Raw genomic sequence first — 72,089 nt, 5'->3', positions numbered from 1 at the left:
AAGACATTTTCAAGTAAAAAAAAAATAAAGTGCAACATAGAGAACATAGTGAATAATGTATTGTGACAGGGGAACCTGGGTGGCTCAGTCAGTTAAGTGGCTGACTCCTGATTCTGGCTCAGGTCAAGATCTCATGGTGATGAGATCGAGTCCCACATCAGTCTCCATGCTTTGTGGGTAGTTTGCTTGAGATTCTCTTTCTTCCTCTGCCTCTGGCCCTCCCCCTCCTTTCATGCTTCCTTTCTCTTTCTTTAAAATAAATAAATATTTAAAAAAATAATGTATGATGGTTAAGCATCTGCCTTCGGCTAGGGTCATGATCCAGGGTCCTGGGATTGAGTCCTGCATCATGTTCCCTGCTTAGTGAGGAGTCTGCTTCTCCCTCTACCCCTCCCCAGATGCTTATGTGCTCGCTCTCTCTCTCTCTCAAATAAATAAAATCTTTAAAAAAATAATATATGGTGACAAAGGATATCTACACTTATCATGGTGGACATTGAGTAATGTATAGATAGTTGAAATTAGGTGTTGTATATCTGAAACAAATATAACATTGTGTGTCAATCATACTTCAATAAAAAATAAAAATAAAGATACTTGAAACATTAAAATCAATAAACCAAAAAAAAAAAAAAAGAATCTGGATCTCAAGTGGCATGGGTTAAGAATACAGAGGCAACTTCCTTTAGAAATCAAAAGAATTCTGATGGAGGCATAATTCTCCATAGTATATATGGACCACATTTTCCTTATCCATTCGTCCGTTGAAGGGCATTTTGGTTCTTTCCATAGTTTGGCGACTGTGGCCATTGCTGCTATAAACACTGGGGTACAGATGGCCCTTCTTTTCACTACATCTGTATCTTTGGGGTAAATACCCAGGAGTGCAATTGCAGGGTCATAGGGAAGTTCTATTTTTAATTTCTTGAGGAATCTCCACACTGTTCTCCAAAGAGGCTGCACCAACCTGCATTCCCACCAACAGTGTAAGAGGGTTCCCTTTTCTCCACATCCCCTCCAACACATGTTGTTTCCTGTCTTGTTAATTTTGGCCATTTTAACTGGTGTAAGGTGATATCTCAATGTGGTTTTAATTTGAATCTCCCTGAGGGCTAGTGATGATAAACATTTTTTCATGTGTCTGATAGCCATTTGTATGTCTTCATTGGAGAAGTCTCTGTTCATATCTTCTGCCCATTTTTTTTTATATGATTGCCTGTTTTGTGTGTGTTGAGTTTCTATGGAGTATTATGCCTCCATCAGAAAGGATGAATAACCAACTTTTGTAGCAACATGGACAGGACTGGAAGAGATGATGCTGAGTGAAATAAGTCAAGCAGAAAGAGTCAATTATCATATGGTTTCGCTTATTTGTGGAGCATAACAAATAGCATGGAGGACATGGGGAGTTAGAGAGGAGAAGGGACTTGGGGGAAATTGGAAAGGGAGGTGAATCATGAGAGACTATGGACTCTGAAAAACAATCTGAGGGGTTGGAAGTGGCAGGGGGGTGGGAGGTTGGGGTACCAGGTGGTGGGTATTAAAGAGGGCACGGATTGCATGGAGCACTGGGTGTGGTGAAAAAATAATTAATACTGTTATGCTGAAAATAAATAAATTTAATTAAAAAATAAATAAAAAATAAAAATTAAAAAAAAAAAGAAATGAAAAGAATTAAGGGCCACTGATTTCTTATCTGCCAAGTCTGATTTCCTGGGCAAGAACAGGACTCTGCTCAAATACTTTGCCAAAGTTCGTCTGAACAACTCAAGGCAACGTTGGCTTCTTAGTACTTTGAAATTTCACACACTGTTGCCCTGCACTTTATTATTGTTTTTTTAATTTTAAAATTTTTATTTATTTATTTGAGAGAGAGCGAGCAAAATACAAGCTGGGAAGAGAGGCAGAAGGAGAGGGAGATGCAGAATCAGGCTCCCCACAGAGCAGAGAACCTGACATGGGGCTCGATCCCAGGACCCTGGGATCCTGACCGGAGCTGAAAGCAGATGCTTAACTGACGAAGCCACCCAAGTACTCCATCCCTGAGCACTTTAAAAATAAGCACGCTTAAAAAAATAAATAAGCACGCTTTCCGGATATAAGCATTTTTCAAAGATGTAGCAGGTCTTTAACCCTACAAAATCTGGTGTTGACCATGGAAAGAGGCAAAGCGAAAATAAAACAAAAGCATTTATTGGGGGTCTCAGCATTGCAATTCGGGAAGCACAGCTTTGGGTAGCCTCCCAAACTGTGTCCCCTCAGGGGACAAAAGTCAAGGGATTTTAAAGACAAAAGGGAATATTTCATATGTTGTTTACAAAGAATTTTGATTAGTGTTGGTGGCAGAAAAACTAATCCGAACTGAATATAATTGGTTGCTAAAGGCTAAAACACTAAGCAAAGTGTCCTACTGTATGTAGCAGGTTGCAGGTATCTGGGCTGAGTCCTTGGGATATCTGTGGTTTGACCCAGTTCAAAAATTGATGGTTTCACTGATGAGGGTGCACAGAAGGCTCATATCCTTAATGGTCTCTTAGCTCTATTTGGAAACCTCTGGACATAAGTGACCTTGTTCATTTCATATTTCACAGTGTCAAGGGATAAGACTGCAGATTTTTGACCTTCCCTTTTACCATGAGAAAAAAAAAAAAGAAATGCTCTTATTATTTCTATCCTAATGTCAGAGGCTTATATGGCAGGAAAAGACCTGGCTTGTTTCTAGAGGCTTAACACAGAAATCTTTCATTAAGAAATCTACAAAATTTCTTCTCAAAATTGTCTAGAAGTAATTGGGGATGTGTATCAGTTTAAGAAAGAATGGCCTGGAATCTGCAAGACTGTGTGGTATCACTAATGAAAATAATAATTTAATATATTCAAAGTAATTTGCTGTTTGCACTTCAACTTACTGCTGGTAATGTTGCCCTTCTTTTAGGTCTGGTCTGTCCTCCAAAAGTTTACTGTTCCATTGTGATTGTTTCAAGTTGCTACCCAATTATTTGCTCTTTACCTCCCTAAGCTTCATTATTATCTTCTTTCTCATCATCCAATGAAATCAGGCTACAAATGGTTTATTTATTGATTGTATCAGTATTAATTGCCACTTATGGAAAATCTGCTATGAAGCCTGCCTGATGATCTGCCTATATGTTTTACATTTACAATGCTTAAGGTAGGTACTTCAATGAAAGAGACAAAAAACAGGGGTTCCTGGGTGGCTCAGTTAAGCATTTGATTCTTGTTTTCAGTTCAGGTCATGATCTGAGTCCTGGGATTTTGCCCCACATCTGTCAAATTTGCCCCACATCTGAGGCTCTGCACTCAGCAGGGACTCCGCTTGAGATTCTCTTTTTCCCTCTTCCTTTGCCCCTCCGAACTGCTGTCTCTCTAAAAATAAAATACATAGATCTTAAAAACAAGAAACAAAAAACAAAAAACAATCCCAAGTCATTAACTCAAGCATGTATTAAGAATGTTACAATATGGAAGTAGCTTTGGGATGAGTGTTCTGTGGGGAGCAAGTAGCTGAACTATTTCGAAGACTGACTGGAGAGGGTCACTCCAAGTTTAGTTTTATTCTGAGAAGGGTTCACTGTTCACATTCTTGGAAAGTAGGGAGGAAATGAGTTATCTTAATCATGGGACAGGATGTAGGAACAGGACGATGGAATCTCAGAGTAAAAGCTATTGGTTGCTTAAGTGCATTCAGGGATAAGGGTCGGGGAGGAACATTTGGAAGCTAAGAATTTTGGAGGATAGCTAAGATTTAGTATTTTGATTTCCTGGTATCGTTGCAATCATCTCTTGAGTTAGTAGCAATTACATAGAGGCATTTAAGCCCTAAGCAATATAAAATATGGGACTATAGTGTTAAGGAACACTTGAAATAATATCATTAATAGACCCTGAAATGTCTCCTTTGTGCCCCCCTTATCTTTCCCAGTTCTAACCAGGAAAGCAAGTGCAGTGGATTGAAGGCAATTTTTAAAAAATGCAGATGTTCATGTGATCTTTCTGCATTGGTTCTTCCTTTTGTTCTACCTTTAGAGTTTTGTCAGGGCTGTAGCTGTGTGGATGGGACATGTACTAGAAATATTCTCCATAATTTATGGGACTCAGTTGGTTAAATGTCTGGCTCTTGGTTCGGCTCAGGTCATGATCTCAGGAGTGTGGGATGGAGCCCTGAGTTGGGCTTCATGCTCAGCAGAGAGCCTGCTTGAGATTCTCTCTCCCTCACCCCCTACCCCTTCCCTTCAACTCTCTCTCTTTCTCTAAAATAAATAAATAAATCTTAAAAAAAAGAAATATGCTCAACAATTTTAAGCAAAATTGCCCTACAAATGCTGATCTGAGATTTTAGTCAATTTCCTCTATCATTTTGTTAACCAGCAATAAAACATAGAAACTTATGGGATTCTCTGTTGGTGGATAACATGTAATTAATGAAGATTTACTCACTGTTTACTCTAGAAGTAACCACATATAATAAACAGGGAGGACACTGAGTAATCCCCAAGGCCTTTGGTATAATAATAAAACATACACTGTTGCCACTAATTGTCTCCTTTTGAGACATCATTATTTAGAAACAAAGCCTGCAGACAGTTGTTGTAATAGTTTATGTACCTGAGCTTGAGTTTCTTTTAACCTAAGATGTATACAACCATTGAAGCATTTATATTAATATATCTTACTTTCACATAATAAAACTTTGAGGAGTGCATTTTTATGTTAATGTTTTAGTTTTTTTTTTTTTCCTGTTAGTCTGGTAAAGATGGAATTCTTAAGTCAAAGACTTGATAAATGCAACAAGAAGTGTTGGAAATTATTTTGAGAAAACACAGGATTTTTGTTTTCTGGGCAGATTACTTAGAAGAGAAAGAAAGACTTTCCACAGTCTTATCAAGAATAGACCCATAGTCCAAGAAAACTTCATTTTAGTTTTAGCAGATGAGGGAAAATTAAGTTTTAGTGTTAATGTAAGTATGCCTTATCTTCCAGCCCTAAAGCTAGCAGAGGGTTGTATCCCCACACATTCTTCTCTAACCTGAGCTCTTCTAACTCTCTAATGTGCGTGTCAGTCTCTAGTTGGGCCTCAGTGACTGGTGAAGCTGACCACAGTAGAGGCCAGGCCACCTGCTGCTGTTTTCCCCCCTGCTTTGCTGCAGTTCCTCAAACAAATGCATTAAAGCAGCTGGCATTGAGGGCATCTCTGTTTTCAGGTGGCAGCCCATGAGCCTCTGACATATAGGTCACCTTCCCCACACAGAGGTCATGGGCCAACCCAGGATTTCCTTCCTGATGCCTCTTTCCCAAGACTCCAGGTCTTAGGTCTCCTTGCTGGGTCACCATCTGTTGGTTCAAACACTTGGGAATTTCCTGGGTAAAATCTAAAAGTAGTTCCTTTACACAGAAAGCAGGGAGAGAATTAGGAAAGAGGCAGGCTATTTCAGATAGCAGGTGGCAAGTTTAATAAGCTAGAGAACTGGCATTCAAGGCTTGTCTTGGGCAGCAGACCTCTACACCTGTCCACCAGAATCTTTTCTTTTTTTGAATTAAAACTTTTTTTTTTAAAATATTTTTTTTATTATTATTTATTTGACAGAGAGAGATCACAAGTAGGCAGAGAGGCAGGCAGAGAGAGAGGAAGGGAAGCAGGCTCCCTGCCGAGCAGAGAGCCCGATGCGGGACTCGATCCCAGGACCCTGAGATCATGACCTGAGCCGAAGGCAGCGGCTTAACACACTGAGCCACCCAGGCGCCCCTGAATTAAAACTTTTATTTTTAAAATTTTTTTCACAAATGAAGTCCGTCTATTTATTTATTTATTTATTTATGCATTTATTTGTGTTATGTTATGTGAATCACCATACAGTACATCATTAGCTTTTCAATGGTTCATTAGTTGCATATAACATGCAACACTCATTACAACACATGCTCTCCTTAATACCCGTCACGGGGTTAACTCATTCCCCCCTCCCCCAGGTCCTCTGGAACCCTCTGATTGTTTCCTGGAGTCCATAGTCTCTCATGCCCTTCATTTACATGAAGGCCTTAACTGGGTTCAGTCACATACACTATCCAGATGGTCTCAAAAACACATTACTGCCTTGAGGCTGTATCCTTGAAAATGCTCCCACCATGGGAAGGGTGGGCAATGTGTACATTCCAAGGACAGGGGATAGGGATTCAGAGCTTCTGATTGCCCGGATCCCATGGGAGGGTCAATGGAGAGTTAGTAACATCCTCTTGAGGACCACCTCTACTCAGCCAGCTAACTGGCTGTTGCATTAGGGAATTCTATCTTTTTGTGTTTTTGAATGTTTACATTCTCCAGAGGGAAAATGTCTTATAAATGTCCAAGAGAAGCGTTTTCCCGTAATAGAATTTGCTTTGTCATATTTTTTCATATCATGTTATTTCCTCCTCTTGAAGTTTAATAAAGTATCATTTTATTTATCTTTTTTGTTGTTATTGTCAGTTTCCTTACGAGTTTTGGGTGATTTTGAGTGCAAGAAAAGGGTAAAATGCCTTTGCTTTGTCTTCTTTAATTGAAGAGTTTGATATGATTTAGATTGCTACATTTAAACCATTATGAATTGCAAAATATTTTTGTTTTATTTTCCACTTCGCTCAAAAATACTTACAGAATTTTGTCTTCTTTGCAACTTTCCGAGATAGGTACTTCACAGGATACAATTGTAAGGCTATGTGCTTGAACTGGCAAAGTCAGATGATAGTCAGGATGAGCGGAGCTATGAAGAAAATGCTATGGTGGTTGCCACAGAGGGAGTTCACATCTGTTTTAGGGGATTGTGGGAAGCTTTCCAGAGGAAGTGGTGACTGAGGTCATCCAACCTAATCGTATTAGTTTCTCAGTGCTGTCCTAACAAATTACCAAAGCTTAGTGAGATACAATACAAACTTATTATTTTAAAGTTCTGCAGGCTAAGAAGTCCTACCTGGGTCTCACTGGGTTGTATAGTCAAGGTGTTGGCAGGATTGCATTGCTTCTTGGAATCTCCAGGGGAAATCTGTTTCCTTGATTTTTCCAGCTTTTCAAAGCCGCTCACAATTGTCAGCTGATGGCCCCTTCCTTCATCTTTAAGCCAGCAAACTTGCAAATCTCTGACCATTTCCCCCTAGTTACATCTCCCTTTGTTGCATCAGAAGACCCACCAATTCTCCTCATTTCAAGTTCTTTAGTTAAAAACATCAGCCAAATCCCTTTTTGCCACAGAAGTACCATATTTGCAGGTCCCTGGAAGTCGGACGTAGACATCTTTGGAAACCACTATTCTGCACATTGTACTACATTCAGATGCAATATTTTCTTCTTTCCTCTATAAATATTTATTCCAACCAAGTTGAATGTTCCTGCCTCCTCATCTCCATTCCTCTCCTTACTTTTACCTGTGATGCTTTTCCTTTTTATTTCAGGTCATAGTCTCAAATGTTTCTGTCTTTCCAAATGAACATGCACGTGAGATTTTTCCCAACCACTTCGGATCACCATGGTCCCTCATTCCTCTAACATTCTCTGGTTTGTTTGGCCTTGAACCAAGCCAGGGATACATTGAACTGGGTTTTCTTTTTATTCCTGTGTCCTTCTTTTCTTTTTATGTCCTGTGTTCTTTTATTCCTTGGTCTCCACGACCAAGCTGTAGATTCCTAAAAACAATAAATGACATTAATGAGCACTTATCATGTGACGTGTACTCTTGTGAGCCTAGTACATGTAATAACTCATCTAATTCTTCCAATGTCTCTGTGAGCCAGGCTCTATTATTATCCCCATTTCACAGAGGAGGATACTGAGTTAAACAAAAAATAAAAACAAAATAGCAAGCCCCTCTTGCCAAACTGTGGGACAAACTGTGGAGCTAGAATTTGCACTCAGGCCTCAGGATCCAGGTGGTACACTATTCTATCCTAGCATGTGTTTACTGTTAACATCACTACAGATGGAAAATATGGTCTGTTTTGACAAGGAGGATCTTAAAGGGGGATAAAAAGCATTTTCCCCCCCAGAAATCCTCTGTTGGAGAGAAGATGTTATTTTGGAAAGAAAAAAAAAAAAAACTTGGCATGAATGCCAATGATACCACTTTAATTTCGTACCTCGGGTGTAAACTCTTGAGGGTTTAATTCTTTAGAGACCTGGCTCTAACTTATTTAAAAGTATCAGAAACATGACCTTTTTATTTTGTACTGGATGTGAGTCAGGCTATAGGACAAGGAGCACTTCTTTGCTCTCAGGCTCATCTCGATGGATATTTATTTTTTTTACCATGTGCTTGGGAGGTCACGTCTGCTGCAGGAGGTTACTATCAAGAAGGAAATTAAATTTTCCAAACTGACTTCTTGATGAAGACCAGAAAACTCTAAGTTTTGCCATTCATCTTGAAGTAGTTATTAGGGAAACAAAGGATTCCCTTAAAGAAGTGAGTATCCCACATCATGTTTAAAAATACATTTTGAAATATGGTGGAAAGGCTTTAGAATGAACCTGACTTTTGGAAACAAAACCTTACCAGTCCAAGAACTCAGAGTGTGGTCATTGGTTTAGACCAGCTCTTCAGGACACAAAATAACTATTTTTTTTTTTAAATCTTTAAACCAGATCTTGTTCTTTATTTTGGATACTCCAATGTCCAGAAAGAATTCTAGGGTCATAGAATTCTAGAAATGGAAAGGTCACAGAGATCACTCCCCTTATTTATAGGAGAGGCAGAGTGTCTTATGTTCTCATGCTGAACAGTGGTAGGGATGACAACCACACACATTTGGTATGTTCACAAACATCCCAAACCAGTTTCAACATAGAGTTTTGGACTCTTTCAGGCATGAAACTAAAGCAGTGTTTTTCCCAACTGCTTCAGTTCACTGTGAACATAGAAGCTTTTTCTGAAATCCTGTAGCCTGTTGGTCTTGGACCAACCAAATATCATTTTGAAACGTAGGTTTTCTTTTTATGCCCAGATCTCATTTCCCCCAGTAGGTGTAAATTCCTAAAAACAATTGATATTAGTGGCTGACATTAATGAACAATCACCCTGTGGAAAATGCATGCCACAGATATTTTCTCAAATAATAATAATAAACTCAAAATGCATAAATAGTATATTAACTATTATTTTGTCACTATGGCATTTCAAGGACCACATCCTAATCATTCTATCTCCAAAGTGTGGAATGTTTTTGTTTGTTTATAGAGGGAATTATTTGAGTTGATAATAAACATATGAGCCTAGAATCTTTCTTATGTATGCTCCCACACCTCATGCTGCTACTGTAATTTTAAATAGCTTGATAGATTCTTCCTTAGCTGATGAGTCAAAAATATATTTGCCTAAAAATTTTGTCTCAATAAAAATGTTAAACATTTTACATGTTTTGTTAATAAAATAGAAATTGCCTGTCAGGATTTATGCTTTAAATAGAATTATAAACATCACAGGGAATTAAGGGAAATAATTTTGTTTTGGTCAACAAAATATTCATAGAAATTACTGATAGAAATTACCACTCATGATAAAGTCAGCTGAGCTCCCAGGAGATACTTATTTTTCTACATGATTTCCATGGAAAGTTGTTATGCAGTATTTGATAGATTAATCTCTAAGGAAGGGCATCTCAGTGCCTCTTAAACCAGTGTATTTTTTCATTTGAATTATATGGTTGGTAGAATTTTATTCACTTCATTTAACCACCAAATCGAATCCTCTGTTCTTATCTCTTTGTGCCACTTGTGTGTTCTTGATGGTCAAAAAGTAAATATATCCTTCTTTTCACGACATCTGTGTCTTTGGGGTAAATACCCAGGAGTGCAATTGCAGGGTCGTAGGGAAGCTCTATTTTTAATTTCTTGAGGAATCTCCACACTGTTCTCCAAAGAGGCTGCACCAACTTGCATTCCCACCAACAGTGTAAGAGGGTTCCCCTTTCTCCACATCCTCTCCAACACATGTTGTTTCCTGTTTTGTTAATTTTGGCCATTCTAACTGGTGTAAGGTGATATCTAAATGTGGTTTTAATTTGAATCTCCCTGAGGGCTAATGATGATGAGCATTTTTTCATGTGTCTGATAGCCATTTGTATGTCTTGATTGGAGAAGTGTCTGTTCATATCTTCTGCCCATTTTTTGATGTGTTTGTCTGTTTCGTGTGGGTTGAGTTTGAGGAGTTCATTATAGATCCTGGATATCAACCTTTTGTCTGTATTGTCATTTGCAAATATCTTCTGCCATTCCGTGGGTTGCCTCTTTGTTTTTTTTTTTTTCTTTTTTTCCAATTTATTTATTTTCAGAAAAACAGTATTCATTATTTTTTCACCACACCCAGTGCTCCATGCAAGCTGTGCCCTCTATAATACCCACCACCTGGTACCCCAACCTCCCACCCCCCCCTGCCACTTCAAACCCCTCAGATTGTTTTTCAGAGTCCATAGTCTCTCATGGTTCATCTCCCCTTCCAATTTACCCAAAAGCACATACCCTCTCACGAAACAAACTGTGGGTTGCTTGGGGGAGGGGGGTTAGGAGAAGGGGGGTAGGGTTATGGACATTGGGGAGGGTATGTACCTCTTTGTTTTTTTGACTGTTTCCTTTGCTGTGCAGAAGCTTTTGATTTTGATGAAGTCCCAGAAGTTTATTTTCGCTTTTGTTTCCTTTGCCTTTGGAGACATATCTTGAAAGAAGTTGCTGTGGCTGATATCAAAGAGATTACTGCCTATGTTCTCCTCTAAGATTCTGATGGATTCCTGTCTCACGTTGAGGTCTTTTATCCATTTTGAGTTGATCTTTGTGTACGGTGTAAGAGAATGGTCAAGTTTCATTACCCCAATGTTTATAGCAGCAATGGCCACCTTCGCCAAACTATGGAAAGAACCAAGATGCCCTTCAACGGATGAATGGATAAGGAAGATGTGGTCCATATACACTATGGAGTATTATGCCTCCATCAGAAAGGATGAATACCCAACTTTTGTAGCAACATGGACGGGACTGGAAGAGATTATGCTGAGTGAAATCAGTCAAGCAGAGAGAGTCAATTATCATATGGTTTCACTTATTTGTGGAGCATAACAAATAGCATGGAGGACAAGGGGCGTTAGAGAGGAGTAGGGAATTTGGGTAAATTGGAAGGGGAGGTGAACCATGAGAGACTATGGACTCTGAAAAACAGTCTGAGGGGTTTGAAGTGGCAGGGGGGGTGGGAGGTTGGGGTACCAGGTGGTGGGTATTATAGAGGGCACGGCTTGCATGGAGCACTGGGTGTGGTGAAAAAATAATGAGTACTGTTTTTCTGAAAATAAATAAATTGGAAAAAAAAAAGTAAATATATCCAATATCTTATTTGCAGGGCAGTCCTTTATAAATGTGAATAGGATCATTACGTGTTATGATAGAATCCTCTCCATTCTAAATAACCCTACTGACATTTGTTTACATTTCCTTTTGTAAGACTTTTATAAGGGAAAGAGATTAATATACACAGATATGGATGTTGTCTTCATGACCTCTGAATGGTACTATCCACTCCATCAAAACAGGAACTGAAAGGGCCTTATTTCTATTCTGTTTACCCCATCCCAACTGTCAATCATCAGGATTTGAATTTTTCATCATTTCTTACAATATTATGAGTTATTGTATTCCTAGGTAGGCATTACTATTCTATTATATGATAAAAATGAAATACAGAGACTTCATTTAATTTCAAATAAAATTTTAGAACCCAAGAGAGTTTTAGTTTTTATAGTCAGACTGCTCTTTTGAAGGCCAAGAGAACTGAATCTAAAAAGATCAAGTATGAATTACTCAAGTTTACATGGGGATCACAACTCACAGGAACTAGTCCTTGGAAATACTGTTGACCAGTCCAACACTGTTTCCATAACTGCCTCCTCTACAGATTAAAAAAAACAAAAAACAAAACTTGTAATAAGTTTAAAAGGCTGTTTTCTATATGCCAATTGATATTTTAAAAATAAAATGTATTTTTAAATTTCTTACATAGGTTACAACTGACCGATGGAAGATAAGAACCAGACAGAAGTGACTGAATTTCTTTTCTTGGGCCTCACAGATCACCTCCATCATCAGATCGTCCTCTTTGTCATGCTTCTCTTTGTCTATCTTGTCACCCTGGGGGGTAACACAGGGATGATCATTCTCATATGGACTGATGCAAGACTCCACACTCCTATGTACTTTTTTCTCAGCCACTTGTCCTTTGTAGATATTTGCTCTTCTTCTTCCATTGCCCCCAAGATGCTGTGTGATATCTTTGCGGAGAAAAAAGGCATCTCTTTTGTGGGTTGTGCCACACAAATGTGGTTTTCTGGTTTCTTTGTGGTATCTGAATGTTTCCTCCTGGCTTCCATGGCATATGACCGTTATATGGCCATCTGTAAGCCCTTATTGTACACTCTCATCATGTCCCAGAGGGTCTGTGTGCAGCTGGTGGTAGGGCCTTATGCCATGGCTTTTATAAGCAGCATGACTTATATGACATTGACTTTTCTCTTACCCTTCTGTGGTCCAAATATCATCAATCATTTTTTCTGTGATATTTCACCACTGCTTTCCCTTGCATGTGCAGACACTTCCATGATTCAGCTTGTATTTTTATATTTGGCTGGATTTATAGGAATACTCAGTGGCCTGATCATCATGGTCTCCTATGTTTGCATCTTGGTGGCCATCTTGAAGATCCGGACTGCTGATGGGAGGCAGAAAGCTTTCTCCACTTGCTCTTCTCACCTGGCTGTCGTCTCCATCCTGTATGGGACTCTTTTCTTTATCTATGTTCGGCCTGGCTCAACTTCCTCCCTGGATATCAATAAAGTGATTTCTCTATTTTATACTGTGGTAATCCCCATGTTGAACCCCCTCATTTACAGCCTGAGAAACAAGGAGGTGAAAAATGCATTCAGGAGGAAGTTGGAAAGGAAAAATTCTCTAATGGTTTTGGTAATACATATCTCTGCCATGCTGTACCATAGATGTTGGTTCATAATGTGTAGTAAAAAGAACGCTGGGCTGAGAATAAATTCTTTTTAATTCCTGGGGTGTTACCAGGTTACTTATAGACAGTCTATATATTTTTTTTTCTTCAGTCTTCATTGCTAAGTGATGGGGAATACAAAATAATTTGCAGATATATTAAAGGTATAAATGTAATGTATGCCAGAAGAAAATCCAGAATATTTATGTATTTTCATATGTGAGATGACATTTATTCCAGACTAGAACAGCAAATACTATAAGGGAAATATGTTATAAGGGAAAGAAAGAGTTCATTAATAAAGCCTTCAACAATCTGAGGATTTTGAAGGGGTGGGGGTGGGAGTTGGGGGAGCCAGGTGGTGGGTATTACGGAGTGCATGTATTGCATGGAGCACTGGGTGTAGTGTGCATAAACAATGAATTCTGTTATGCTGAAAAGAAATAAAAAAAAAGTCTTCATAGTCCTTGTTAGAAGTTGAACAATGGAAAGTGAGAGAACACTTGCAAAATGGGTGACTCCAATGAGTTAGTGTCTCAGTAGGAAAGTGCTGAGCATATATGTACATATATATGACACACAATAGAGAAATGGACCACTGGGTGGATGGATTAGCAATTGGCACAAACGGAAATGCAAATGGCCAAAAATATAAATACAAAAAAAATTGCTCAACTTCACAATTTTTCAAGTAAATGAAATCAAAATGACAGTGCAAAGCTTCTTTTCATTTATCAGATTAGCAAACATTAAAATGATTATGTGCAATGCTGGTAAGGTTACCACTGGATATAGACAGCAATCTTACACTGAACTATGATAGCTAAGCATAAAATAGCTACATTTTCAGAAGCAATTCGATGATTTCTATTAAAATTCACATAATCTTTGACCTAGCTATTTTACATTTGGAAATCTGTGCTACAGAAAAATAAATACCAGACACAAATGTTGCAGCACCTTTTGTAAGGGGAATAAAAAGAAACAAGTTTGTATCATTAGGAGAAACATACATTATTTCTTTGAAGTGTTGAACAGCTAATTATAAAAAGAAGAAATTAGATATTCATGCTTTAGTTTGGAGGAAACTGCCTGATAAAATCATTGACAGATGGAAAAAAAATCAAGCCAAAATTTAATCTGTAAAGCAGATCACAGTTTGTGTTGGTTTGCAACTTCCTCAGGAGCCTCCAGTGAAATCAGTAAGTGGCCCCCATCACAAAGGGTAGGGCAAGACCAAAGAAAAATGCAGGCCACTTCAGAATGGTAGGTGGAGGGTTTAACAGGCAAGGGGGCTTAAATAGGTCTGTTCTGAGTGCTGCAGTAAGAATGTATGTCTGCTACTGCTTGTCAAATCTTCAAAAAGTTTATATAAAGGCCTTGCCAGGGTTCAAACACATAGAGAGTCCCAAGAACACATCACTATCTCAAGGCTATGTTCTTGGGACAGCTCTTAGGAGCAGAAGACGTAGGCAGAGTGCACATTCCAAGGGTAGGAGAAGGGGGAGAAGCCTCCAGTTGCCCGGGTCGAGCCCACATATCAACCAGAGCTCAGATCTCAATGACCTCCCCCAACACTTCGTTAAAAAAAAAAAAAAAAAAGTAAAAAAGGTGGAGGTAAAAGCTACCTAATGTGAAAAATATATTGGTATGTGCATATGTATTATGTATATGGTCATGGAGAGAAGTGTGTAGTTCCCGTACAAACTGTTAAAAACTGGTTACTTCAGTAGGGTGACTTTGGAAATAGCAAGCAGGGGGGGTTGCTTCATGGTCACGTGAGTTGTTGGACTTGTTTTACAACAGATATTTGCTTTTGTAACTAAAATTCACTTTCAAAAAGCTGTAATCTGTGTCAAAATTGAATGAATGAATGAATGAATGAATGAATATATCTGTATGTAAGTAAGTTTGGGCAAATGGACTCAATGCCTTCTAGTAAGGCTATGTTTCCATTCTAACATTCTCTGATTTCATGAAATACTTTTAAGTACTGGTGAATGAAATCCTTGTCAAAAACAAAGTAAAATGGGGCACCTGCATGGCTCAGTGGGTTATGCCTCTATCTTTGGCTCTGGTCATGATCTCAGGGTTCTGGAATGGGGCCCCACATTGGGCTCTCTGCTCAGTGGGGAGCCTTCCCCCCCACCCATGTGTCTCTCTGCCTACTTGTGATCTCTGCTTGTCAAATAAATAAATAAAATCTTAAAAAAAACCATAAGTAAAATGGAGAAATTCTTAGTAACTTTATGCTTCAATCTCTTAGTTTTTCCCCTGAAAAATCAGTATTTTCTCCCACCCCCCACCCAGAGTCTATAATTTTTATACAAGATGGTAAGTTTTCTCCTTATTAAAAACATTGCAATGATAAAAAATGCTAAATTCAAAACAACACAATGCAAATGATGAAGTTTGAAAAGTAAACTAAATATTATCTTAAATATATCCATGTTAAACTACATTGTATATTTTTTTTCTTTTTTTTAAAATTTATTTATTTATTTGACAGAGAGTGAGAGAGAGCACAAGCAGGCAGAGCAGCAGGCAGAGGGAGAGGGAGAAGCAGGCAACTTGCCAAGCAAGGAGCCCAACATGGGGTTTGATCCTAGGACCCTGGGATCATGACCTGAGCTGAAGGCAGTTGCCTAACCAACTGAGCCACCCAGGCACCCCTACATTGTATATTTTTTTGTAGCACAATAGTTCATAGAATGGATGCTTCTCCTACTGACACAACTTGTTTCCTTTCATTCCCCCTACAAATGATGTCCCAACATTTGGGATTTATATCCGGTATTTATATACCTGTAGTATAAGATTTCCAAATGTAAGCTATAGCTAGGTCAAAGATGATCATCGATTCATTTTGTTGTCAGTTTTGTGAACTTTCCCAATACCATCTTTCTAAGAACTGTTAAAACTTGGGTTTAGGTGTGCCAAAGGGAAATATATTTTTATCTAGAAAGATCAACAGTTTCTTCTCAGTCAAACTGCCTTAAAATGACTCTACTGTGCATCTTCATTACATAACATGTTTCAAATCTGTCACCTATTAAGATAGTCTTTTCCTAGTAGGAGAGCTGAAGTATTTTCTGTCACTTTAATGGCTTCTTACACATTTATGAAGCACATTCTATTGAATGGGAATTGGGAGGAGAACAGCAGGAAGCAAGTGATAATTATAAATTTCTTGAATTGCTCTATGGTCCTTCTCCAAGAATATGCAAATATATTCAAACCAACTGTCTTCCTCTAGCTCAAGTTATTGCTGTTCTGATCTCCTAATGTATTCTGCCTAGAATCTCTTCCTATTATATTCATGTGGATTAACAACTTGTTTTTCATATACCGTTTACATATTACTGCCACTCAGAGACTCACCCTAAGGGAGTGATTAGAGATGGAGTCAATTAGAGTACCTCTGTGTTTGGCTCTTACGGCACCATATTCTTTTCTTTTAGACTTTATAGGTGTAATGCAGTGGATCTTAAAATAGATTTTTGTTTTGTTTTTATTAGCAAGAAATGTTCCCAACTGATTCTTCCTACAGGGCAGCGATAGAAATTCATATGCAGGTGCATTTTTTGTTTGTTCGTTTGTTTACCCTGAAAGTCTTTAAGTAGTTCCCCCAATTTTGTGAAGAAAAGGTGAATAAGCCCCAATATCAGAGGAAAACTCTCTGTTAGTTAGGTCTCCACTCACTGCAATTTCCTGATTTGTAATATTGGCTTCTGGCAGAAGGCCATTGATTTTCATAACACACATGGTTTCTGAGAAGTCAGATATAATTTTTATCTTTGTTCCTCTGTAGATGAGACATTTTGCCTCTGGCTTCTTTCAAGATTTCTTTTTTAATTTTTAATTTTCTGCACTTTGAAAATTATATGCCTGGGTGTGGTTTTTACTGGCCTTCCTTCTGTTTGATATTCTCTGAGCTCCCTGGATCTATGGTTTAGTGCCTAAATTTAATTTGGGGAAAATAGTCATTGTTTAAAGCATTTATTTTTTTAAAAAAATATTTATTCATTGATTTATTTAGAGAGAGACAGAGTTGCGGGGGAGAGAGGAAGAGGAAGAGCAAACTCCCTTCTGAGTGTGCAGCCGGATGCAGGACTTGATCTCACAACCCCGAGATCATGACCTGAGCCAAAATGAAGAGTCAAACACTCAGCTGACTGAGCCAGCCTGACAACCCTTAAATGTTTCTTCTATTCCTCTCTTTCTTCTTCTGATATTCCCATTATGTATGTGTTACTCCTTTTTCAGTTGTTGCCCCACAGACCTTATTTAGATATTTGTCCCTATTCTTCTTCTTCCTCTTTTTTTTTTTTTTTTTGGTCTTTGTTTTCTTTCCTTTTCAGTTTTTGAAATTTCTATTGCTATATCTTCAGGCTTATTGATTATCTCCTCAACCGTGTCCAGTCTACTAATGAGCCCATCAAAGACATCCTATATTTTGGTTACAGTGTTTTTGATCTCCAGCATTTTAATCATAGTTGATTTAAATTCTTGGTCTGATATTCCTATATCTCTATCATGCCTGATTCTAATGTTTGCTCTGTCTCTTTGGATCATGTTTTTGCCTTTCTGTATGTGCCTTTTGATTTTTTCTTCATAGTCAGACATGGTGTTCCGGGTAAGAGGGGCTGCTATAAACAGACATTTACCAAGGTGGTTGCAAGGTGTGGATGGCTGGAAACATTCTATAATCCTTCGATTAGGTATCAGGTTTGGGCGCAACTATGCCTCTGGACTGTGAACCTCGAAAGTGTTTCTCAGTTTTGTTTTTTCCTCCTTGTAAGTCGGGACAGGATGACCAGAGTGGACTGGAGTAGGTTATTTCCTTCTTCCAGGTGGAAGGCTAGAGAAGGCTGAAGTTGGCCATTTCTCTTTCCCCCAGATGCATGAGGCTCTGAGAGGACTCCCAGCATGGGATTGCATGCTTAGCCAGTTAACTAGTTTCTCCTGAGGGCAGACTTTATTAAGAAGTACATAGCTTTCTGATGGATTTCAGAATGCTTCCTTTTCTCCCCTGGTGGAAGCAAAAGAGGATTTTTCTCTTATATTTACTGTGGTTACCTGGTTGAACTCCTGGAGGTAAATCTCACTCTATTTTTTCAGTTCAGGTTTTCCTGTCAAGGCACTGGTTCCCATGGAAATTTCCTCTTGTGAGTAAGCTGTGACTCTCTGTTCTCACCTGTCCATTTCTCCGCTGTTGGGGACAGTGGTTTGCCCTGTGTTGTCCCATCTCTTATAAATCCAAGAAGAGTTATATTGATTCTTCAGTATCTTTAGCTTTTTACTTATTAGGGCAGATTGATGACTTCTAAGATTCTTACCTGAAGAACTGGGAACCTGAAGTCCTTTCATGGCTTTTGCAATAATGTTCTCTCTGGCTGAGATCTCTCATCTTCCAATATGTGCCTGGGGGTCTTCCAGACCTTTCTGCCTTGGCTTGAAGTTCATTTTCTCAATGATATTTACTCTAACTTATTGAATACTGAATTTGTTATCCTCACTACCCCATCAGGAGACTTAGATTTCCTTTACTCTGAACTTTTTCTGTTATTGATCACACTTTTTACCTTCCAACCAATAATACATTTAAATGGATTATTTTAAATTTATTTTTATCTCAAGTTTTTATTTAAATTGTAGTTAGCTATCATATAGAAAAATTTTGGTTTCAAGAGTAGAATTTAATGATTCATCACTTACATACAACACCTTGTGCTCCTCACAAAAAGTACCCTCCTCGATATGCATCAACCTTTAGCCCTTCACTCACCCACCTCCCCTCTGGTAACCATCAATTTGTTGTTGTTGTTGTTGTTGTTGTTGTTCTTTATAGTTAAAAGTTTCTAAGGCTTTGTTTCCAATTCAAAATGGATGAAAGACCTAAATGTGAGGCAGGAAACCATCAAAATCCTAGAGAACACAGGTAGCAACCTCTTTGATGTTAGCTGTAGTTATTTCTTATTAGACATGTTGCTTGGAGGCAAGGGAAACAAAACCAAAAATGAATTAGGGGGACCTCATGAAGATAAAAACACCATACAGAAAGATAAACTCAAAATGGATTAAAGACCTAAATGTGAGACAGGAGTCCATCAAAATCCTAGAGGAGGACACATGTGGCAACTTCTTTGACCTTGACTGCAGCAAGTTCTTGCTAGACAAGTCTCCAAGGGCAAAGGAAACAAAAGCAAATATGAACTCTAGAGACTTCATCAAAGGGAGCTTCTGAGAGCAAAGAAAAGAGTTAACAAAAGTAAAAGGCAGCCTATGGAATGGTACAATATGTTTGCCAATGACATATTAGATAAAGGGCTAATATCCAATATCTATAAATAAGTTATCAAACTAAACACCCAAAAAGTGAACAATCCATTCAAGAAATGGACAGAAGACATGAACAGAAACTTCTTCAAAGAAGACATACAAGTAGCCAACAGACACATGATTTAAATGCTCTACATTCCTTGGCATCAGGAAAATACAAATCAAAACTACAGTGAGATATTACCTCACACTAGTCAGAATGGCTAAAATTAACAAGTCAGGAAACAACAAATGCTGGTGAGGACGTGAAGAAAGAGGAACCCTTTTACACTGTTGATGGGAATGTAAGCTGTCAGAGTCATTCTGGAAAACAGCATGGAGGAGCCTCAAAAAGTTAAATAGAGCTACCCTATGACCCAGCAATTGCACTACTAGGTTTTACCCCAAAGATAAAAATATAGTGATCTAAATGGGCACCTGCATCCCAAAATTTATAGCAGCATTGTCCACAATAGACAAACTGTGAAAAGAGCCAAGATGTCCACTGATAGATAAATGGATAAAGATGTGGTTCATATATAAAGTGGAATATTACTCAGCCATCAGAAAGGATGAATACTTACACTTACACTGATGTGGCTGGAACTGAAGGGTGTTATGTTGAGTGAAATAAGTCAATCAGAGAAAGACAATTACCATATGGTTTCATTCATACGTGGAACATAAGAAAAAGAGCAGAGGACTGTAGGGGGAGGGAGAGATAACTGAATGGGAAGTCATCAGAGAGGGAGAAAAAACATGAGAGTCTTAACTATAGAAAACAAACTGAGGGTCCCTGGAGGGGCGGTGGGTGGAGGATGGGATAATTGGGTGATGAGCATTAAGGAGGGCGTGTGATGTGATGAACCCTGGGTGTTACATGCAACTGATGAGTTATTGAACCCTACATCTGAAACTAATGATGTACTATATGTTGGATAGATGAATTTAAATTAAAAAAAAAAGACAACCTACAGAATGGGAAAAGATATTTGCAAATAACATATCTGATAAAGGGTTAGTATCCAAAATCTATAAAGAACTTCTTAAACTCAACACACAAAAAACAAATAATTCAGTTAAGAAATGGGTAGTTGACATGAATAGACATTTTTCCAAAGAAGACATACAGATGGCAGTCATGGAGTAGGGAATTTGGGTAAATTGGAAGGGGAGGTGAACCATGAGAGACTATGGACTCTGAAAAACAGTCTGAGGGGTTTGAAGTGGCGGGGGGGTGGGAGGTTGGGGTACCAGGTGGTGGGTATTATAGAGGGCACGGCTTGCATGGAGCACTGGGTGTGGTGAAAAAATAATGAATACTGTTTTTCTGAAAATAAATAAATTGGAAAAAAAACAAACCCTACATATACAACTTACTATCCAGCAATTGCACTACTTGGTATTTACCCAAAGTATGCAAGAATACTGATTCAAAGTGACACATGCATGCTCATGTTCACAGCAGCATTATCAACAATATCCAAACTATGCAGAGAGCCCAAATGTTTATTGATCAATGAATGAATGGATAAAGAAAATGTGGTACACATACACTTTCTTACACACACACACACACACATTGGAATATCACTCAGCCATCAAAAATAATGAAATCTTGCCATTTGCAATGAAGTAGATGGAGCTAGAGTGCATTAGGCTAAGCAAAATAAGTCAGAGATACACAAGTTCCATATGATTTCACTCACATGTGGAACTTAAGAAACAAAACGGATGAACATAGGGGAAAGGAAAAATTAATTGATTTTTAAATTTATCATTTATTATCTTCCCTCATTAAGATGAAAGATGCATGTGTGCATGTTATATTATTAAACTGAGACAAGTCAACCACTATTTGGACATAGTGTGTGTTTGATATTTATTCAATAGTCAGATGGTGTGGCTTTCAAGTATGAGAAAAAAGTCTGTCTCATGTTATGGGTGGGTAACCTCACTATTATTTCTTCTACTCTTCTGCTCATTGATGTCTTTTGTTTATTTCATTTTTATTTTTTTCCCCAGCTTTATTGAGCAAGATTGACAAACATAATTGTAAGATATTTAAATTGCACAATGGGATGATTTGATATATGTATACACTGTGACTGGATTCTCCCCATCTAGTTAATTCACATGTATATCACCTCATATAGTTATCTTCTTTGGGAGTTGGTGAGAGCATTTAAATTCTACTCTCTTTGCAAATTTCAGTTATGCATTACAGTGCTGTCAACCACAGTCAGCATGTTTTTCATTATATCCTCAGACCTTATTCATCTTACAAGAGAATTCTGGTGCCCTTGATGGCTTTTCAACCCAAGCCGATGGAAGACCCACATCACACCTCATGGGAAGGATCACTTCCCAAGATTACTAATGTGCATGTTCTCTGTCTGCAAGTGCTTCTTATTTATGGGCTACACATGTTCCTGACAGTTTTTATTTCTGCTGCTCTACCTGTTATGGTATTAGGTACCTACTCTGCTATTACATGGGTTTTGAACACGAGTTGTTTGTCCTTTCTTCCACTCTTCACACACCAGCCATGGCTGCTCCTCTTCTCAGGCAACGTTTATTCTCGTCCCCATTCCTCTTCCCCTTCTCCCTCTGTTCCCTTCCTTTCCCTTTCCTTTCTTTCTTGCGGCATTAGTGTATGAGAAGTGATATAGATTGCCCTTGATTGTTGAGGGAATATATCACATCTAAACTGAGTCCTCACAAGTAGCAAAAATCGTTGACTCTATTTTCGTTCTTAATATTACACCATCTTCCATCTTCTTATGAGAAAACTTTTTTTTTGGCCATTTAATGTATATTGGGTAGAACCCATATTTTCTTAGGAAATGGCCCACAATTGGACTTCAATTCTCTCATTAAAAGAAGACACTATTAAAAAAAAAAAAGGTTTGAATGGGTTAATACTCTCTAAGCAGATTTATGAAGTTTGAGCCCAAACCCATTTTTTTCTACCCCTATATTTGAAAATTTTACACAGCCAATGTGGACTACTTCTGTCTCTCAAAAATGATGTCCAATTTATAGCCCTTTTGCTGCATACACACCCTAATCCACCTTTTTTTAATCTACCTATATTTACCTCCCTTTGAGAATAATCTCATCTAAGAGACTCTTTTCAAACCCTCTGGCTACAGTGATTCTACCATCCTGGAACTCATGGACTGATCATGGAGTCCCTTATGCTTCTGTGTACCCAGATTCACCTTCTGATGATAATACCTCTGAAGCAAGGCCATATTTTATATTCTCAAACCTGTATAGTGTCAAAGGCTGGTGATATCATGCAGCAGTTGAAGACTCAGAATGGCTCAAAACTGGAATTCAGGGGTGCCTGGGTGGCGCAGTTGATTGAGTGTCTCTTGATTTTAGTTCAGGTCATGGTTTCAGGGTCTGAGATGGAGCCTCAGTGTTGGGCTCCACATTCAGTGTAGACTCTGCTTAGGATTCTCTCTCCCTCTCCCTCTGCCCCTGCCCCCACTTACACTCCTTCTCTTAAATAAATAAATAAACTTAAAAACAACAAAAACAACAAAAATAAACCCTCAAAATATACCTGGGTTTTGAAGCGTGTGTGTGTGGGTTGGTCCCAAAGGGAGAGATAGGTTTATTTTGTGTAATTACAATGGATTCAAGTCACAGTATTTTTCTCTTGAAATAACTTTAATATTTTCTCTATAGGCCTGTTCTCCTGAGCTTTTTGTTCCTTGAGGGAATTGGCTCCAATGTACACAAGAATCATTTAGAAAAACCTCTGCTTTGTGTTGGGTAGATTGAGTCAATTAATGCCTTTTTGGAGTGCCCAGGTTTCCAGATGGTATCACTGTATTGTGTATCTTCCCAGACACCTGGAGGAGCTGAGAAGAGTGACCAGTCTATCTTTGTAGGGTAATTGGTTTTTATAACAAGGAATGCTATTTTCATAATTCACTACGGCATAGACAGGCAGTAGGTCTAGGACATGTTTCTTTGATAGGTGCATTAAGTTATCTCCTAAGCTGCCTTTAGAAGTTTACATAACAAAAAATGCATTCAGATGCCTGGAAAGCATCATCTCTAAGATTACCATGAAGAATAATTTGGTATGAGTCAAATGTTGAGTCTGTGTCTTTTGGTTTAACGGACCTAACTTGAATGTACATGTTTATTGAAATTTGTTTTTGGCATAGGGATAGTGAAATGTATTGAAGGATTTATGGCTCATGGGATGTTATTATTAAGAGGTTTGGCTCTCTGGTTCTTAATTTATTCCTTTTCCTTACATTGGGTTTTATAAGTCGAAAGCAAACCTCTGAATCCACTGACCTGAATTCCATGTTGTTCATGCCAAAAGTCACATGCATACCTAGGATCATGATTTTTCTATCTTAGAATTTTTGGATTAGATAAATTTATGGATTGGGAAAAATAAATTAATATGCATTTTGACAGTCATGAACTATTGTTTTCATATACTTCTTCCTTGAGTAAAAAGCAAATACAAATATTGATGAGCTATGATGAGTTTGTATGCTTAGAAAATACTAAATTCTTGAAAATCTTACAATTAAGGTACTTTTTTTTTTTTTTTTGGCTAATCTTGGATTCCACCCCTCCAGACCTTTCCTTCCAAGCTCCTTTGCCAATGGGACCATAGGATGTCAGTAGATATATTTTTTAAGATTTTATTTATTTATTTGACACACAGAGAGATCACAAGTAGGCAGAGAGGCAGGCAGAGAGAGAGAGAAGGAAGCAGGCCCCCTGCTGAGCAGAGAGCCTGATGCGGGACTCGATCCCAGGACTCTGGGATCATGACCTGAGCTGAAGGCAGAGGCTTTAGCCCACTGAGCCACCCAGGTGCCCCAAATGTCAGTAGACTTCATGACTTTCTTGTTAAGCAAAAACCTTTTCAGTCTTTCTTACCAGGGGAAAGTGTTTTTAGATTTCTGTTGTACTTCTATTGCACAGCTCAATGGTATATTTGTGTACTTGTGCTGTTGGAATCATTATGATTATTTCAAAATCCAAAACATGTTCCTCCCTTCCTGAATTTCCCATTTTTGGAATCCTAACCTCATTTTTCTTCCCTCTCACTTCTCATTCATTCATTCATTCATTCATTTCTTCCTCCTTCTCCCCCTCTTCCTCTCCTTCCTCACCCTCTCCCCCTTCTCCTTCCCCTCTTTCCTTCCTCCAACTCCCTCTCCTTCTCCTTCCTTTCTTCCCCTACCCTCTCCTCCTCCTCCTCTTCCTCCTCCTTCTTCTTCCTCTTCTTCTTCTTCCTCCTCCTCCTCCCTCTTCTCCTCTTCTTCTTTGTTAAAGAGTTTTATTTTGAAATACAGATTCACAAGAAGTTGCAAAGATATACAGAGACTCTCATATCCCTTCCCTCAGGGTTCCCCAACAGTATATCTTACCAAATACAACACATCAAATCTGGAAAATTGGCAATGATGTGATGTGTGTGTTTTGTTCTGTAACATTTAACTTCGTGTGTAGACAGCTTTGTTTAATCCATGCAACAATCAGGCCACAGAACTCTACATCCATCTCTACATGGATGTGCCCGTACTATGCTCTTATAGTTACACTGTCCCTCTCCCTCCCTTTCCTAATCCCAGGCAACCAATAACCTGTTCTCCATCTTTATCATTTCACCATTTTGAGAATGTTATACAAATGTCATAGTGACAGAATTCTGAATTTTTGAGATTGGCTCTTTTTGACTCAATGTAATGACCTGGAGACCCTTTCAAACTATGTGTGTATCATATTTCTTTCCCCTCTTTCTTACTGAAGAGTATTCCATAGTATGATGTACCAAGATTGTTGAGCTATTTACATATTGTAGGGTATTTGGGTTATTTCATATGTCTGGCCATTATGATTGAAGCTTCTGTGAACAAAATTGTACAGGTTTTTATGTGGCGAAAGTTTTCATTTCTCTGGAATAAATGTAAAGGCGTATCCTTTTCATCCTTAAATTATTGCTTTTCTTTCCCAGTGCCTATTAATAATAATACTTTCCCAGCGCCTATTAATACTTAGTTACAACACTTAACTGAGATTTAAGAACTAGTATCTTTTTGATAAACTAAAAAAATTGATGGAGTTTGATGAGGTTAGTGGTTATATAAACTAATGACAGGAGGATCACAGATGTTTGGGATAAGGTGTCACAAGGATGTTCAGCGGAAGATTTTGAACCCTGGTCAAAGCCATCTTCCCTTGTTTGAGCTTGCTCTTCTTAGACATCACATGTCTATCTTTTAGATGACATGACTGAATATTTATCTAAAATCTAAAGGAATTGGTGGAGAAGTTACCTTCCAAATACCCTTCGCCAAGAGTGAGAGAAGGTGTTTGCCTAACTTTATCAAATTCACACAACATTTTTTTTCTATAAAATATTTCTTTAAGTATACTTTGTACAGTGTAGGGATTTTTAGAAATGTAATCTGCCACAGTTGGAGGACATGTCTCAGATAATCCCCAATGTTCTCTTCTGGGTTATAATTCTATGATTCTCTTAAAAATTTCTGTTTCTGTGGAAGAAATTAAAGAGTGCTGTGAGGTTTGGTGACTTACTCTGTATTGCACAAATAGTTTGCAACTAGATTGCATGACTATCAGATGTAGACTTCAAGAGAGTTGGGTGTCAGTTTATCATTTTTAAATGAAAAAAAATAGAAGTTAAATTAATTTTAAATTTAATTACAAATTGATTGCAAAGAAAAATCTTTCTCTTTCTCATTCCAGATTAAATCAAAGAATGGATTATGGAAATCAGACTTTGGTGACTGAATTTTTTTTCGTGGGCTTAACAAATCACTTCCAGCACCAGGTTGTTCTCTTTTTGATATTTCTCTTGGTTTATCTTGTCACTCTTCTGGGAAACGTGGGAATGATCACCCTCATTTGGATGGATCCCCGACTCCACACTCCCATGTACTTTCTTCTCAGTCACTTGTCTTTTGTGGATATCTGTTCCTCTTCAGTCATTGGTCCCAAGATGTTGACGGATATCTTTATGGAGAAAAAAGTAATTTCTTTCTTGGGCTGTGCTGCTCAGATCTGGTTTTTTGGTCAGTTTGTAGTGACTGAATGTTTCCTCCTGGCCTCCATGGCATATGACCGGTATATGGCCATCTGTAAGCCCTTGTTGTATACTCTCATTATGTCTCAGCGTGTCTGTGTGCAGCTGGTGGTAGGACCTCATGCTATGGGTCTTATGAGCACTATGACCCACACGACTTTCACCTTTCACCTACCTTACTGTGGTCCAAATATCATCAATCACTTTTTCTGTGACCTTCTTCCTGTTCTGTCCCTGGCATGTGCAGATACCCAGGTCAATCAGTTTGTACTTTTCATCTTGGCTGGAGCTCTAGGAGTGGTCAGTGGTGTGATCATCCTGGTTTCTTACATTTACATTGTCATTGCTATCCTGAGGATCCGCTCTGCTGAGGGGAGGCGCAAAGCATTTTCCACCTGCTCTTCACACCTGACAGCTGTCTCCATCCTGTATGGGACACTCTTCTTCATCTATGTACACCCTAGTTCTAGTTTCTCCCTGGATATTAATAAAGTGGTTTCTGTGTTCTACACAGCTGTGATTCCCATGTTGAACCCACTTATCTACAGCCTGAGAAACAGGGAAGTCAAGGATTCATTCAAAAGGAGGTTTGAGAAGAAGCAGTTTCTTATGAGTGGGTAGACTAGATTCCATTTGTACTACAGATTGAGAGGTGATATTTACAAAAGATGCACCAGCATGGACTGAGTGAAGGGAGTGTGTATTTTATGTTGCGCTTCACTCTTTATTATTGTGTGTCACTGAAGTCCTATAACATCTTTAGGTTACAATCTTCTCATTGGGTTTTCTCATTTCTCGATTAACAGTATTGAGATTTAGAGCTTTAAAATGTAGTGAGTAGCTTAGAGAATCCCAGAGATTTAGAATAGTCTTAAGATTTTGTAATGGGAAATGAGAGGTGCTTTGTTATGTATGAGAAAAGTGGAAAAATCTTAACCAATGAGCTTAACAGTACCTCTGTTTTGCTTTACAAGATGTTGAGGTCTTGCAATTCCTTGCAAGTTTACCTTTTATTCTTTTTTTCTTTCTTATATTTTATTTATTTACTTGACAGTGAGAGAGGGAACACAAGCAGGGGGAGTGGGAGAGGGAGAAGCAGACTCCCAGATGAGCAAGGAACCCGATGAGGGGCTCAATCCCTCAATCCCCAGGACTCAGGGATCATGACCTGAGCTGAAGGCAGATCCCTAAAGACTGAGCCACCCAACTGCTCCCCTTTTATTCATTTTAATAAAAATATTATAAAGGGTATTTTTCTGGTCATATGTAACAATTGCACTCTCTAATAACACCTGCACGTTTGGGGTAGACATTTGACAAAGGTCTTGTATGTCTGTTCTGCTGTTCTGCTACTCAAGTAACTACTTGTTGAGATTTTCCCACTATAATCATGTGATTCATGCATATAAAATGCAGAATGCATTGCAGTTCTTTTTTTCCCCCAGATTCATATAACGTTTATTACTTTAGCATACTGTTATTTATGTACTTACAATTGTTTTATATATTTTTAAATGTATTTTAAAAATAAGGTAGTTATTACCATTGTTGGTTATTGATTTTTATGTCATCAGCAGGGAATTAATTTCCACTTTATAGATGACCAGACTGATAGTTTAGAATACTCAGTGAATTGCCCATGACCTCATAACATTCTCCTGCATTTTTTCTCCATATGCAATATTCTCTCAATTATCCATTTTTTAAAAATACAGCACACAAATGCAAGAATGAGGGGATGGAACATTTGCCTTGCACAAATTGAAGATTCACACAGAATTTCTCTGCCTTCTCTTGAAGGTCTTCTTTAAATGGCATTTAATTTTAATCCATTCATGTTGAAGAATGTAAATAATAGCTTCTAATGCCTATAATTTTTTTTCCATGTTTATTCCTCATGCTTTATGCCAGTGATAGTCTCTGTGTTCACTGTTGACTCAGGACAAAATCCAGGAATATGCCCTTTAGTTAAGAATGAGGGGTGCCTGGGTGGCTCAGTGGGTTAAAGCCTCTGCTCAGGTCATGATCTCAAGGTCCTGGGATCAAGCCCCACATCAGGCTCTCTGCGCAGCAGGGAGCCTGCTTCCCTTCCTCTCTCTGCCTACTTGTGATTTCTCTGTCAAAAGAAATTTTGACAAAATTCTCTAAAAAACAAAATCTCTAAAAACAAAAATCTCTAAACAAAATCTCTAAAAAAAAAAAAAAAGAAGAATGAATGGGAGTCAATGAATGATGCAACAGTTAATTAACAAGTTGTTACATATACCTCTTGTGTGCCTGTCACTTTATTGGGAGCTGTTCATAAGCAAAAAAGTCCTCATGGAAGTTATAGGCTAGTGAACAAATAAAGACTAAAATTCAAGTATATAAACATGGTGAATTCTATGATAAAACAAATCCAGGAGTCAAGATAGAGTATTAAGGTATCTTTAGAAAAGGTGATAGAGAAAACCCTCTGCAAAGGATAGCGTCTGGGAAAGAGGTATAAATTCTGTTTTAGGTTATGTTTTCCACAGAGTAGGGATGCTATGATTTGACTCATTAAAGGAAAAGAACTTTGTTCAAATAAGTATTTGAATTTTCCAAAGGAGAGGGCAAAGATTTAACGCTGATTTGTTCTGATTCTCAAGATATTTTTCTTTCTTCCAGTATGTTATGCAGATTTTGGGAATGGGCAAGTTTGAAAGAAGGAGGACATTACCTAATGCTTAATTGGGAGAAGGGATTTATTATGAGCCATACGAGCGCTGACAAAAATGATAACTTTGGAGAACAAATGAAAATACTTGTTATTTTTCACTGGGTGATTCCTTGCTGCATAAATCTGTAAGATCTTCCAGGCACTTTATGACGGATTAATTGTGTTCTGTTTTGTACTCACTCCAGGCCTCTGTGTGCCATGAAAACAGGACCACGCAAAGAGCTGAGCTGACTGTCTTGGTAACCCTGAGCAGTGCAGTCTAAATGCATTTTAGGGGAGGGAGCAGCAGACTGCTTAGGCACACTCCTCTTCAGTAAGAAATCCTTTGTGGGATTTCTTCAGCTATTCTTGGGGTTTTAAGTGGCCTTTCCATTTCCTGTTTCCTTATCCCGAGGCAGTGCTGCAGGCCAGCCTTTATCACGTTTGAATCTCTGCTCAAATATGATGCCATCTGAGAGGTCCTCTGGACCTCTTTACCTAAAATAATTCTCTGGTCATATTATATTCCAATAATTTCCCTTTTTTCTTTATTATTTTTTGAAGTACTTATAAATACTCAAATATGATCTACTTATATGTTTCATTATTTTTTTGTCCTTCCCTGTAGAAGGGGGATTCATGTTAGAAGGATGCTTATGTTCACTACTTTGTCCATGATACTACAGCTTGGCACATAGTAGGTGCTCAGTGTATATTTATAGATTGAACAATACATTTATGGTTATGATAAATGATAATAAGGATCATTTATCATTATGATAAATGATCCTTATTTCATGCTGTTATAGATCAGCAGACATATATCCAAGTGTCTGTTCTGGCTGTGTTTCCTTGGAAGAAGGGCTTGTCTGCAAGACGAAAAATGTTTCATAATTGGAAATATGCATATAGATACATATGGGTGACTTAACATGAAATTTGGCATCCAATAGTAATAAGAATGCTAACTCTTTAGAACATATTTTTTAAAATTATGCTTTTATTCCGTTTTTCACTGTATGGCTATTGTAATGATTTGATTTCAGTGTGATATTTTTGTGAACCATTATATTTTGCAACATTTTCCTATCATACACAGTTGTTTCAGACACACATACATGTACTTCATTTATGTCTACAACAGTAAATACTTGTTTTCCTTATGGAGATTTTTCTTTTATCTGTGGACAAGAATCTTGATAGGATTGTAATGGAGCTGCAGACTTCCCACAGCAAGTTATAAGCATATGACCTAAACTTAAACTATTTTCCTTGGAGTTTTGAGTTGTAAGGAGGATAACACAATGATTGGAGCTCATTTATTCCAGCCAAGATCCTCCAGCAGACACAGTCTCTGCTATAGAGCACCTAGAACTGTCCTGATTCTTGTCCAGTTATCCTCTGAGCTACCTAATATTCTCCTGGTGAATTTCCTGTGTCTGTTGCTTGCAACTGATAAATAATTTAAATTTTCTTTGCCTACAAAGTATTCAATATTTGTTGTCCTTTTCTGTAATACTCCCCCCAATTAAATTAGCACTGATTAATTAGGAGGTATGAGGAGAGGGGAATAGATTAAATCAGGATTGTTATTTCTATTTGAACATGAGTCGATGATTTCCGTCATGCTTAAATGATCCTGTTTTGTTAATCAGCACAATTCCACTGGTGGAATAATCCTGTTAATAATTATCCATGATTGAACTTCCACAGTGTCTGAGGAAACATACTGTGTGGTTTCCAGAATTGTCATCTCTGATCTTTCTATTATCATAGATATACATGCAAGTAAAATACTGCTATTTCCATCATAAGGATGAACAGGTTCATGTAGTCATTTTCCACTGCTGCATAAGAAATTGTCACATAGCTGGAAAGTTATAACCACCTAAATTGACTGCCTCACAGTTTCCCTGAGTCTCAAGTCCAGGTCCATCATGGCCTGATTCTCTGCTCACACTCGTACAAGGCTGATATGAACCTGTTGTCAGGGCTCGGCTCCCAACTAGAGGCTCCAGGGAAGGTTCATTCCAAGCTGACTGGTATGTTTGAGAAAACTCAGTTCCTTATGGTTGTAGAACTCAGTTCCTTATGGTTGTAGAAATGTGGTGCCTGTTCCCCAGTGGCGGTCAGCTGGAACCTCTCAGCATCTTGGGGTTGCTCACCTGCCTTTTGTCATGGCCCCTTTGGCTTCGGACCAGCAGTGACTTGTCTAGCTCTCCGTATATTTCCAACCTGTCTGACTCTTCTGCTCTGAGCTGGAGAAATCTTGGGACCCTACCGGTTCATCCAGGGTCATGTCTTTCAGAAGTTTAACTGTGTCATGTAATATAAAATAATCATATGAGTGGCACTTCATATTCAGAGAGTCCTGGAATTAGGGCAAAGATTAGGGATCTTTACAGGAACATTATAGGAATTTTGCCACCCACACTGATGCTCGCAAAATAAACATCTACCCTAAAGAAAAAACAGTAATCTGTGAGGGAGAAGAATTTGAGGTTGTCCTTCTTACTTCATGATGTGTGTGTGTGTGTTTTCTTTCTTGGGCCTGCACTTTTGTTATTTTTTCTGTTTGTTTCACATTAAAACAATTTTTTAAAGTACTCATTTGTACAGAATATTTATCCTTTTTTTTTTTTTTTAAAGATTTCATTTATTTGTTTGAGAGAGAGAGAAAGAGAAAGAGTACAATCAGTGGGAACAGCAGAGGGAGAGGGAGAAGCAGGCTTCCTGCTGACCAGGGATCTGGACTTGGGGCTTGATCCCAGGATCCTGGGATCATGATCTGAGCCAAAGGCAGATGCTTAAAGCCACCCAGGTGTCTCAGAATATTTATCCTTTAACAATAATGTTGCTTCATACATTTGCTGAGGATCTGCTATGACATAGACACTGTGCCAAGTTTTCAATAAATATCTCATTGAATATTTTAATTCCATTCGTGGTTGCTTTCTTAGAGCTACATTAGAGCTGGAGAAACAAGGCCTGAGAGGTTGAGTCACATGCCTTAGGTAAGGAATCTTAATGAATAGAAGAGGTGGTGTTTGGTCCCACTGTGAGTCCTCCAAAGCCTGGGTCTTTTCTTATAGCCATGGTAAGATTATCCACTAGGATGGGGTTTATTGTGGTTTCCTCCTTCAGAATTTTTCCATAACCATTTTTTTCTTCTAGAAAAAGATGAAGACAAGGTGATTTAAAAAGCTATATTATTCTGAAAAGATTTTGTAAAACTATACAGTCAAAAAAGTTGCCGTTGAAAAGTATCAACAATAATCACTTCTTTGGAATCATGCAGTGTACTTGCAATGACAGGTTTTGAAAATAGGTTCTGATAAACACTTTCAGAAAATATTAGTGTATTTTTGTTTGGAAATACAGATACACTGTGAGTGGCTTTGTTGACAACTGGTTTCTTCCTGTATGAGTACCATTCTCATGTACATGATGACTCCAAACATATTAAAGTCCTATAAGGACTTTAATAATGCCTGTTGAATCTTAAAACATGATAGTTGCCCTAGCCCAGTTTTGTAAGCAAAGGAAAGAAAGGAAAAACAAAGAATGATATGACATGGTGACACTTCTAAGTACCGTGTGGAAAATAAGTGGATATAACCACATTACACAACATACACTGAGATAAACTCCTGCTTGTTGGGAGATCAGGATGTGAAAGGCAAAGAAATAAAACAAAAGACAATTACAGAGAATACCTTTATGAGCTTGTGAGAGGACATTGTTGCAAGGAGATTTTCCTTGTTCGACTAACTACAGAAAATCATAAGCGTACACCTGGGTGGCTCAGTCAGTTAAGCATCTAACTCTTGGTTTTGGTTCAGGTGATGAACTCCGGATTGTGAGATGGAGCCCAGTGATAGGCTTGCCCCTGGCCTTGGAGCCTATGTGGAGCCCATGTAGAATCATCTCTCTCCCTCCCACTCTGTCCCTTTCCTAACTAATCTGCTTTCGCTCTTAAAGACAAAAAACCTAAAAGCAAACCCTAAACATGAAGTAGAATAATATTCTCCTGACTCCATTAAAAACCAGGAGCTTGGGCCCATCAAAAGGCACTATTAAGACCATAAGTATTCAAGCCATTGGATATGAAATGTACAAACCTGACTTATCTCTGAAGTATATGAATACCTATTAAGAATAATAAAGAAAGAGACAGCCCAGTGACTGAAAAAGATCAATACACTTGGGCACTACAGTGTTTGAACTTCACTAGAATTCAGGAAAATGACAATTAGATGTGCAATGAGATACCACTATGCACTCAACAAAATGGCTAAATTACAAAATTGGCTCCCATACATCATATGGAAGTGTGGTGCTACCACTTTGGAAAACTTGCATTATCACTCAGTTTGAACAACCATCTACTTGTTGACCGACACTGCCTCAGTGCTCCTTTCTGAGCTTGGCTAACCTTAAGATAGGTTTCTTCCTGACAGTAGGGCCATGACCTCTTTGTGTCTTAGTGCATGTAGTTCAGAAAACTTACAACTGTAGAGTCTTTCTTTGTCCCTTTGAGGTGTAAATCTTCTTCCAGTCTCTTACAATTTCAACCCAGGCAGATCCTTCTTTTTTTTTTATTTTTTTAAAATTTATTTTCAGCATAACAGTATTCATTGTTTTTGTACCACACCAAGTGCTCCATGCAATCTGTGCCCTCTGTAATATCCACCACCTGATACCCTGACCTCCCACCCCCTGCCCCTTCAAAACCCTCAGATTGTTTTTCAGAGTCCATAGTCTCTCATGGTTCACCTCCCCTTCCCATTTCCCCCAACTCCTCTCTATCTCCCCATGTCCTCCATGCTATTTGTTATGCTCCACAAATAAGTGAAACCATATGATAATTGACTCTCTCTGCTTGATTTATTTCACTTAGCATAATCTCTTCCAGTCCTGTCCATGTTGCTACAAAAGTTGGGTATTCGTCCTTTCTGATGGAGGCATAATACTCCATAGTGTATATGGACCACATCTTCCTTATCCATTTGTCCGTTGAAGGGCATCTTGGTTCTTTGCACAGTTTGGCGACCGTGGCCATTGCTGCTATAAACATTGGGATACAGATGGCCCTTCCTCTCACTACATCTGTATCTTTGGGGTAAATATCCAGGAGTGCAATTGCAGGGTCATAGGGAAGCTCTATTTTTAATTTCTTGAGGAATCTCCACACTGTTCTCCAAAGAGGCTACACCAACTTGCATTCCTACCAACAGTGTAAGAGGGTTCCCCTTTCTCCACATCCCCTCCAACACATGTTGTTTCCTGTCTTGCTAATTTTGGCCATTCTAACTGGTGTAAGGTGAATTCCACTGGTATTCTTCAAAGAGCTGGAGCAAATAATCCAAAAATATGTATGGAATCAGAAGAGACCCCAAATTGCTAAGGAAATGTTGAAAAACAAAAATAAAATGGGGGGCATCACGTTACCTGATTTCAAGCTTTACTACAAAGCCATGATCACCAAGACAGCATGGTACTGGCATAAAAACAGACACATAGACCAGTGGAAGAGTAGAGAGCCCAGATATGGACCCTCAACTCTATGGTCAAATAATCTTCGATAGGGGCACCTGGGTGGCTCAGTGGGTTAAAGCCTCTGCTTTCAGCTCAGGTCGTGATCCCGGGGTCCTGGGATCAAGCCCCGCATCGGGCTCTCTGCTCAGCCGAGAGCCTGCTTCCCCCTCTCTCTCTGTCTGCCTCTCTGCCTACTTGTGATCTCTCTCTGTCAAGTGGATAAATAAAATCTTTAAAAAAATAATCTTCGATAAAACAGGAAAAAATATACAGTGGAAAAAAGACAGTCTTTTCAATAAATGGTGCTGGGAAAACTGGACAGCTATATGTAGAAGAATGAAACTTGACCATTCTCTTACACTGTACACAAAGATAAACTCAAAATGAATAAAAGACCTCAATGTGAGACAGGAATCCATCAGAATCCTAGAGAAGAACATAGGCAATAATCTCTTTGATATCAGCCACAGCAACTTCTTTCAACATATGTCTCCAAAGGCAAAGCAAACAAAAGCAAAGATGAACTTTTGGGACTTCATCAAAATCAAAAGCTTCTGCACAGCAAAGGAAACAGTCAAGAAAACAAAGAGGCAACCCACAGAATGGGAGAAGATATTTGCAAATGACAGTACAGACAAAAGGTTGATATCCAGGATCTATAATGAACTCCTCAAACTCAACACACACAAAACAGACAATCATATAAAAAAATGGGCAGAAGATATGAACAGACACTTCTCCAATGAAGACATACAAATGGCTATCAGACACATGAAAAATGTTCATCATCACTAGCCATCAGGGAGATTCAAATTAAAACTACATTGAGATATCACCTTACACCAGTTAGAATGGCCAAAATTAGCAAGACAGGAAACAGACAGATCTTTCTTAAGGACCCTGGAGACATCTCTTGATCTCTCTACCTCTGTTGGAAGGTAGGAGACAAACAATGAAAAACGAAAGTAGAAAATGTAGATGGTCCAATCACATTGACCAACCCATCACCTACAGTCCTCCAACACTTCTTTCCTATCCTACCTCATCTCAACACTTAAAACAGTTTTTTTTTTTTTTTTTAGATGAGGTGAGTTCAGCTTCTCTCTCTTATTGCACTAATCATGAACAAGGTCCTCCTCGATTGTATGAGCTACACCTGAAGTAATTTTTCTTTGATGGTAATTTCACTCCCTGATATATTCCTACGAGAAATGCATGCTCAAGAACACTAAATGATATGCACAAAAACGTCCATTGGAGACAAATGTATAAAGGTTACAAACTGGAAAGAACTCAAATGCTCCACAACAAAAGAATGGATAAATCATTCATGGAATATCCATATCATGAAATGCTAATAGCAATAAGAGTATATTTTTCAGCAAAGGATAAATTTCACCAAGAAAGTGTGGATGGTGGAAATGCTTTATTTTCTTGTATGTTATTGTTACTTCCAATTTTATTGAAGTATAGTTGAAAAATATTAATTGTATATATTTAAGATATACAATGTGGTGAGTTAATAAATGTATATCCTGTGAAATATTTACCACAGTCAAGGCAATGAACACATCACCTCACGTCGTTACCTTTTTTTGTGTTTGTTTTTTTGTTCTATGTTGAGAATACTTAAGATCTAATATCTTAGTAAATTTCAGGTATACTAGTTATTAATTATAGTCACCGTGCTGCACAGTAGATTTCCAGAACTTACTGATCTTGTACCCTTTGACCAACATCTCTTCATTTCGCCCACCCTGACCCCTGGCAACCACTGTCTTAATCACTGCTGTCAGTTCCACTTTTTTAGATTCTACATCTAAGTGACATCATAAAATAGTTGTCTTTCTCTGGATGGCTTATTTCATTAAATATAATGCCTTCCCTTTTCATCCATATCGTTGTCAATGGCTGAACTTCCTTCTTTGTTTTTCCTGGCAGGATGCTTCTTTCTTATGTTTTCTTCTAGGAATTTCAAAGGGAGGGGACAGTACCAAAGGGAGAGAGAGTTTTATTTTGTGTAATTACCCTTGACTCAAAGTCCCCAAATTATTTTCTCAAAAGATATTATCTTCTCTCTAGGTCTGATCTCCTGGGTTTTGGCTCCTTGAGGGAGTTAGCTCCAATGAACTGAATAACCCTTTAGAAAAACCTCTCTTGTGTGTTGTGCAGATTGAGTTAAGTCTTTTTAAAAGTGCCATCGGAATGCCCAGGTTTCAAGATGATATCACTGTATAGTGTATCTTCTTAAACAAATGGAGAAGCTGAGAAGAATGAATGGTTTCCATTTGTAGGGTAATTCATTTTTATATCAGGGAATGCAACTTTCATAATTCACTATGACATAGACAGGCAATAGATCTAGGGCATATTTCTTCAGGTAGGTGTGTTAAGTGATTTCCTAAATTGCCTTTAGATCTAGATATTTAAAAAATTGGTTTAGACACCTGAAAAAGCATTGTCTCTAAGCTTACTGTGAAGCACAGTTTGGTATAAGTCAAATATTTAATCTGTGTCTTTTGGCTTAAGGACCCAACTTGAATGTCCATGTTGGTTGAATTTTGTGTCTGGCATAGATCGTGAAATGCACTGTGGGATTTATGGCTCATAGGATGTTAGACTTAAGAGGCCTTGGCTTCTCTGGCTCTTAATTTCTTCCTTTTCCCTCTACTGGATCTTACAAGTAGAAACAAACCTCTGAATCTGCTGAGCTGAATTCCAACTTCTCATGCCCAAAGTCACATGTGAAGATTATATTATGGTTCCTCTGCTTTAGAATCTTTGCACTGGGGATGCCCAGGGCAAAATAATGTGACAGGCATTTCTACATTTAGGAACTATGGTCTTTACACAAGATTTCAACTTGAACAAGAAAGTTTTAAAAACATAATAATTATTGGTGATGAACTTACCTTTGTTCATAAAGGCAATTATTTGAGGAAATAGATGTGTGTATTCTAGCTCGAGTTTTACAAAATTTTATGCAACTTTCCATCTTCCATGAGTAAATATTAAATGCAAATATCAGTGCCTGGGATGAGTTTGTATATCTAGAAAATATTAAATTCTTGAACATCTTACTACTAAAGTATTATTTTCTTCTGACTGACCTTGGATTCCACCCACCCAGGCCTTTTCCTTCCAAGCTCCATTTCCTCTGAGACCACAGGACATCTGCAGATTTTCACTTCATTACTTCCCTGTTAAGCAAAACCTTTTCCAAGCATTCTTACCAGGGGAAAGTGATTTTAGATTTCTGTCAGTACTTTCCCTGCTGCACAGCCCATTGATATTTTTGTATGATTGTGCTGTTGGGATCATTGTGATTATTTCGAGGTCCAAAACATATACCTCTTTTCCACAGTTTCCCATTCCTTTCACTTCTCATTCATTCATTCACTCATTTTTTTTTTTTTAATTTTCTTCTGAAATAATGATCCACAAGAAATTTCAAAGATGTATAGACTGGCTCACATACCCTTCACCCAGAATCCCCCAATGGTACATCTTACCAATGACAGCACAACATCAAATCCAGGAAATTGACATTGGTGTGATGTGTGTGTATACTCTTCTATACCATTTTACCATGCCTGTAGATATGTTTAAACCCATGTTTAACCCAGGGTGCTGAACTCCTCCACTTCTGTAAGGGTCTCCCTGTGCTACCCTTTTATAGCTGCACCTCCACCCCTCTTCCCAGCTTTCTGAATCCCAGGCAAGCACTAACCTGTTCTCCATCTATATAATTTTATCATTTGGAGAATGTCATATAAACGGAATCCTAAACGTTTTGAACTTTTGAGGTTGACATTTTTCAACTTAGTGTAATTCACCAAGGTGTTGTGTGTATCGTATTTTGATCTCTTTCCTACTAAATAGTTTTCCATGGTATGGATGTGCCACAGTGTGTTTAACCGTATACATATTATAGGAAATTTTGATTTCAATTTTTGAACTTTTATGAATAAAATTGTATATGTTTTGTTTTGTTTTTGTGAACATAGATACTCATTTCCCTGGGATAATTGTCCAGAGATACCCCATAATTCTTAAAATTTTTATATTTTTCTCTCGAGCACTTAATAACACTAGTTGGGGCACAACAGCTACTCGATATTTAAAAAGTGGTCTTTTCTTTGCTGGCTTAAAATTTCAATGGAGTCACTCAATCAGTGAGACTATATAGCATTGATATGGTGGTCACAGGTGTTTTGGAGAAAGAGTCATAGTAAGGATAGCATTGAGGTTGTGATCATGTTGTAAAGCTAACCTTTTTTGTTCTCAGCTTGCCCTCTTCCTTGGACATATAAACGTAAACTTTAGACCACTCAAGTAATTATAATTGCGATAGTCTAAGGGGATTGAGGAACAAGTTACATTGCCCAAATTAGTTTACCCTTATTTGGCAGTGAGACCGGGTATCATGCAGAATTCATTGAATTCACATCTCCTGTTTAAAAAGTTCTCATTAACATATAGTGTATTATTAGCCCCAGGGGTACAGGTCTATCACCTGTATCCCCCCTGAATCACCAGGCTTGCACACTTTCAGCACTCACCATAGCACATACCCTCCCCAATGTTCATAACCCCGCCACCTTCTCCATACTCCCATCCCCCCAGCAACCCTGATTTATTTTGTAAGATTAAGAGTCTCTTATGGTTTGTTTCCCTCCCAATCCCATCTTGTTTCATTTTTTCCTTTTTCATCGAAATGTTAAAAAAAAAAAATTCTTGGTTCAAAGCTAAATACTTGTATAAATATAACCTAGTGTAATTAGAGGAGTTGCTTTAGATAACCTCCAATATTCATTTGTAGTTTAAAAATCTATGATTCTATTAAAAAAATTCTCTTTCTGTGGAAGAAATTATAGGTCCCTGTGAGGTTTAGTGACAATCTGTATTGCAACAATCATTTACAAATAGATAGCATGACTTAAAGATGTAGAATTCAGGAGAGTTGAAGGTAATGATATCCTTTTTTAACTGACAAAAAAAGAAATTAAATTCATTTTAAAAATAATTTATGTACAAATTGACTTTAAAGAAAAGTTTTTCTCTTTTTCATTGCAGATTAAGTCAGAGAATGGATTATGGAAATCAGACTTTGGTGACTGAATTTTTTTTCGTGGGCTTAACAAATCACTTCCAGCACCAGGTTGTTCTCTTTTTGATATTTCTATTGGTTTATCTTGTCACTCTTCTGGGAAATGTGGGGATGATCACTCTCATTTGGATGGATCCCCAACTCCACACTCCCATGTACTTTTTTCTCAGCCACTTGTCTTTTGTGGATATCTGCTGCTCTTCAGTCATTGGTCCTAAGATGTTGACTGATATCTTTGAGGAGAAAAAAGTAATCTCTTTCTTGGGTTGTGCTGCCCAGTTCTACTTTTTTAGTCAGTTTGTAGTGACTGAATGTTTCCTCCTGGCCTCCATGGCATATGACCGGTATATGGCCATCTGTAAGCCCTTGTTGTATGCTCTCATTATGTCCCAGCGTGTCTGTGTGCAGCTGGTGGTAGGACCTTATACCATTGGTCTTATGATTTCCATGACCCACACAACCCTTGCCTTTCACCTGCCTTATTGTGGCCCCCGAATCATCAATCACTTCTTCTGTGACCTTCTTCCTGTTCTGTCCCTGGCATGTGCAGACACCCAGGTTAATCAGTTCGTTCTTTTCATCCTGGGTGGAAGTATAGCAGTGGTCAGTGGTGTGATCATCCTGGTTTCCTACATTTACATCGTCATTGCTATCCTGAGGATCCGTTCTGCTGAGGGGAGGTGCAAAGCCTTCTCCACCTGCTCTTCACACCTGACAGCTGTCTCCATCCTGTATGGGACACTTTTATTTATCTATGTACGTCCCAGTTCTGTTTTCTCCCTGGACATCAATAAAGTGGTTTCTGTGTTCTACACAGCTGTGATTCCCATGTTGAACCCACTTATCCACAGCCTGAGAAACAGGGAGGTCAAGGAGTCATTCAGAAGGATGTTTGAGAAAAAGCAGTGTCTCATGCATAAGTAAACTAGATTCTGTTTGTACTACAGATTGAGAGGTGTTATTTACACAAGATGCAAGAACATGGGCTGGTTGAAGGGAGTGCACATTTTATGTTGAGACTCACTATTTATTACTCTCTGTCTTTGAAAAGTCACTCAACATCTCTAGGTTGCAATTTTCTCCTTTGTCATTGGCGAGGAAGGTGTTTTAAATTGTTCAGCTGACATGAGAGGATTATTGAGCCTTAGTGCTTTGAAAGTACTTCCAAGGATTATGAGTAGGATATGAGAGGTTCTTTTGTTAAGTCCTGAATAAGTTTGATCATCATCAGTGACTGGTCAGTACTGTTTAACTCACAGGGTTTTGAGATCTCTCAGTTGTCTGCAAGGTTGGCCTTGATTCTTTGAACATAAACCATTAACAAATGTATTATGGTGAAAAGTTAAAAACTTCAACTTATAAGATAAATATGTCTTGGGAGTGTAATGGGAACATGGTGACTTTAGGTAATAATTCTGTCCTGTACATTTATACGTTGCTAAGACAGCAGAACTTAAATGCTCTCTTCACTTGAAAAAAACGTATAAGTACATAAGGTGATTTATGTTCAGCAAACTTACTGTGGTGATCATTTTTAACATACACAGGTATTGAACTGGCATGTTATACACCTTGGACTAACACAATGTGATATGTGCATTGTATTTCAAGAAAATGGAAAAAAGTGAATTATTCAGAAAACATATAACCATAGTACTCTGCTATGCTACCTTCGTGTTTGGAGTAGACATTTTACGAAGGCCTTGTACATCCCCAATACTCCTCTCATACCAATGACTGTTGAGATTTTTCAGCTGTAGTTACACGAGTTGTGCATGTAAAAGGCAGAATGCATTTCAGTTCTTTAATAAAGTGTTTATTGCTACTGTGATTTATTGAATTTTGTTTCATAAGCAGAATGTGATTTTATTTTTGTAGATGTTCAGTCTGGCACACATGAAGAATGAATGTATCACCCATGACCACATAACTTTGGTCCCACTTTTATTTTCTCCAGGTACTATATTCTTTCAACCATACTTTTGGGTTTTATTTTCTAGAATGTAGTAACAAGTCTAAGAAGTGAGGGGGTTGACCATATTTTCGTGCAACTGTAAACCTTTGTCTTCTCTTGAAGGCTTTCTTTAAAGGATGTAAATAATTTCTAAGTCCCTAGAATATATTTGCTGGTTTTGCTTGTTTTTTGTCAAGCTTTCTTTCAGTTTTTGTGAGTGGCCTGGGTAATGATGTGGGTCACGACGCTATTTAATTAAGAAGATATGTGAGTCAAAGAATGCCAGCATCAATCACTCATTTAACTATTTTTTTTACGTAGTCCTCTTTGCCTGACCCTGTACTGGGAATTATTCATATTTAGAGGAAAAGTCCCCCTGGAGGTTACAGGCTAGTATAGTGGAAGGACAAACAAATAAGACTGAAAAATATTTACACATGAATGGTGATCTGTGACAAGCATAAGATAATCAAGAAAAGAAGAGGTAGTATATTTTAGGAAGGGTAATCAAAAAAAAGAGTTTCTTCAGAGTCCATAGTCTCTCATGGTTCACCTGAGCTGAAAATAAATTTAAAAAAAGAGAACTAAAGTTAAAGATATACCATGTTCATGGTTTGAAAGAATCAAAAAAAAAAAAAAAGAGTTTCTTTAAAAAAAAAAAGTAGGGATCGGCAAAGTTGAAAAAATTCTTATAGTATGGATTTCCATAGAATCTAGAGGTTACTATTTGGTCATCAAAGGACAAAGTGTCCCCTCCCCCATATAGTAACAAGGCTTCTGAGTACTCTAGCACCTTGTTGGGTGGGGTGGGGTGGGGTGGGGCTAGAGTTTACAAACTAATTCATTTTAATCCTCAGAATACTTTTGTTCATTCCTTTATATGGTGTACATTTTGGGAATGGGCACGGTTGAAAGTTGGAGGACACATGAAATGTTTTATTGGGAGAAGGGATTTATTATATGCCATGAAAGCATTGATGAAAATCATCACTTTCGAGAATAGATTAAAATACTTGTTAACTTTCACCAGGCGACTCCTTGCTGCATAAATCTGTAAGATCTTCCAGGCATTTTATGATGGATTAACTATGGTCTCTTTCATACTCACTCCAGGCCTCCATGTGCCATGGAAACAGGACCATGCAAAGAGCTGAGCAAATTGTCTTGGTAGCCTTGAGCAGTGCAGTCTGAATGCTTTTTATGGGAAGGGGCAGCAGACTGCTTAGGCCACACTCCCCTTCAGTGGGACATCCTCTGTGGGATTTCTTCAGTTATTCTAGGGGTTTAAGTGGCCTTTCCATTTCCTGTTTCCTCATCCTGGGACAATGCTGCAGGCCAGCCCTTACCATGTCTGAGTCTCTGCTCAAATGTGATGCCATCTCAGAGGTCCTGTGGACCTCTTTACCTAAAATAATTCTCTGCTTGTCCTCTATATCAACTATTTCCTTTTTTTTTATTATTATTTTTTGAACATTCTCCTACATCCCTTTCTACTGTTGCATAAGAAGTTGCCACAAAGCTGGAAAATTATAACCACCTAAATTCACTGCCTCACAGTTTCCCTGAGTCTCTAGTCCAGGCCCATCATGGTTTGATTCTCTGCTCAGACTCTTACAAGGCTGATATGAACTTGTTGCCAAGGCTCAGCTCCCTCCTAGAGGCTCCGGGGAAGGCTCATTTCCAAGCTCACTGGTGTGTTTGAGAAAACTCAGTTCCTTATGGTTGTAGGACTGTGGTGCCTGTTCCCAAGTGGCAGTCAGCTGGAACCTCTCTCAGCATCTTAGGGTTGCTCACTTGCCTTCTGTCATGGCCCCTTCAGCTTCGACCAGCAGTGACTTGTCTAGCTCTCTGTATATTTCCAACCTGTCTGACTCTTCTGCTCTGAGCTGGAGAAATCTTGGGAGCCACAGGTCATCCAGGGTCATGTCTTTCAAGAAATTTAACTGGGTTATATAATGTAACATAATCATATGCATGGTATTTCATCATATTCAGAGATTCCCAGAATTAGGGCAAAGATTAGGGAACTTCACAGGGACATTATAGGAAATCTTCCACCCACACTGATGCTCACAAAATAAACATCTATCCTAAAGAACAGTAGTCTATGAAGGGGAAGAATTGACATCCGAGGTTGTCTTTGTTAATTTGTGTTTGTGTGTGTGTTTTCCTTACCGGATTTGCAGTTCTGACTTTTGTTGTTGTTGTTAGTTTCTATGCTAATATAATTTTTAAAACAGTTATTAATGTAGAATTTTAATTTTTAATAGTAATGTTATTTTATACATTTGGTGAGGATCTGCTATATCATAACACTGTACTAAACATTTTGCAAATATCTTATTGAATATTTTACTTGCCATTGGTGATAGGTATTATTTGATCCACTTTATAGCTGGAGAATCTGAGGCTTTGGAGATCCTGAGCCACATGGATCACATCAGGCATCTGTTAAATGAAGGAGGTGCCTCTTGACCCCTCCAAGCTCCTGTATTGGGATGGGACTTACTCTCTCTTTCCACCTGTATTTCTCTGGGCTCACATTTGCTTATTCCAGACAAAAATGAGGACATTTTGATATAGACAGTTATCCTTTAAGATTGTAATTCTGGTAAGATTTATAAAAAGATGTAACTGAAAAGAATTTGATGTAAAGTCTCCAAAGGTAATCACTCCTCTGTGATCATGGAGTGCCCTTTGGAAAATACAGAATTTGCTTAGATTATGATGAACAGTTTCTTTTCATTTTAGCACATTTTCATTTTGGAATCAGGATTTCAAATTACTCTTTGAGTAAATTGGTTTGAGTATAAGGTTCTTCCTTGTAACCAGCATTCTCATTTTGTCAACAACTCAGAAAATAGAAACATATGTTTACTAGGACTTTTGATAATGCCAGTTCAATCCAGTAAGATATGACCCTTCATCTACTAAAGAGTTTGTTAGTGAGGGACTCAAGACATAAACAAAGAATGATATGTGGTGGCATTTTTAAGTGACAGAGGAGAGAAAAAGATGCTGTTAAAGTTCAAAAAGAGTGATTATTTTTGTCCATAAGGTATCAGGGAAGGCTTCCTGGATGAAGTGATGATTCAACACACCTTGCAGAACAGATGGAATTTTGAGTTCTAATATTTCAGTAAGTGATAAAGGATAGTCAGAAGGGTTGTAAGGAAAGAGGGACATATGGGTCTGTGTGGGAACAGCAAATCAGCAAGTGTGCTTGAGTCTTATAATATGTTCCCATGGTGTGAAAGGAAACTGTCAACGTAGGTCCTGCAGGACTGAAGAAGCAATGTTATAGTGAATCCAGACTTAAACCTTCCCAAGATATTGCCATGATTCTGAAGTTTATATGGAATGCAAAGGATCCAAAATATCCTTGAAGAAGGATCTTGACGATCTTGAAGAAGACAAGTCAGGTGGGATGTCTTCCTCTACTGAAGACAGACTTACAAAACTATAGTAATTAAGATAGGATTGGGGGCATCTGAATGGCTCAGTCAGTTAAGAACCTGACTCTTGATTTCAGACCAGGTCATGATCTTAGGGTCACGAGACAGAGCTCTGCTAGGGTTCCATGCTGAGAGTGGAGCCTGCTAAGGATTTCCTCTCTCCTTCCCTTTTGGCTCCTCCCCTCTCCTTTTTCTTCCAAAAAAAAGAGAGACAGGATCAAGAATAGATTAATAGTCCAGTGGGACAGAGCAGAGTGTCCAGGTGTATTAATGAATGCATGCTAATACCTTTATTATTAAAGGATATACAGATCCAATACCTGGATACTTCATTTATGGCAAGGATGACACAGCAGGGTAGTGGGGAAAGAAAGGACTGAAAAAAAATAGTGTTGGATTCATTGGCTGTCTGAATGGGAAAAAAGTAGAATTTTATTCTTATCTCACAATACATATTAACATTAACTCCAGATCATTTGGAGGTTGAAATGTAAAAGGCAAGGAAGTAAGGCATCCAGAAGATAATATTGGACCTTTATGACATATGATAGGAAATTTTTAAAAAGTAGGCTTACAAAAATACTAAATATCAAGAAAAATATTGATTCCCTGAACTACACTAAAATAAAAACTTAGGTTTATGCTTAAGAGTGTAAACATGGAAGCCACAGGACAAGAAAGTATATTTATAAGGCAGATAAATGAGATAATTGAAGTATATGAATAACTATTGTAATTTTTAAAGAAAGGCAATCCAGTGACAAAATGTGGGCAAGACTTCTAACAGCCAATCCATGCAAGTGGTTATGGAAATGACCTTTAATACTGCAAAATTTCTCAAATTCCTTAGAAGTGGCAGCTAAAGGCACAATGAGGTCCCACAAGACACTCACCGAAATGGCTAAAATGACAAACCCTGACCCCCATACAGTACTTACAGAAGTATAAGCAATGGGTGAGGGACGACTTCCTAAATTCTTGGTCAATATGAACATATCTGTACCCCATAACAAAGAAATTTTACTCTCAGATATATTCTCAAGAGAAATGCATGATCATGAACACCAAAACACAAGGTGGTCATGGGATGCTCAGTAGAGAAAAAAAAATCACAAAAGTTAAAACCTAGCAAATGCCCAAGAAAAATGTAATCAATAAGTCATTTGTAGGATGTTAATATAATAGAGTTCTAGCATCAATAAAATACATGACCTAGAGATTCATTCAACCAAAGATGAATTTCACAAACATGATATAGATGGTGGAGATGTTCTAGTTCCTGACTTGGGTGGCAGCATACATGCATTCAAGGGTACGTTTAAGATTTTTCACTTTTCGGTGTGTTATTCATCAATAAAAGCTGAAAAACTGTTGTATCAGGCTTGAATTTGTCAGTGAACCCTCTCTCAATGTCTCATAAAAAATCCTGTGTGAATATGATGGAGAGTCTTTACACATCATGATTTCGGTGATTTTTCTATGAGTATCAGAAACGGAAGATGAATGATCACAATGCTAATTGAGTTATTCTGGTCGCTGGTCCTCTGCTGTAGTGATCTCTAGGCGAACAGTTGCAAAAATTTTGTTGTGCTTCTCATGGGGAAAACAGCAGTTGCTACAACACGGCACTGAAGTTTACTCTTGAAATGTTTTCTTGTGTAAGAAGGAGGTAAGAAATAAAAGAGTTTACTCAGTCAAGTACAGAAAACAAGTAAGTTGATCCCAGTGGATTTTTTTTTTTGGAGTTTAAAGTAAAAAAATAACATTTTAATTTAATTCCCTATTATCAAATTCCCAAGGTATGACATGCTTTGGGACTTAAGTTCTCCCAGAACAAAGGAATGATGTCACTACTTCTGGAAACTTTGATCCAAGTGAAAAGACAATGTGTTTTGGAGTGGAAGCTTACCATAATCTTATGAACACTAAGAATAAAACCAAGTAATTCTAAGAAAGTCTGACCTCTTCTCTGTGCAGAGGCACAGATGACGGTGGGCAGAAGGAGCACATGCTGAAGAGTACAATTTATACTCCACTTTAATTTTAATTCTTGGAAGAGGAAGGGAACTCATTGGAATGTAAGTTTAAAGCACTTTTAAAAATCCACTTTGGTTCCTGCATTTACTCTTCAAGAATTTTAGTATAAATGGGCTTATGGGAAAATGAAAATGACTGACATCTTGAATGTGGGGTGTGTGTGTGTGTGTGTTTTTTTTTTTTTTTTGTGGTACATAGAGAGATATCCACTGTCAGACCATAATTGGTTAGAATGTAATCAATGCAGCAAACTTAATATGAAGTAATGTGAAATTCTGTAACAGACACAAAGAGGTTATAGTCAAGTGAAATGCCTCTTCAAGTTCAGTGACTGCCAAGGGCAGAAGAAGTCCAGCCACCTTCTCCAGGTGGGGAGTCATCTGCATGGAATGTTGCCCTGTATTATGAGCCTCACACTCAAAGCATGGGTGCAAAGGAGGCAACTATAACTGAGAGCCCAGCTGCAGTGTTTGAGAGCCCTCGTCCTTGAACAAACTTGGACTCCGCACAGGTTTTCTCTGGAGCTTTGTTGCTCTCTTTGTCATCAACAGCCCCTCCACTGATAAATTCTCATACAGGCACTGCTTGATTCTCTATCCCTCTAAACAGCATGCAGAACCGGGTTGAGACTCTGAGAGATCTAAGGCTCCCGCTTGGGAGAGTGGCATCTTTAAAAGGAGGGAGACTCTGCATCCAGATGGGGCCGTGTCTTAATCTCCAATGACTCTTACGAAATACGAAATACTAACTCTGGCACTTCAGGCACCCTTTTCCACACTTCATAGCCTCTTCTGTAAAAAATAGGTAGCAACGTGTTTCTTACCTAGGTTTTGGTGGAAAGCAAATGGGCTGATGTTGCAAAGCACCTGGGGCACAGGTGCTTTGCAAAGTCTTGAATACTCACAAAAGCTTATTGCCCCTTTGTATTCATTGTAACCTTAAAAATACTGAAACATGTAGCCAATCATTGCTTTGAACTGCAGGTGGAAAGTGATTGTGTATTTGCCACCAGCTCTGTGGTCCTGAGTCAGACATCTTGGAGCCTCAGTTTTCTTATTTACAAACAGTGAGATTGGGGCCAGAGTACTCTCTGTTTCCTATAATTTTAGAAATCTTGAACTCCAAATGCATAGCTTGCAATTGTTTCTCACTTTCTACCTCTGAGGCTTCCTAGATTTCTTCCTTGCCTGTTTTTCTTCTCCCACTTGATTGTAGCTAATTTGTCTTCTCACTTTTTCTTTTTAAATGTTGAAATAAATTTCATATAAAAATAAATACAATTAATAATAAATAAATAATAAATAAAGGCAATTAAGGAATTGCTTTAGATTGCTTTTTTTCCTTTTTTTGGTCTTGTTTTAGAATTTTTTCCCAAAGATTTTATTTATTTATTTGAGAGAGAGAGAGAGAGAGAGCAAGCAGCAGGAGGGACAGAGGGACAAGCAGACTCCACACTGAGTGAGGCATCCAATGTGGGGCTTGATTCAAGGACTCTGAGACCATGAACTGAGCTGAAACCAAGAGTCAGAAGCTTAGCCAACTGAGCAACCCAGGCACCCTTAGATTATTTTTAATTACAAGGGTAATGCATGTGCATTTTCTCCTTGTATTAAATCTTAAAACTGTGGTTAAATCTAGAGTCCCCTTTGATTACCTACCTATATCCCAGTTCACTGGCCCTCTGTTTTCAGAGGTAATGAGTACTCCTTTGGTTCCTCATCTGTCCAGACTTATTTACTCTCTCTCTCTCTCTCTCACACACACACACACACACACAGAAACACACTTAAATAATTAAAGTTAAAGAAAACATTGAAAATGTTCCTGCTATCATACTGTACACATCATTCTGTGACTTGCTTCTCCTTCACATATTTTGGAATAATAGCCACATTTCTACCACATAATTTTAATTTTTTAATTCCAGCATAATTCCCATATAGTGTTAGTTTCAGGTGTACAATAGAGTGATTCAATAATTCTGTACATTACTCATTTCTCCTCAGTGTACATGTTCTCTTCATTCCGTTTACCTATCTCACCCGTGCCCCTCCTCCGACCTCCCCTCAGGTAATCTAATTAATTTTAACTGTCTGTAAAATAGTCCACAGAATGGCTATACCAAGATTTATTTGCTGTTAATGCCTTTCAGAGACTATTTGTATGGATTTCAGTTTATTTTTTAATCACTTGGAGCAAAGGTGAAGAGGACATCATTGTTTTTCCATTCTCTGTTTCCTCAGGGTGGATGCTAAGTAATTTTAATTCAGAATTTCTGAGGCCTCAGTATGCACTTAAAAAAATTTTTTTTTCAAGAGACAGTAAAACACTGCCATCCAGAGGCTGTGGCCTTGCTGCAGCCCCCGATTTCCTGTGACCTCCTATTGTCTCCCGGCTTTGTCAGTATTTTACATTTTCTCATTTCTGAATATCTTGTCACTTTGATGGGTGAAAATAGCATATAATTGTTGTTTCAGTTTGGTTTCTGTGATGATCTGGGATATTGAACATCCTTTCGTATTCGTTGGGACTTCAAGCATCCCGTCTGCAGCAGGCCAGTCTGCATCTAACTGCCTTGTGTCACCATGAGTATTTTAGTATCTAATGTGTGGCAGTTCTTGAAGTGATCTGATTATAATCCTTTGTGACATATGCTCCAGTATTTTTTCCATCTGTGTGTCTTATTTTTACTTGGAGTGTATCCATCTACTTAAAACTAGGATGTAGTAAAAATGTTCACCATTTTCTTCAGGTGATTTTTATGTTCCGTTTTAGAAGACCAACCCTTACAACACATCATAGCGTTATTCCTCAGTGTTTTCATAGGACATGTTTATAGTTAGAAGTTTCCTTTTTAGTTTAGTGGTGTGGGGTAGAATTTTAATATTATCTATTTTTTCAAATTTTTATACAAATATTGTTGCACTTTTTTTAGCAGTAATCAATCCTTCCTTTGCTGATTGAAAGAAAACTTATTTATTTTAAATTGACATCTATGCCTAGATCTGCCTATAGTTTTTCAGTTTTTCTGTCTCCTATTCATCTATTCTAGTAACAACATCGTTTTTTTTTTTTTTTAAGATTTTATTTATTTATTTGACAGACAGATCACAAGTAGGCAGAGAGGCAGGCAGAGAGAGGAAGGGAAGCAGGCTCCCCGCTGAGTAGAGAGCCTGATGCAGGGCTCCATCCCAGGACCCTGAGATCATGGCCTGAGCCAAAGGCAGAGGCTTTAACCCACTGAGCCACCCAGGCGCCCCTCTAGTAACAACATCTTATGGGTTTAAGTGCAATGGCTTTATTGATGCGTTGATATCTGGAATAGTATATCTCTTTTCTTTGCTTTCCTTTTTTGAAATTGTCTTTGCTATTTTTGAACATTTTTCTCTTCCACAAATTGAAAAATCAGATTGTCTCTTCAAAAATTATATTTTCATTTAATTTTTCCAGTTGGTTGGAATTGCATTAAATTTGCCACATAATGTGGTGGTGGTTCTAGCCTTAAATCAGTTTTAGACAGCCAGGAGCAAGTTTGTAGCCTGACCCAATCAGCTTTTGACCCAGTGCAATGTGGGAGACCATACACCATAGCTAGGAACTATGGCTGTCTCCTTGAACAAAGGAACAAAAAGGAACTACTTAACTCTGTAAGAAGAATCTTCTTGAAACTCCCAGAGAATATATGTGCACAGGGTAAGCACTGGAAACATTCACACTATAACCCAAAACTAGATATTCTCACATTTTGTACTATTTAACATTATATTGGAGGACACATCTGAAGTACTAAACCATAAATTAAAAGAAGATGTTATTACAGGATTTTGAGAAGTAGGGCCGTTAGGTGGAATTTAAATCAAGAACAGTTCTGATGAGCTCAAAACAAAGCAGGGCTGTGTAAAGGGGCCAACATTACAACATCAGAATAGGCCTAAACCAAACAGGTAGCACAGTGTCCTGTTTCCTTGAAAACTATAAAGGTAAGACCCATGTAGAGAGTTGTATCAGAAACTCACACAGAGTTTTGTACCTGTGCTGGGGACTGAGACTGTTTTACTCTGTCAGATGGACTTAGATAATCCAGAACCAGAGTGGAATATTTCACCTTGCTGATATAATTCCAAACAAAAATTTCAGATAGTCTATAATTTTAGAAAATAAAATTTCTCATTGAGTAATAAAATATTTGTCACCCACCCCCCACCCAATGTTGTTAGGGTACTTTATATCTGTAGTCTATCTGTGAGGGAAATATTGTTTCCTATTCACTTCACAATTGATGTATCTGTGTCTGCGATTCCAACATGAGAAATGACCATGAAGATTCTCCTCTCCCTGTTAGAGCTAAGTTTTGTTTTCTCAGGAAGAAATGAATCTTAATAAATACATAGCATAGGCATTTGGACATTTCTTCCCTGGCACACTAAAGTCCTATAATTTATATTTTTCTTCATATGAATCTTGAACATTCCTTATAAGGCTTATTTATAGCTATATTATCGTTTTGAGTCAATGATTCCATTTCATTATAATTCATAGGAAATTACTGACTTTTTTACACTGATCTTCACTATTTGGATGAACTCCTTCATTTTTTTTTCTAAAAAAGTCATTTTATTGGTTGACTATTGTACACTTTTGTCTGCAAATATTATCCCTGTTTTCTAGAATTCTTACATCTTTTTAAATTTATGGTTTAATACTTCAGATGTGTTCTCCAGTATAATGTTAAACAGTACAAAATGTGAGAATATCTAGTTTTTGGTTATAGTGTGAATGTTTCCAGTGCTTACCCTGCGCACATATATTCTCTGGGAGTTTCAAGAATATTCTTCTTACTGAGTTAAGTAGTTCCTTTTTGTTTCCAATTTGGGAAGTTTTTCTTTTCCTTCCTTCCTTTCTTTTCTTTTTTTTTTGAGTCACATTTCATCAAATTCTTTAAAGAATTTTATTAAAGTAATTTAATGCTTTTCCTTTCAATATGTAAATGTGGTGAGAAATTTTATAGGTTTTCAAATGGTGACCCAATTCCTAGTTCTAATCTCTTTAAAACATTTAAGCCATATTGCTCTTAAGAACTTTACTATATTTGATTTGCTAGCATTTAATTTAGTCTTTTTTTACATTGATGTTCCCAAATTGGACCTGTAGTTTCTTTTCTTGTGTATCATGTTATGTTTTCAAATTATTTAAAGTTGTGCGCATCATCTATTTTCTGCTTTTCTCACTTTAGAAGATCAACGCAATCAATGGCTGATGGAAACCATACAAGAATCACAGAGTTTATTTTCATAGGCTTAAAGTATCATCCTCAGATGCAAGTCTTCCTTTTCTTGCTCTTTCTATTTTTTTACCTCGTTACCATGACAGGAAACTTGGGTATGATTGTTCTCATTCAGATGGATTCCCACCTTCACACGCCCATGTACTTTTTTCTCAGTCACCTGTCCTTTGTGGACGTCTGCTTTTCATCTGTAGTGGGTCCCAAGATGCTCACGGACTTCTTCGCTGATAGGAAGGCCATCTCCTTCCTGGGCTGTGCTTTGCAGCAATGGTTCTTTGGGTTCTTCGTGGCCATTGAGTGCCTTCTGCTGGCATCCATGGCCTATGACCGCTATGTGGCCATCTGTAACCCATTACTGTATTCTGTAACCATGTCACAGAGACTTTGCATACAGCTGGTGGTTGGACCCTATACTGTTGGCTTCCTGAGCACCATGACTCATACAACAGCTGCTTTTCGGCTTCCCTTTTGTCGCTCCAACATTATTAATCATTTCTTCTGTGACATGTCTCCCCTTCTTTCTCTGGTATGTGCCGACACCCGGATCAATAAATTGTTGGTTTTCATTGTGGCTGGAGCCGTCCTGGTTGTCAGTAGCCTGACAATTATAATCTCCTATTTCTACATCCTTACTGCCATTCTGAGGATCCGCTCTGCTGATGGGAGGCGCAAAGCCTTTTCCACCTGCTCCTCCCATCTCACGGCGGTGTCCATCTTATACGGGACTCTCTTCTTTATCTATGTGCGGCCAGGTGCAATTTTTTCCCTAGATGTCAACAAAGTGGTGTCGGTTTTCTACACCGCGGTGATCCCCATGTTGAACCCTCTCATCTACAGCTTGAGAAATAAAGAAGTGAAAGCTGCCATGCGCAGAACGATCGTCAGGAGCAAGTTTTGCATCAGAAGTTAAATTCCAATCTGGAATACAAAATAGATAGAAGGAAAAGCTTCCAGACATGGTTAGTCTATCTGGTCATCATCCAAAGAGACTAGCAATGTGCAGAGTTTAGAGTATGGAATCCTTGCCAACTATTTCTTTAAAGCTCCCTTTCAATCATGTGCACGTGGATGATAAAAACCCCCAGTCATCAAAAATCAGAGCAATTCTGTTTCCTCAAATAATTCCATTATTGAGCACAAGATAAAAATCTAATAAGTGCTAGATCATCTAGCTACTAATGCTATGGCACTAGTTGGACCAATATATGTGTCCAGACCAGCAGAGACTCATTGGAATGACATATATGACCTCCATTCCTAAATCCAGAATTGAAAATAGAAAACAGAGCAGGTCACTTAGCTACAAATTATTATTATTATTATTATTATTATTTTTAAATTTATTTGACAGACAAAGATCACAAGTAGGCAGAGAGGCAGGCAGAGAGAGAGAGAGAGAGAGGAGGAAGCAGGCTCCCTGCTGAGCAGAGAGTTGGATGCGGGGCTGGATCCCAGGACCCTGGGATCATGACCTGAGCCAAAGGCAGAGGCTTTAAACCACTGAGCCACCCAGATGCCTCTACTACAAATTATTATTTTTTTAACAAAAGGAACTCCTCATATCATATTCCTTCAAATATCTCTTATGTGTATTTTCTTTGTCCTTGCTTCTGAGAATACTATGTTACAATGACTGCAGAAAAAAGCAAATACAAGCAGAAGGTGAACAATATTGACGATACAAAACTTTTATTCTTATTCTTCCAACAAGTGACAAGTGACAAGAGAGATGTCTCTTTTACATATTTGACTCTGAAGCTGTTCCCACTATTACTTTAATATCTATATTTAGTTTTTCTATTTCTTTCAGATAAAAATAAATTGGCACCGTTTATTATAGAAATTAGAAATAAAATAAAAACGGGTGAAGGAGAGAACAAGGAAATTCTAAAAAAATCAGAGGCAATAGGTGTTGAGAAGCCAGAGGTAAACTAAAATGAAGAAAATGTATATCTTATTCTCATGTTAGTCTCTCTTTGTTGTTCCAAATTAGAAAGAAAAAGAAATACAATAAAATGAAGTTTAAAATATATTTTAACACCTGTCTGTCCCTCACACAACAGTGGAACCATTCAAGAGGAATTATAATTACATCAGAGAAGAGAACGTGATTTTTTGAAAAGTGTTTTTTTTGCTGCAAGCCCGAGTGGTTTGAGCCCTGATCGCTGAATGTGATCTAAAAATAGAGAATTTATCTCCAGTTTATAGAAAGATATAAGGGGAAAAAGCAGAGTGAGACATACCTCAGGAATGATGTGGGGAGAACTAAAGTATAAATGTATCTCAAGTCTGTGCCCTAATAAATTTCATGATGGTGTTAGTGGATAAATAAATAATTTCTTTACCAGTATTGGTGGAATGATGGTGTCCCAGCCATTCCTTCTTGGGATCATGAGCCTGTTTTGACTAATGCAGTTATTATAGGCAGAGAACTTTGCAAGGACTGGCATAGAGTGGCTTGAGTTCCGAGGGAGTGAGCGGGTTGTGGAAGGAACGGACTACCAAGACAACCAAGTGGTATATAGGCTAGGGATAATCCTGGTTTCAATGAGGCGACTGCCTCAGACAGCAGAAATGAGTCACGGGCTAGGAAACAGGAGAGACAGAATTAGTGCCGATGGAATGCTCTGAAAAGGATTCAGATTTTACCTCAGAAATTCCTTCCATTTAATTTACATCCCTTATTTATTTTTGAAATAATTGATTAGATAAAGGCTGGGATCAACATTCTCAGGTGTGTGTGTTTGCTCCAAAGGCGAAATAAGTGATTTCATTTTCTCTTGGTGAAAGGAAAATTATCAATGTTTTATTTAGGCTGTGCCTTTATAGCACAGATCCTGCACTGAAGGAAGGTTCTTGGGCATTCTCTTTTTTCCCCCCTTCTTACTGAGTTTTTTGGCAGTAGAGTCTTTAATTTCTAAGTTTAATGCTTCAGGGTACAAATATGAATCTGATCTGTGTTCTCTATGATTTTTGGACTAGGAAAATTATGCAACATTAAAAAAAATAACTACAACAAAACATCCCAAACATTTTTCACCTGAGTTACTGGGATCCAGGTAGATTTGGTTCAGCCTGAGGTCTATGGGGAGTTTTGTGAGCCCCAAGTACCCTACGGCGTATGACACGTAATGTGCCTGAAGCCATCTGGAAGAAGGAAAGCTACATTAGGTGACGGCAGGAAATGCATTCCCAGTCATTCAGTGGCCACTCTGAGTCTCAGCACGAGTTGATCCAAATCACGGCCCAGCTCCTCCCTTCTGTAATACTTGACTCTTACAGCCTTGGGGGGTTTGCTGATGGACAAATAATGTGGGTCCCCGAGTCTTAAGATTTTGTTCATCTCATGATGTTGGGTGATAACACCAGACAAGCTATACCACGTTTTATGTTTCACTCAACTAATGAAACTTTAACAAATGTCCTAAGAAAAAGTTTCCAGTCAAGAAAAGGGATGCAAATTTGGTTATGAACCCCGGTGCCTCTAAAACATCTCTTGGTAAAAACTCGATCTTCGGAATGGAGTGGGTGACATCAGCTGTTCTTCAGGTGCTTAAAAATTCCCTGAAATCCACTGGGATCATCTGTGTAGACACTACTTTTGCCAAGGCTCTTGATATTTTATGGGTGCCTCATTTAAGGAATGAACCAATAGACTCATTTAGATGGATGTGAGCCGTTATCTCACATCAACTCAGAGTGGTGGGTCAGTAACTGAGACCTAGAATCTCACTTGAGCAATTCCAGTGCCAAATATAGTGGGGCTGAAGGGCAGGTCCCATGGGGCTGATGGAGAGCGCACACATCTGTAACCTAGCCAGAGTTCCCACTGAATGTGATGAGAGGCTTTGTGCCCTCCAAGAGATCCACAAACCATTCTCACCATGGTTTGCCTCACTGCTTTTCAACGGTGAGGCACAACAGTTTTTTAATTGAGATGTTTCAATTTACTTAGGTTATCCTATCATTTCATGTATAAATCGAATCAAAAAGTCTTTGAACTAGTAAGTATAAAATATGAGCCTAAATTTGAAATTTTTTTTGCTGTTATCGCCTAGGAGAAACAACGAAAGCACATTTTGGGGGGGCTTTAATTATTTTAGAGTATTTGGAAAGTGAAACGAAAGAAGAAAAAATCATGTCATCCCACTAGTTGCGTATAAAAATGTGTCTATTTTAATACACTTATTTCAGGCATTTTCTATTTCTGTATGTTTGTGTAATATATATAGCTTTCAGATATGCATAAATGTACAGTCTATTTTAAAGATAGTGAAATCTTAAAAAACACATGTTTTTGTAATATGATTTTGTATATATAGATACTCTATGTTAAATATTTGCGTTATATTATTCCAGTAGTTTTCTGTGTGTGTGTGTGTGTGTGTGTGTGTGTGTAATTTTACAAAATTTCATATTAACTATTATTTTAACCAGTTCTAAGCTAAATCACAGATCAAATATTTTAAATAAACTATTTTCTATTAAATATTCTTCTCAAGAAGATTTTTAATTGCCAAAAAATTACAAAATTAACAATGATGGTGAGTGATGATTCCTAATTCGTAGGCATTATCTGGTTCTGAGGATACAGCAGTGAGTAAGACAGGCAAAGACCCTTCCTCTATGGAGCATATATTTAAGGGAGAAAAGCTTGTAAGTAAAGGTAAATCAGCTAAACATCAGTACTAGTTCTACAAAAATAATATAATGGGACAGTAGATGTCAGGATGCACCGTGCAGCTAATGAGCAGTGGGGATGGGGTTTTAACTTAGATCCCAGAGACCAAAACTTAAGCTTTTAGCTTTTATGTTAATACCATCACCTTGATAAGATCAACTAGGAAAAAGAATAGCTGAGAAAGGAAACCAAGAGTTTCCCTTTGTCTCTACAGACAAAACTGCTGGAGAAGCATCCCGTCTTTCTTTCTCCTCTTCTTTAACAGGTGTCCTGTTTTTAGCTGAGCACATTGAAAGCATAATAAAAGACTGACATGCGATCAGGTACTGGCTGGAAGAGTGGAAACTTCGTAAGATGCTTCTACCAAGTCTCCTTAGAACTTCAGAAAGCGCCTTGCCTCTCCCCAGTATCCTTCCTATTCCCTGGAACGCAGATTTAATGGCTGGACCTTGAGCACTCATCGGCTACCTTGGGGAAGCATTTACGTTCTTGTTACTGTATTTCTGCCCTTACTAGTCCTCTATTGACGACCTCCAGATCTGCTTAATGACAGAGAAAATAAATTTCTTTGAATAGTTTTTTACAGTGACTGTCATTTTGAGTTTCCTGTCTTACATAACCACTTCTAATTCAAACGGATGGAAATCCCTCTTTCGAAGGCAGACCGTGGGAGTTAAACACCCACGCCACACTTGGGTTGACTATTGGCTTGACTTTTATGCTTTCATGCATTAAAGGAGAGTAAAATCAGGAGAGCACACTTTAAAAAGGCATGGAGTTGAGAAGGAGTTTCTGTTCATGTTCTCTCTCCCCATTTGACACCCTTCCAGAGAAACAAATGCGGGCATATCTCATTTTATCGGGCTTCACTTTACTGTCCTTCGCAGATAACTGTGCTTGTCAGAAGTTGAAGGTCTGGGGCAATCTGGCCATGAGCGATTCTATGGGAAATTATTTTCCCAACAGCATTAGCTCACTTTGAGTCTCCCTCTCACGCTTTGGTCGTTCTTGCAATGTTTTAAACCTTTTCACTATTATTGTTTTTGCTCTAATGATCTGTGGTCAGCGATCTCGGTGTTACTATGGTAATTGTTGGAGGCACCACAAACCATGTACATGTAAGATGGGGAACCTTGGCGTAGACAGGGTGTTCTGATGGTTCCACCGACTGGCTGCTGGTCCCATCTCTCTCCCTCTCCTTAGGCTTCCCTATTCTCTGAGACGTCGTACTGAAATAGACCAATTAATAAGCCTGCAATGACCTCTGAGTGGTTAAGTGAGGAGTCAATGGATGTGGCCAACTTCATGTTGTCTTAACCTTAAGAAATGGCCACAGTCACCCTGACAAGTGAGCAGCCGTCAATGTGGAGTCAAGATCCTCCACCAGCCAAAAGATTACAGCTTGCCGAAAGCCCAGATGATGGCTAGCATGTTTTAGCAGTCATGTGTCTTTATTTTTTATTTTTTAAAAAGATTTTATTTATTTATTTGACAGACTGAGATCACAAGTAGACAGAGAGGCAGGCGAGAGAGAGAGAGGGAGAAGCAGGCTCCCTGCTGAGCAGAGAGCCTGATGCGGGGCTCGATCCCAGGACCCTGAGATTATGACCTGAGCCGAAGGCAGAGGCTTTGTATGTATTGTATACAAATATAGTAATGTATTTTAAATTAAGGTATGTACATTGTTCTTCTAGACATAATGCTATCGTACATAATAAACTACAGTATAATGTAACTAGAACTTTTACATACACTGGAAAAACAAAAAAAAATATTTGATTTGCTTAATGTAATACTCATTTTTTTTTGCACGGCTCTGGAAGGGAACCCACAATATCTCGAGGGTGTGCCTGCACTATGTCCCTGCCCTCTTCCTCTTGTATCCCCCCCCCCCAATCTGGCAGCTCTGTCCAGGGTGTTGGGATTCTCTGACTGATTTCCTCTCCTGGCACAAGTGTTAACTCTGCGGTTTTGGAGAGTCAGAATCTCGTGATTTACAGCCCCCACCAGGTGTGGGATGGACACGTTACTTACACTGAAAGAGTCATTCTCTTACCAAAAATGGGAAAAGGGACATCTGGTCTATTCCAGATGGACGCATTTGAAATGGAATTTTGAGGAAAGAGAGAGAGAGAGGTTTAAGGAAGATATCTGGAGAGAGGAAGAGATGCCGTTTTCACACATCCTTATCCCCTACCAAGGTGAAAGACAAGGAACAAAACAAAACAAAACCCTGTTTTAAAATATGCTTAGATTTGGGTGTGTGAAAGATAGAGGGAGAGGGAGAAAAAGGGAGAGAAGAGAGAGAGAATTTAGATAGGAATGGCCTAGTTATATTCATTCTTCCCAAGTAAAACTGCATGGTGTAAAATTCAAAATAAGGAGCTATATCCAATAATACAGAAAATTTAAACAAACAACTTCTTACTATACCCATCTATGAAGTGGCGATAACATTATGTAGGGCACTTTATTATTATAAAATTCAGAAAAATATTACAGATAAGTTCTCAGAAGATTGTGACTGGCATTTCTAATTTATTATTATTGCTTGTCTAATAAAAATCTTATATGATCATCTTTATGGATGTTAGGAAGGCATAAGACACCATCTGTTCCCAACAAAATTTCATAAAATTTTAGTAGCCTAAACAAAAAGAAATTCTTCCTTATCACGTGTCCTGGGGAGATACTTCTTTATCACCAGAGTCTAGCACAATATCTGACCCAGAAGTGATTTGACAGAGGTTTGTTAAATCCATCTGAGGTCATTTGGAAAGGAATGTGATGATCATTAACTTCTGAGGCTGATATTAGTCTCTCTGCCATTTCATGTTAACAAAGATTCCCTCAAAATAACCTTATATCCTCGATTCTGAAAATCCTAGTTTTACATATTTAGTTTTATTTTAGAACAAGTTTTGCTTTAAATATGTGATTTCAGTACCATGAAAGGCACAATTTCACATTAGTCATGAAATATATTTTATTATCCTTCTTGTTTTTAAAAGTCACCTATTAACATGGTTTCAGAGAATATAGGATTCAAATAAAAGGAAGACAGGTTTCCATAGTGAAGTAGCATTTTAAGAATTCCTCCTTAAGGTGTAGCTAAACTTGGCCACTAGATGACAGCATCAGCTTATAAATCACAATAATTTTGTCCACAAACATTTCCTTTAATAATTGAAAGCATTATTAAGATAGGAGGCTTGGGAAAAAAGTTTCAAAAAAAGTCCTAAAAATTAATTTTAAAGGGCTGTGAAATCATAGATACATTTTGTATGTTTGGGCCTATATACACTAGCCCCCCCTTTACCTTTGGTTTTGCTTCCTGGGGTTTGAGTTACTTGCAGTTAGTTGCAGTCTGGAAGTAGATGATCTTTCTTCCAATGTATTGTCAGAAAGTCAGTAATAACCTAAGGGCATGTTGCAATGCCTGTGTCATTGACCTCATTTCATCACATCATGTAGACATTTTATCTCACATCATCTCAAGAAGAATGAGTACAGTGCAGTAAGATATTTTGTGAGACCACAGTCACCTAACTTTCTTTTTTTTTTTCTTTTTTTTTTTTTTTACGGTATATTGATTTGGTTTATTTTATTATTATTTATTGTTATTAATCTCTTACTGTGCCTAATTTATAAATTAAACTATGTACGCATAGGAAAAAATGAGGTTTATAGAAGGTTCAGTACTATTCACAGTTTCGGGCATCTACTGGGGGTTTTGGAATGCATCCTCTGTGCATAAAGGGGGAACTACAGGAATGGGTACTTTACATGGGATCTCTCATCACATCATTTTTTATTTTTTTACATTTTTTTCTGCCTCTCATCACATACTTTAACGTTCATTGCACATAAAAATTTAACATGTCTGATCTACTCTCATATTCTTATCTTTCAAATTTTGAGAGTTAAGGTACAAAGGAGGAACCATGTTCTACGATGAGTAACAAAGTTATGACACAGTTGTTCTAGAAGACATAGCTCAGAGATTGTACTCTGTCATCCAACATTCTTGTAACTCTATACATCATCATAACAATAAGCAAAAAGCCTTTGTAACATTAGCTGCAAAATACTTTTCCTGGTTTGTCCTTTGCAACCTTGAAAATAAATAAAATTTTATGGATGGGTTTGTTTCATGTTTATTATGACGTCCATCTATAAATATTGAACATAGATTAGAATATTTGGCAAACATTTATTTTTGAGTTTTATGTTTTTTCATATTTGTATTTTAATTATTCAGGAACTTAAGAATATTTAAAAAGTAATCCCTTTCCTCTTCATGGGATAATAGTTACATATAAATAATAGTGATAACTGTAAAATGCTATTGTCGATTGAGCTATAGAAACCCTGAAATGTCTATGGCATTGACTGTGTTGTGGTCTCTCTCCTTTATGGTCATATAGTAAATGTAACACAAAATCTCCATAGGAAAAGATGGCACCAATAAATTCTATATAGAAGGTCATTACAAGTTTTGAAATTTACAGGGAGAGATCGCTTTAGACTGTAGCTGTCAGAAAGAAGGCTTATATTTCAGCTAAAAATTGCATCAGTTTGAAACATTTTTCAAGATTCATCTGACATTATTATAACAAAAATGCTTTTAAGGGCACACAAATATATATTAAAAATAATCTTAATTATTTGCCTTTTCTTTGACAAATGGATTTGCCTTATGAATTTGAAATTTCAACTTAATCAGCAGTGATTATATCAATACAGCTAAAAATAAACTATCTGCAATTTAGGTCTTTATGACCTCAGAAATAATTTAATTGACATATAACATTGCACTAGTTTTAGGTGTATAGTGTAATAATTTGATATATGTATTGCAGAATGGTTACTACAAGTTTTGTTAACATCTATCACCACAGAGTTACAATTTGTTTTTGTAATGAGAACCTTTAAGAACTTTTTTCTTAGCAACTTTCAAATACGCATACAATATTACTGATGATAATCACAATTGGGTACACTATATCCTCAGGATTAATTTATCTTATACCTCATTTTGCTCACCTTTCCAGTCCCTGTCTCTGGCAACTACCAAACCACCAATCATTTCTCTGTATCTATGAGTTTTTGTTTTGTTTTGTTTTCTAGATTCTATATATTAATGAAATCACACAGTATTTGTCTTTCTTTGGTTTACTTCAGGAAGTAAATTTTAAAGATTTTTAATGTTTATTATGGGTTTTTCCTTTATTTTTTATTTTTATTTTATCTTTTTAGGGGGGGGAGAGATGGAAGGAGAGGCAGAGGGAGAAGGAGGGAGAGAATCTTAAGCAATCTCCATATGCATCACACAGCCGAACTCAGGGCTTGATCTTACAACCCTGAGATCATGACCTGAGTCGAAATCAAGAGTCAGATGCTTAGCTAACTAAGCCACCCAGGCACGCCATTCAGGAAGTAAATTTTAAAAGAAATCTGAAAAACAAGCTGAGGGGTTTGAAGTGGCAGGGGGGTGGGAGGTTGGGGTACCAGGTGGTGGGTATTATAGAGGGCACGGCTTGCATGGAGCACTGGGTGTGGTGAAAAAAAATAATGAATAATGTTTTTCTGAAAATAAATAAATTAAAGAAAAATAAAACCCTGAAAAAAAAAAAAGAAATCTTAGAAATATATATTCTCAAGATTCAAAACAGATATACATAAAGGAAATAAAAATAACTATGAGATAAGCCACATAGGAAGAATTAAAGAATTTCCACTTACAAATTCACCCCCAAAGAGAAAATATAAATATGCTTCCAGAACAAGCATTAACCAGTTCTTCAAACAACATTAACCAATCATCAGGAAGACAGTCAACAGGACCAGAGTTACTCCCCAAATCCTGACTAATGACAAACACTTGTTGTAGACACTTTACATAAGAAAACACACATATACGCACACACATATAAACCTTTAGCGATATTGAACCTATAGACTCACACTGTCATACAATAAAAAAGAATTATTATCCAGACAACTCATTATCAATATTGGCCAAATTATGGTAAGAGCCCAAAGGTCTGTCGACTGATGAAAGGTCAAGAAGATGGACTATTACTCAGCCATCAAAAAGAACAGAATCTGGCCATTTGCAAGAACTTGGATGGAGCTAGAGAGTATCATGCTATATGAAACAAGTCAGTCAGAGAAAGACAAACACCCTGTGATTTCATTCATACGTGTAATTTAAGAAACAAAGCAGATGAAAATGGGGGATGAGAAGGGAGAGAGGCAAACCATAAAACCATGGAACGGACTCTTAATGACCCTGAGGGTTGATGGAGGGAGGTGGGGGGGGGATGGTCTAGATGGGTGATGGGCACTAAGGAGGGCATTTGTGATGGGCCTAGGTAAGTGTTGAATCACTAAATTCTATACCAGAAATCAATATTACACTGCATATTAACTAATTGGAATTTAAATAAAAACTTGGAAATAAAAAAAAAACAACAAACAAAAAAAAGGGTGATATCTAAACAGTTTTCAGTTTTTAACATACGTCTTTCATATGTAGAGTGAACAGAAAGTTGTTATCAAAAACTAAGGTCTCATGGAAAACTCGCTCTAAAGACTATAGAAGCATGCTGAGAAATTAATAAAAAGTCAACAAAGTCTCCTAGAGTGGGAAGTTGTGTTGCTTGCTGAAGGCCTTACACTTTCTGCCATTAGGCTGGAATCCATTTCGACTCTGTTTTGGTTGGTGATATTTGTGTTGCAGAGGAAACAGAGCCCTGAATCACTTTGTTTCATTGGTTTTTATTCCTTTCTTGGCAATAAGAAATGTATTTCCCTTGCCATACGTTAACAGTTCAAATATAATATAATGTCTTGCCATTCAGCTTAACGATCATTAATACATTCTCAGAAATTCTCTTTTCAGCCATTGTTTACAGTGGTTAAATGCTTTGTATGTTTTGGGCAAAGTCCTGGGAAGATTAGTTTATTTGGCTACATGTCATAAATGCTATCATTGAGAAAAGTTAATTTTCCACATTCTTTGCCCTTGTTCCCAAGATATGAAGGCAATAGAGGGAGAATCCGGGGGAGCTAAGTTTCCCCTGTGGCCCACCCTCTCCACACTACGTCATTTTACCTGGGAGTCCTTAGAGGTTCCTGACTTAGCCTGGAAATAGAATGGAGGGAGTACATCCAGTTAAAAACAAATATAAGATGATCAGAAAACAGATCATTATAGATCCTGGATTTTAACCTTTTGTCTGTACTGTCATTTGCAAATAAATATCTTCTCCCATTCCGTGGGTTGCCTCTTTGTTTTTTTGACTTTCCTTTGCTGTGCAGAAGCTTTTGATTTTGATGAAGTCACAAAAGTTTATTTTTGTTTTTGTTTCCTTTGCCTTTGGAGACATATCTTGAAAGAAGTTGCTGCGGCTGATATCGAAGAGATTCTGCCTATGTTCTCCTCTAGGATTCTGATGGATTCCTGTCTCACGTTGAGGTCTTTTATCCATTTTGAGTTTATCTTTGTGTACGGTGTAAGAGAATGGTCGAGTTTCATTCTTCTCAAAAAATGGGCAGAAGATATGGACAGACACTTCTCCAGTAAAGACATACAAATGGCTATCAGACACATGAAAAATGTTCATCATCACTAGCCATCAGGGAGATTCAAATTAAAACTACATTGAGATATCACCTTACACCAGTTAGAATGGTCCAAATTAGCAAGACAGGAAACAACATGTGTTGGAGGGGATGTGGAGAAAGGGGAACCCTATTACACTGTTGATGGGAATGCAAGTTGGTGCAGCCACTTTGGAGAACAATGTGGAGATTCCTCAAGAAATTAAAAATAGAACTTCCCTATGACCCTGCCATTGCACTACTGGGTATTTACCCCAAAGATACAGATGTCGTGAAAAGAAGGGCCAATGTATCCCAATGTTTATAGCAGCAATGGCCACGGTCGCCAAACTATGGAAAGAACCAAGATGCCCTTCAACGGACGAATGGATAAGGAAGATGTGGCCCATATACAATATGGAGTATTATGCCTCCATCAGAAAGGATGAATATCCAACTTTTGTAGCAACATGGACAGGACTGGAAGAGATTATGCTGAGTGAAATCAGTCAAGCAGAGAGAGTCAATTATCATAGGGTTTCACTTATTTGTGGAGCATAACAAATAGCATGGAGGACAAGGGGTGTTAGAGAGGAGAAGGGAGTTGGGGGAAATTGGAAGGGGAGGTGAACCATGAGAGACTATGGACTCTGAAAATCAATCTGAGGGGTTTGAAGTGGCGGGGGGGGTGGGAGGTCAGGGTACCAGGTGGTGGGTATTATAGAGGGCACGGATTGCATGGAGCACTGGGTGTGGTGTAAAAATAATGAATACCGTTTTTCTGAAAATAAATAAATTAATAAAAAAAAAAAAAGAAAACAGTTCATGTCAGACTTACTTAGTGTATGAAGCAAAACTTTGATTGGACTCTCCCTGAGGGCTTCATTTCCAAGCTATGGTAGACTTTGGGGACAGAGGAGTTTCCATAGCAACCACGAAGAAAAGGTGATGCAACTAGTTCAGGGAACTTTTATCTAATTGATGAAGACTCGGAGTATGTTTTGCAGCAAATACTCCACCTTTTCTTCTTGGAAGGAAAGAGAGTAAAAAAAGTAAAACCAAATGAGTACAGAGAAGTCTGACTTATTGTGCATGAGAAGGCAGCCGTGTTAGGGGGAGAGAGGAACGCTGACACACGGGGCTCATTCCTACTTTAGATCTTCATGCCATCTTTAAAGAGGAGAAAGCATATTGGAATGTAAGTTGAGAACTTCTAAATCATTTTCTGTTCTTTCTACCTGATTTTCAACAAGTTCAAGAGAGCACAACTCGTTTTAAGTGGCATTAACATAAATTATATATTTGAGTGACGGCCAGGATGGGCATGATCCTCCTGTTTGTTGGATGACTGAGAAAAATTTAAGAAGAGGTAATTTATGTAGAGATAAATCTAGGTTTTGCAACTGGATCGCAATATACTCACAAAAGTATAAAATGGGACCAAAGCTTTAGCAGAAGAAGAAGGGAAAAGAGATTGCACTGAATTCAACTCGCATCTCTGTCTATACCACCTGGGTAATTTCCTCGCTAAGGAAAGATTATCACAGGCTGTGTTGTTATTATGCTAGTGCTCTGAATACGAGAGCTGCGTGTGTTTCCCCACTCTGCGTGGTTTGATTTTTATGGAGTAAGCACCAAATGCAGCAGAGAACCTGAGAAATTAAAATGTGCGTGGAAGGTCTGGGTAGCTTTAGAAACCAAGGTTGACAAGGTACTGTCTGGGAGCTTTGGGCGACTGCCGAGTGGAAGACTGACAGGTAGTGTTGGACGGACCCTGGAGGAGTTCCTAGGCTCTTGAAGAGACCTAAGCAAGAGCTGAGTGTGATGGATGGACTGTCTGCCAGGCCATCGGATCTTTCTCTTTAATGGCCTAAAGCAAAGAATCTAAGGTAAGCTGCATTACTGGTCTCAGAGGAGACATTGCTAAAGTCAAGTAGTACATTTCAGATTAGAAGACTGGAGGAAAAGTGTCTAGTCTAAGTATGATGTTGCACTCCAATAGTCCTGGGCTCATAAAACTTTTTAAAAGTAAAGTATAGGGGCGCCTGGGTGGCTCAGCTGGTTAGTGTCTGACTCTTGATTTCAGCTCAGGTCATGGTCTCTGGGTCGTGAGATCAAGCCCTGCATCAGGTTCCCCACTCAGCGGGGTGTCTGCTTGAGATTCTCTCTCTCTCTCTCCCTCTGCCTCTCCCCCTACTCTCTTTCTCTCTCTTTCTTAAATAAATAAGTAAATAAATCTTTAAAAAATAAGTTAAGTATAAGTAGGGTTCAAGAGCACTTAAACATCTTCCTCTCATGCAGATGAGAGAGTTCTAAAAGAGTAAGAGAAAGAGTTTTAGTTACACTGAACATGTGAAACAACTCATGTTCAAAGACCAGCTGACCTAACCAAGGGCACCCTGAGAGAGTGACAAGGAATAGATGGAGGGTATATAGGTGGGAGAATTTAGGCTCTTTTCTAGAGTTCTTCCCTATTTCCATAAAGGGATACTCAAGGACACCAGTCTCTTATCCTACGGGCTTCCCGCTAGTGGCCATTGGTGGTAACCTCAACATCAGGAGTAGGCAGCCAAACACACATTATTCCGTACTCATAGTGGAGTGGATTTTGCATCTCTTTGTGAGGAGTGGAATTGTGAACACACAATTTCTGCAGTGACAAAGGAAAGAGCACAGTCTGTTTGGACAAAAACATGTGGAAAGCCCATCTCTGCCAGTCACCAGCATGAATGTGCATTGACCTTCAATTTTTCTCCTTGCAAACTTATTCAATGAAGCATGCAAGGCAAAAATACTAGCAATTATTGTGCACTTAGTAAGGTGCTCAGTGAGACTCTGCTAAGTGCTTTGCATGTGTTATTTCATTGTATCCTCACACCAAATTTACAAGGTGGGTGTTATTATGATCATTCCTGTTTCACAGTGAAGACTTTCCCAGGGTCAGAGGCGGCGGGCTCCAGAGTTGAAGACCATGCATTTAGCCTTGGGTCATAATCGCAAAGTGCACGGTGTACCTTCTAAAACTGAGTGGCTGCTCGTTTCTTCCGCAGCTTGCCTCACTTCCACCCTGCTGTGTGTGATTCCCTGGTGAATGCAAGCAAAGTTCACTGAAGTGAGCGTTACTGGACATCTGCTCTGGAGCCATCTCTGTGATCAGCTGGCCATGGGACCTTTAGCAACCTGCTTCTTTTTTCCTGGATTTTTGTCTTCTCCTCTCGGCATTGATGGATTTCTGCGGAGTCTTAAAATATGACAGCTTCGGATCTGATCTTCTGCCTGGGTCCCTATCTCACTTGCGTTTCCTTGGCCACAGGATGCAATGAGGTCATATCACCCCTAAGGCTCTCCCAGTTACCGGTATATCTTTTTCTGTGTCCCATTTTTGAAGATGTGTTCACCAAATCTGTTGTGACTCCTCTGTTCTTCTAGTGGAAACTAGAACCAGCCAATGGCCATTGAAAACAACACGAGGGTCACTGAATTCATTTTCACAGGTTTGAGTTACAACCCCCAGTTTCAGGTCTTCCTATTCCTGCTCTTCCTGAGTTTCTACCTCATCAATCTCACCGGAAACTTGGGTATGATTATTCTGATTCAGGTTGATTCCCGCCTTCACACGCCCATGTACTTTTTCCTCAGCCACTTGTCCTTTGTGGACATCTGCTTCTCCTCTGTTGTGAGCCCCAAGATGCTCACTGACTTCTTCGTGAAGAGGAAGGTCATCTCTTTCTTGGGCTGTGCTTTGCAACAATGGTTTTTTGGGTTCTTTGTGGCAGCAGAGTGTTTTCTGCTGGCATCCATGGCCTATGACCGCTATGTGGCCATCTGCAACCCATTATTGTATTCCGTTGCCATGTCCCAGAGACTGTGTATTCAGCTGGTCGTTGGTCCCTACGTCATCGGGTTCGTGAACACCATGACCCATACAACGAATGCATTTCGTCTTCCTTTTTGTGGCCCCAATGTCATTAATCATTTCTTCTGTGATATGTCCCCCCTGCTTTCCCTCGTATGTGCTGACAGCAGGCTTACTAAGTTGGTAGTTTTTGTTGTGGCTGGAGCTGTGGGAGTCTTCAGTGGTCTGACTATCGTGGTCTCCTACATTTACATCCTCATTGCCATCATGAAGATCCACTCTGCTGAGGGCAGGCGCAAAGCCTTTTCTACCTGTTCTTCTCACCTGACGGCTGTCTCCATCCTATATGGTACTCTTTTCTTTATTTATGTTCGGCCTAGTGCAAGTTTCTCGTTGGACATCAATAAAGTGGTGTCGGTGTTTTACACAGCAGTGATCCCCATGTTGAACCCACTTATTTACAGCTTGAGAAACAAGGAGGTCAAAGATGCCATCCACAGGACAGTTACTAGGAGGAAGATGTGTAGGGCCTGAATTCTTATGTAGAAAGGAAATTGGGGAAGAAATCTAAAAAGACAGACTAACTGTGTGGCTTCCTAGGATTCCAGGCCATTTGCAAGTGTTGGGGGTTGGTTTGCAGCCCTAATTCATCTTTCCACTTACTCCTTTATCTAGTCAATTAATGGATTCATTCAGCCTTGTATATGATCTTTCATCTGTGATATACCAATATTAGAGTTCACATCTATTGTCCGTTTAATTTTGCTTCTCTCAGACTCTCACCGCTCAAATATTTTAAAAGAAGCTTTATTGGGGCGCCTGGGTGGCTTAGTTGGTTAAACGTCTGCCTTTGGCTCAGGTCATGATCCCAGGGTCCTGGGATTGAGTCCCATATTGGGTTCCCTGCTCAGTGGAGAGCCTGCTTCTCCCTCTCCCTCTGCTGCTCCCCCTGCTTGTGCTCTCTCTCTCTGTCTCGTCAAATAAATAAATAAAAATCTTTCAAAAAATAATTTTTAAAAAGTTTTATTACTTAATTTCAGTTATTAATTTTTTGCCATTCGGCTAATATACTTTCTTTTCCTGTTGACTCATTGACATTGGAATTTTTAAAATGCAGTGCTCTGGGGGTGCCTGTGTGACACAGTCGGTTAAGTGTCTGATCCTCGGTTTTGGCTCTGGTTCTCAGGGTGGTGAGATCAAGCCCTACCTCGGGCTCTTCACTGAGATTGGAGTCTGCTAAAGACTCCTTCTCCCTCTGCACCTCCCCCACTGCATTTTTTTTCTCTAAAATAAATTAAAAAATCTAAAAAAAAATGCAGTGCTCTGGATTTTGCCCTTACATCTAGCTCCCATCAATAGGAATCTATTTAAAAAAAAAAAAGATGTGGGATTTTAAGCTTAACCTCATGAGTGGAATGAAATCCTTGGCTGTATACATTAGTTTTTTTGGGTGACCTTGACACAAAGAACTATGTATATCTCAGGGACTGGAAATGGATCTGTGTCCACCTCCAGCAGGTAGATGGTTCATAGGGATTGTTTACAGTAATAGAGACTTATGTTCATCTCTAATGCATTCAACACTGAGAGAGCTTGCGATAGAAGGTGTTAAGCCTATATTTTCTCAGAATTCAATTTTCTGGAGGATGTTGAGAGGTTTCTTACCTAACGTTCTGCAGGTTGGGACTTGGTTGGTTGTGCCCGTGATGGTACCTTTAAAACCCTGGTAATAAAGCTTATTACTCAGCCAAGAACATACAGAGAAATGCCAGAGTTGAAGGTAGACTCTTAGTCTAGACCTACCTGTTTCTAGTAAGGTCAGTAGTTTTGTATCATCACAAGGGAGTTCATAAACACAGCTCAATTTCATTGTTATGACTCCAGGGTCACGTGAGTGATGGGCAGCCTTTGGGTCTGAATGCCGTCGCTGTGTATGGAGACTGGGCTCCCATACCAGGGTCTCCACTTTCTCTCAGAGATCCAACAAAATGACCTGTTTCTACCTTATCTTTCTTGATATAGCTTTACCGCTTGATTTTATGATGAAGACACAAAAAGCAGAGAGTTTCATGGAGGAAATGGATCAGCATTCCTACATGACATTATAATATCATGGCTTATTAATCATTATAGAAATGTCCTCAGGATTTTAAGGAACTTCCATATCCATTAAGATGATTTTAGCAAAGTTGATTAAGAAGCTTTTACTAGGAGTCATGGTCTCTCTAAATAAATAAATAAATAAATAAGTGAATGCATATTCTAAACTTCTGAGTACTTTCTATGTACAAAGTATTATGGGTTATTTTCTGTTCATTATTGTACAGCACACAGTCTCTGAAAATCGAAAATTGATCAAAGAGTTTCCACAAAATCATGGCATGCTTTGTAGCTATGGGGCTTTAGAGATAATTTAGCCTAACCAGATTACTGGCTCAGGGAAAAAGTTTTTTTTTATTAACTTATGCTTTATAAAAGCCCCAAATAGGACTTGCTATATGATGTATTTATGATAGACTCACTCACTTAAAATTTAGAATGTTGTTTTACAGTGAATTTCCCAAATGGGATAAGGTCTTATCATGACCATTCTTTGGTAGAGAAGCAGCATAATATAATTAGAAAATTTAGAATTGGAAAATGTCATGCATTCATTGATTCAACAAATAATTAAATTGAATTATTTGAATTTCTTCCATGTGCCAGGCATGGACCTTCTTGTAGCATATAACAGTGAAGAAGACAAGCATCATTCCTGCATCTGTACAGTTTGTAGAACAACAGATCTAAGATATTCTTCTGTTCATTACCCTTTTGATGGATCAGTCAAGTCCATGATGACATACATAGAAATAATGATAATATCAACCTTATCATAGATTATCATGAAGGTTAAATTAAAGGATGGATGTGGAATCACTTCATAAACTATAAACATGTTTTGCTGTTTCCCAATAAAAACCATTCAATGAAAACAGCAAAAGTCTGGAACCAGAGTGTTATTGGAAGTGTGTTGGGGCGCCTGGGTGGCTCAGTCTGTTAAGAGGGTGGCTCTTGATTTCAGCTCAGGTCATGATCTCAGGGTCCTGGGATGGAGCCCTGTCTCAGGCTCCTCGCTCAGGAAAAAAGAATGAGCAGTGTGTGAAGAAGGAATATTTTGGGAGAGGTCAGTCTTTACTTTTAAAAATGACTCAGAGCAGGATAAGCAAAGGTAAGGCTAATGCCAAAGAAATATGTAGGGGTAATGGTGCATTTTCTGAGCTTCAAATGGGTGCAAAAAATGAAAGATTTGACTATTATTGTAAAACTTCCATGGGTCAAAGAATTAAAAGTCAATATTTTATTTTATTTTTTAAGATTTTATTTATTCATTTCACAGAGAGAAAGCTCCCAAGCAGAGAGAGTGGCAGGCAGAGGGATAGGGAGAAACAGCCTCCCTGCAGAGCAGGGAGAGCC

General features: G+C 38.3%; 5 protein-coding genes across 5 annotated transcripts; all 5 read left to right on the top strand.

Annotated features, from left to right (window-relative positions):
- The first annotated feature begins 12,037 nt into the window (after positions 1–12,037).
- On the top strand, positions 12,038–17,772 carry LOC122913665 (olfactory receptor 5G3-like). The gene is made up of 2 exons (XM_044260315.1): positions 12,038–12,979; positions 17,632–17,772. The coding sequence occupies exons 1-2, from the start codon at positions 12,038–12,040 to the stop codon at positions 17,770–17,772; spliced, it is 1,083 nt and encodes a 360-aa protein (XP_044116250.1).
- An 8,334-nt stretch (positions 17,773–26,106) lies between these two features.
- Positions 26,107–27,051, top strand: LOC122913664 (olfactory receptor 1002-like). Its single transcript, XM_044260314.1, has one exon. The coding sequence runs from the start codon at positions 26,107–26,109 to the stop codon at positions 27,049–27,051; it is 945 nt and encodes a 314-aa protein (XP_044116249.1).
- Positions 27,052–39,737: 12,686 nt separating this feature from the next.
- Positions 39,738–40,682, top strand: LOC122914470 (olfactory receptor 1002-like). Its single transcript, XM_044261086.1, has one exon. It carries the CDS (start codon positions 39,738–39,740, stop codon positions 40,680–40,682), a length of 945 nt encoding a protein of 314 aa, XP_044117021.1.
- Positions 40,683–52,453: 11,771 nt separating this feature from the next.
- LOC122914469 (olfactory receptor 1009) lies at positions 52,454–53,398 on the top strand. Its single transcript, XM_044261084.1, has one exon. It carries the CDS (start codon positions 52,454–52,456, stop codon positions 53,396–53,398), a length of 945 nt encoding a protein of 314 aa, XP_044117019.1.
- Positions 53,399–68,225: 14,827 nt separating this feature from the next.
- LOC122914468 (olfactory receptor 1009-like) lies at positions 68,226–69,167 on the top strand. The gene has a single exon (XM_044261083.1). It carries the CDS (start codon positions 68,226–68,228, stop codon positions 69,165–69,167), a length of 942 nt encoding a protein of 313 aa, XP_044117018.1.
- Positions 69,168–72,089: the final 2,922 nt, after the last annotated feature.

This window comes from Neovison vison, chromosome 7, assembly GCF_020171115.1.
Source record: "Neovison vison isolate M4711 chromosome 7, ASM_NN_V1, whole genome shotgun sequence".
NCBI classification, from domain to species: domain Eukaryota; kingdom Metazoa; phylum Chordata; class Mammalia; order Carnivora; family Mustelidae; genus Neogale; species Neogale vison.
This window is presented reverse-complemented; position numbering and strand designations above follow the sequence as displayed.

Coding starts and splice junctions, on each gene's coding strand:
- LOC122913665 (XM_044260315.1), top strand. CDS start 12,038: ATGGAAGATAAGAACCAGACAGAAGTGACTGAATTTCTTTTCTTGGGC. Junction 12,980..17,631: donor AAAATTCTCTAATGGTTTTG/GTAATACATATC, acceptor TTTTCTTCATAG/TCAGACATGGTGTTCCGGGT.
- LOC122913664 (XM_044260314.1), top strand. CDS start 26,107: ATGGATTATGGAAATCAGACTTTGGTGACTGAATTTTTTTTCGTGGGC.
- LOC122914469 (XM_044261084.1), top strand. CDS start 52,454: ATGGCTGATGGAAACCATACAAGAATCACAGAGTTTATTTTCATAGGC.
- LOC122914470 (XM_044261086.1), top strand. CDS start 39,738: ATGGATTATGGAAATCAGACTTTGGTGACTGAATTTTTTTTCGTGGGC.
- LOC122914468 (XM_044261083.1), top strand. CDS start 68,226: ATGGCCATTGAAAACAACACGAGGGTCACTGAATTCATTTTCACAGGT.